The sequence below is a fragment of the Peromyscus leucopus genome, chromosome 5, assembly GCF_004664715.2.
Source record: "Peromyscus leucopus breed LL Stock chromosome 5, UCI_PerLeu_2.1, whole genome shotgun sequence".
Taxonomy (NCBI): domain Eukaryota; kingdom Metazoa; phylum Chordata; class Mammalia; order Rodentia; family Cricetidae; genus Peromyscus; species Peromyscus leucopus.
Window position 1 is genome coordinate 106,823,829 of NC_051067.1, and position 71,065 is coordinate 106,894,893.

At 47.3% G+C, this 71,065-nt stretch overlaps 2 protein-coding genes across 4 annotated transcripts; both read left to right on the forward strand.

Moving 5' to 3' along the window:
* The first annotated feature begins 15,605 nt into the window (after positions 1–15,605).
* On the forward strand, positions 15,606–26,940 carry LOC114681096 (carboxylesterase 3A-like). The gene is given in 14 exon segments (XM_028854388.2): positions 15,606–15,737; positions 16,739–16,943; positions 17,050–17,188; positions 17,334–17,467; positions 18,211–18,364; positions 18,476–18,580; positions 19,724–19,816; positions 19,933–20,073; positions 21,988–22,068; positions 23,693–23,840; positions 24,844–24,894; positions 24,897–24,992; positions 25,136–25,214; positions 25,314–26,940. Coding segments are annotated over 14 exon segments (1,713 nt in total). The 5' UTR covers positions 15,606–15,646; the 3' UTR covers positions 25,510–26,940.
* Positions 26,941–35,841: 8,901 nt separating this feature from the next.
* Ces4a (carboxylesterase 4A) lies at positions 35,842–53,152 on the forward strand. Of its 3 annotated transcripts, XM_028854377.2 has the most exons (14): positions 35,863–36,496; positions 42,077–42,278; positions 44,540–44,681; positions 44,764–44,897; positions 45,155–45,308; positions 48,137–48,241; positions 48,321–48,425; positions 48,559–48,597; positions 49,132–49,272; positions 49,691–49,771; positions 50,131–50,287; positions 51,119–51,250; positions 51,425–51,497; positions 52,429–53,152. In XM_028854377.2, exons 1-14 carry the CDS (start codon positions 36,418–36,420, stop codon positions 52,577–52,579), a joined length of 1,695 nt encoding a protein of 564 aa, XP_028710210.1. In that variant the 5' UTR covers positions 35,863–36,417; the 3' UTR covers positions 52,580–53,152. The 3 variants fall into 3 exon arrangements, with proteins under 3 accessions (XP_037062082.1, XP_037062081.1, XP_028710210.1); XM_037206186.1 differs by lacking the exon at positions 49,691–49,771 and having other exon boundaries at positions 35,862–36,496; XM_037206187.1 differs by lacking the exons at positions 51,119–51,250; positions 51,425–51,497 and having other exon boundaries at positions 35,842–36,496.
* Positions 53,153–71,065: the final 17,913 nt, after the last annotated feature.

Here is a 71,065-nt window from a genome sequence, read left to right on the forward strand (position 1 = left end):
GGCCCTAGGCCTGCTTCTTCAGCTTCTATCAAGAAGACAACAGCTTTACTGTTCCCACAGCTTGGCCTACTGACTGCTCAGCTGGGCTGCCATTCTGCTGTGACTGACATTGTTGCCCCTCCGCCCTGTCTCTGTTGCTTCTCTCTTCCTGCCACCAGCCCAGCCAACATGACTGAAAGTAGGCAAGACAAGACTGAGAGAACCCTTTTGGTGGGCCTAACACAAAAGAGGCAGCCTGGCTGATTGATGGTCTCCCAGCTGACTCGTGAGGGAACCTGTACTGACTGCTTCTGTAGCCTGAGAAGGAACCTTTGGACCAATAGCAATCATTTGTTGGAACCACTCATCCTCCTCTCTGAACCACCAATCACAATCTTTTAGGATTGTGCTTTGAAGCAATCACAGCTTCACCCACCTCTTAGTGCTGGCCACAGCTGCCCATCTCCTAGACCACCAAGAGAAACGCTCCCAAGTGGAAGTGGTTACAGGGTCGGCTAGAGGTGTCAAGGCTTGTGACAGCAAACATCTGGTACAAACTGGTTTCAAACAGCCCTGGCTGAGGCTGTGCCTTCTGGAGCCAAGGCAATCAGCTGTAATTTTTGTATGGTTGTCTGAAGGCATCCATGGAACATTCCAGATGGTTGGTGTTGGCATCAGAGCAGTCTGGCTGGTTCTTAGACCGAGAGCCCTATCACCCAAGGCCTCCAGGACAGCGAGAGCCCAACATCTGCTAATTAATGAGTCAAGTTGCCCATCCCTAATATCTTTTACTTATTTATGGAAAAATTGAAATAGTGGAAGTGCTTACAGTACAAATTTAAAGAACTTGACATTACATTGCATTACAGTAACGGTGATTTACCAGATTTGATCAGTGCTTTAACAGTGCTTACACCTGCCCAGTGTCACCGTGGGAGGTAGGTCCCTTTCTTCTGTCTCTTGAAGGAAGTATTCCTGCTGTCTCCAAGAGATGGAAAAAGCCACATAATGCCTTTGAAGGAGATTAAAGAAGGCAGGGAAGAGAGGAAGGGGCCTGCCTGGTGGTCACAGGCTTCTGATGACTTCTTTCCAATAAGTACCTGTCTCCTGTAGAACCTACCTTGCTCAGTCCCAACCAGTGCCATACTTAAGCCCTCAGGTCCAATGTCCTACCTGGGTGAGGCCCTGGCGACTGACTCCCTGGCATTGTGTCACAGGGCAGCCTCATAGCAGAGCCCTGTAGCAAACAAAGAGAGGCCCAGGAGGCAGGTGTGGGGCTGGACTGAATTCATGAATGACTAAGTACCGCAGCCTGTGGGCTTCTGCTTCCCTCCTTCGGGCTCGTGGTAAGACTCCAGGCACCAACAAGGACCAAATCACAGAGCAGTAATGGCTGAAACTGTAGGAGGGAAGGTGCCAGAGAAGCAGACGCTAGGGGAGGTGACATCACAGAAGCCATGCACTGACCTAATGTGCCTAAAGCTCCAAAGATGGGTCCTTGAAACAGCATAGGACTGGGGGTGAACGAGAACACTCAAGAGTAAGAAGATAAGGAGGGCTGGGAAAGCTGGGATCAACAGACATGGTAGCTGAGGTGGACTTGGAGCATGTTCCTCCTGTGTTTGTGGCTGGAGTTGCCACTGGCTGTCAATACTACAATAAGAGTAACTTCACACTATGATTTCTCTCAGTCTATGACTTTCTCTTAGCCAGAGAAAGACCCTTCCATTTCCCAAAGGAGAACCCTGCAAGATTATTAGACCTGGAGAATGTAAAGGACTCTGCACCATGTCTCAAAGATGATCTGAGTGGTCACTGGGTTCTCTTTACCCCATGCGTGCTACTAGAACAAAAGCATAGTTCAGTTTTTAAAGAAAAGGTAGTATGCTGTGTCTGCCAGGAAACCTCTGGGTCAATATCAGAAACTGTGGTGATATACTGTTTACCCTTATAAACTTATCTGGGGATCAGAGGACAGAGTCAGCTACTAAATCAGACATAGAGGCCAGAAAGTGGTGGCACACACCCTTAATCCTATCACTGAGGAGGCAGAGATCCATCTGGATCTCTGTGAGTTCAAGGCCACACTGGGAACAGAGTCAAGCAGTGGCAGCACACGCCTTTAATCCCAGCACTTGAGATCTCATGCCTTTGCTTGGAAAGCACACATGCTTTTAATCCCAGAAAGTGACATGGCTGGGTGGAGAATGGTATATAAGGCATGAGGAGACAGGAACTAAGCAGCAGTTCAATTGAGACCCTCAGGGGTGAGGACTCAGAGGCTTTCAGTCTGAGGGTTTGTGAAAACAGGATTGGCTGAGGAGTTGGCAAGGTGAGATTGGCTGTGGCTTGTTCTGTTTCTCTGATCATTCAGTGTTCACCCCAATAACCGGCTCCGGGTGTTCTATTAATAAGACCGTTTAGCAATTCGTGTTACAAGAAACTCTGGCCAGGCGGGCACCACGCCTGGGTGTGTCCTTTGTGCTCTATCTTCTCACGCCAGGAGGTTCTAGTGTAGGAACTGATTGCCTACCACCAACTTATCACAATCTAACTAACCTACCCAGCCCAAAGCCACACTCACCTCATCTCTGTTGGCCACCCCTGCTTAGCTCCTGTCTTTCCTGCTAATTTTTTTTTTGTTGTTGTTTTTTTTTTTTTTTGTTTTTCGAGACAGGGTTTCTCTGTGTATCTTTGCGCTTTTCCTGGGACTCACTTGGTAGCCCAGGCTGGCCTTGAACTCACAGAGATCCGCCTGGCTCTGCCTCCCGAGTGCTGGCTCTGCCTCCCGAGTGCTGGGATTAAAGGCGTGCGCCACCACCGCCTGGCCTTTCCTACTATCTTAATTGGGATTATTATTGCTGAGACAAAACTTCATGGCCAAAAGCAACTTGTAGAGGAAAAGTTTTGTGTAGCATCACAGTTCATCACTGAAGACAGGGTGGGAATTCAAACAGGGCAGGGACCTAGAGGCAGGAGGCCATGGGGAACTCTCCATGGATAGCTCAGTATGCTACCTTACAACACCTAAAACCACCAGCCCAGGGATAGCACCACCCACTATTGGGCTGGGCCCTACTACATCTATCCCTAATTTTAAAATGCCCTACAGGCTTGCCTAAAGCCTGATCTTATGGAGGCATTTTCTCAATTGAGGTTCCCTCTTCTCAGATGACTCTAACTTGTGTTGAATTGACATAAAACTAGCCGGCACACCTACCATTGCTGAGTTACTTGTAGAATAGTGGTTTTCAACCTTCCTAATGCTGAGACCCTTTAATACAGTTCCTTGTGTTGTGGTGACCCCCAACCATAAAAGTATTTAATTGCCACTTCATAATTCTAATTCTGCTACTGTTATGAATCGTAACGTAAATATCTGATATGCAGGATTGTGGAGGCCCAAATTACTCAGGGTCAGAGAATCTGAGCTTGCTTTATCCAGCAGGGCTACATAAGGGGATGATTTGACCACCACAGGTGTGGTTACCAGGTGTTCGGAAGGGTCTACACTTGGCTGTACGGTGTGCTTCGATCTAGCAAGGGGGAGGTCTTCTGCCCCAACCCTTGGCATTGTTATAAAAAGTCCTTTTGAATAAGCAGAAAGAGCCATTGGGTATTGACCCAGGTCCTCCCAAAACTATCCTGTGTTTCTGTCTTCTCGTCAACTAGGTCCCTCTTTCTACCTAATATTTTCTTATTCCTCTTTCCTCCTTGTAGGAACCCTGGAAAAGGTGGGAGCTGGCCTTCCACACAGGATATTTGATTGCAACCCCCAATGGGATCATACCCCACAGGTTGAGAACCACTGTTGTATAGACTAAGACCTGGAGGCAGGAAGCGCTCCTGAGCCTTATGGCTGGCTCCGTTTTAAAATAAGATTTTGACCAGGCCTGATGATATATGCCTGCAATTCCGGTACTCAAGTGGTGAGGACAAGAGAATTGGGAGTTTCAAGGCAACTACAGCTGTGTAGCCTCTGCTACATAGAAAAATCTGAAACTTCATCATACCCTGTTCCCAAATCCACAAAATAAATAAAATTTCGGCTTGTGCCAACATTCAGACAAACTATAGTTATCCCCTGGTACCCAACAAGATTGGCTTCAGGACCCTACAGTACAAACTTACATATGCAGATGTTCACAAGCCTTACATAAAATTGTTAGTTTTTGCATAAGCCTAGGAATGTATTTTTTTAATGAACATAGATAGGTGACTAGAGAGATGGCTCAGCAGTTAAGAAGTTAAGACACTCTCCCAGAGGATCCAGGATTGGTTCCCAGCATCTATATGGTGGATCACAACTACCTATAATGCCAGTTACCTGGGTTCTGTCACCCTCTGCTGTCCTCTGCAGGCACTGCATGCATGTGGTGCACATAGAAACATGCAGGCAAAACATTCACGCACATGAATGTTTTATTTAAATGAACATAGGTAACCTATAATGAATGTCTAGTGTGATGTTAATTTTGTGTAAATGGTTGCCAGGCTATATTGTTTAGGGAATAACAGCAAGAAAAAAGTCTACATAGTCAGAATAAACACAGGGTAGATGTAGTGGGTAGCCATTCCAGCTTTGATCTGGAAGTTCCAACCCCCACTGAGGCTTCAGTAACTGTCACGCCTACAAGGCGGGACCGAGAGAGGACCCTGAAGACCTGAGATCTGGATTCGCCACCTCTCTTGGTTCCTGGACCCTGGACGCTGGAGGTAGACCGAGCAGAGTTCTCCAGAGAACACCGCAGGACTGCGCCACACCTTTCCCAGACCCTGTTACCTATCCCTTCACTTGTAAGTTACCCCACAAAATAAACCTCCCTTTTAACTAATGTGGACTTGCCTGCACTTCACCTCTCCCAGACCCTGTTACCTATCCCTTCACTTGTAAGTTACCCCACAAAATAAACCTCCCTTTTAACTACGTGGAGTTGCCTTAATAATTTCACCAATAGGTAGAGACATTGACCCCAGTAATATGGAACATAAACTATAAATGACAGGTCACAAAGAATATGGGTAATGGGTCACACATTCTTCTGTCCCACCCATAGATGGCGCCTTCAAAAGGTTCCTTGGGCCATGCACAATACCCAGTGTATACTCAGTAGTTTTTAGTATAATCACAGAATTCACCACCTCAGTTCCTTTTCCCCCTGAAACACGGCCATTCACACACACAACAGTGTACTCTCTGCTTTAATGCATACAGGAATTCTAAATTTATCATATTATTAGAATTTAAAAAATCTAATGATGGAGACAGTTCACATGTTAAAGGGGGCGAAAGATGTGAAGCCAGTGATTAGTGATTACAAAACAGGAATCTCTGAAAGGCTGAACTGTGGCTGACAAAGAGGCAGTTCATAGAACCATCCCTGACATCATTCCTCCACCCACAGGCCTGGGCTCAGCAAAACCCATTAGGAACACACACACACACAGGCCAAGTGAGAGGATGCCTTATCTATATGAAAGACACCAACATATATACCTTCCTGAAAATTCCCTTTGCCAAAACACCTGTAGGACCCCTGCACTTTGCCACCCCCCACCGCCACCGTCCCCCCTCCAAGCCCCTGAATCATGGAGTAGTGTGAGGGAAGGGAACTCTCACCCAGCCATGTAAGCTCTTCTAGGTTCCAGGAGGCTTTGGACCCTAGGTTGGGAAACCCTCATCTCCCTGCCTGAAAAGATGAGCCTAGTTCCTTTACAGATAGGAGCCAACTTGCCTGCATGTAGGCAGGCAGAGTCAAAGGTCCTGGTAAATTGCCTGTAGGACAAGAGTGAAGAGGAAACACTAGCCATCAACAAAGTCGGGCCCAGTCGTCCTGGGTGTGGGGGGGATGGCAATAGCATATGGAGCAGAATGCCCACACGGCCTTCAGCTTCTCAGGCACAAATACCTTACCACCAGACCAGGCTGTCTGGTAGTATTGGATGTGAACTGATGGCCCAGGCATGTGGAACCAGACATGGGACCATCCAGGGTGGGATTTAAGAATGAGCCAGGAATGAGTGTACGGTACCCCAAGGATATCAGAGATGTTCCAGGACATGCTAATGATGTTTGACCTGGCATGTCCCCACAAGCCTTCAATATCATAGCTGGTGTTATATAAAGTCTTCTTGTCCCACAAAAGCTGGTAGCCCCTCCTGGTTCTCAGCATGTCACCATCATCATTGGTGTCAACAGTGAAGTCCAGAAGCAAGAGAGATGGCTCAGCAGTAAAGAATATACACTGCCCTTCTGGAGGTTCAGTTCCCAGAACCCACATCAGACAGCTCACAACGACTTATAGTTCCATCTCCAGGAGAATTCGATACCTCTAGTCTCTGAGGGCACCTGTGCTCACCTAGACAATACCCACCTACTGACATAAACATATACACATACACATAATTAAAAATAAAATAAATCCAAAAAATGAGATCTCTGTAACTCTGGTGTCTTGGAAGCCCTAATGGGATGGTAAGATTTTTGTGAACCCAGGTTCATTCACCATCCCCAACTTGAGACTCTCTCCTTGCCACCTAGGGTGTGGACACCACTGACAGCCAGAAGTAATGAGACAGAGAGACCTGGAGGGCTATTCTATAGAACATATCAGAAAAGATGATGAGGCTTCTGGTGACTGTGAATAATGAAGTCACCACTAGATATCCTACCAATGCAACTCCATTTACATGGTCTGAACAATGATTCTGTCTGTTTGTGAGGTCACCCTAGAACTTGGCTCTTTCCTCCTTATCTTGTCCCCATCCCAGGCCATACCCCCAAGGCTTCCCCACCCTGTCTCTTAGATCCCACTAAGTTAGATGTTGGCTCCTGAGTTTGGTAACCTGTTGATGTTGGAGTACATGGGAGACACTGAAAACCATAGACTCTCCGAGCCCAGTTCCAACAGATGATGGGGGACTTCATTTTTGTGATCCCTGCACTCCCAGTAGTACATTTTTAACATGAGAATATCTGGAACTGGGGCCTGATGCCTGAGGCGAAGCTATAGGTCCCAATGATTACCTTCATTGTGCATATTGGGCTGCAGAGCTTTAGAGAAAGGGCAAGATCAGATGTGTACCATCCTGCAATTCAAAGTTCCTGGTTAGAATCCAGGCCTTTTACCACTCCAGCCTGCCTTTCCACCTCTCCCCACTCCAACCATGATGTCAGTCATGAAAGTCATGATCATTCCCTGAGTGGGCAAAGAGCAGATTCACTTGGAGGTTGGGAAGTGTAAGACAGGATGGGCAAGAGCAAGGCCTGGATCCTTGGTGATAGAAAGGGAACCAGGCCTGGGGCCCAGAGTCAGGCTATATAACTAGGATGCTGAGTGTGGAGCGTGAGTGGGCAGCTGTCTGGGGTGGCTGGGACGTGGACCCTTGTCCTTCCCTTGCTGTAGCTGACCTCCCTGAGAAGGAGGAGGGACTGAGCGGGAGGGGAATGAGATACTGGACCAGCTTTGCAAATCAACAGAGGCTTGCAGCCTCTGAGTGTCTAAGCAGGAAGGCTCCCTGGTAAGAGGACACTCCTCCCTCCAGCTCCCAGGGGTAGACCCCCATCTAAGGTGGTGGCCTCATAGCATGCGTGAGTCCTCCATCATATGATAGCCACATCCCCAATGGCAGAATGCATACTGAGATCTCTTGTGAGTACCAGTCATTGGTTACTCCCCAGTGATCTGGACTGTGGGCTGCAGTGTAGTAGTTCAATTCTTTATAGCTTATCTCTGAGAGAGAGGGATCAAACAGGCCAGGTAGCCCTGTCCCACACGGAGGTAGACACTAGTGAGTAGTTCTTTTTTTTTTTTTTTTTTTTTTTTTTTCCCCTAAGAGACAGAGTTACTCTGTGTAGCCCTGACTGTCCTAAAACTGAAAGGACCAAGCAGATGCCATAACAGGCTGCTCAGTCTTCTCTCAGAGATCAGGCCTCAATTTCAGTTTCCTGAGACTTGAGCAAGCAGTTTCTGGGAGGGCTATGACAGTCCTTGCAGTAGCTCCCTTTCTGCACATACTCTGACCACTCAAGGTTCAGTCAGTTGTTTACTGTGTGGGACCCTTCACCAGCTTAGAGCTACATGCATGGGTCAGTGTAAACGAACTAGGCCAGCCAGTCTCCATAGCAGCTCAAGGACGGAGCCTGGGCCACTGAGTCAGCCCCCACAGTCAGTAAATGCAAGGCCAGCCAGCCTCCATGGCAGCTCAAGGACAAAGCCTGGGACTTGTCCAGGCATGCCCAAAAATGATAACTATAACCCCCAACCAGTAAATCCAAAGGTTACATACCCTCACCCAATAATATGATGCCAAGGCTTGTCCCACCCTGCTTGCAGTTTTTTCCTTTAAGAACCCCTCACTCTGAGAGCTCAGGGCCATCCTCCTCCACTCGCTTCGTCAGAGTGTTGGACTTGTTATCAATAAACCCCTGTGTGTTTGCATCGGATATCGACTCTGTGGTGGTCTTGCTTGGGGGTCTTGAGACATGGGCACAACAGAACTTGCTCTGTAGACGAGGCTGGCTTCAAACTCAGAGATCCTCCTTCCTCTGCCTCCTGGAGTTCTGGAATTAAAGGCGTGTGCCACCATCACCTACCCACCCCACCCATTCTCTGTGAGTAGTTCTTAAATTCTTCTCTATATCAGAAAACTTGCCAGCAAGTCCCCACAATGCCCTTGGTTTACTTGGTTCACTGTCCTGACCCAAATCAAGGGATATCAAGGTCCCTGCCCTGATGGAATAGTATGTCTGCGGGAATCTCAATATTGAGGGCCTACCTCTCTGGCTTGTTCTTGGCCAAGAGGAGCAGTAACTAAGACATCCAGCCTGCCGTGCCCTGATGGCCCTCAGGTTTGAGTTCTGGACCAAGATCCTGTCCCCAGTAGATCCAGGAATTAATGGCAGCAGAAGGCTATAAAGTGTCCTGTGTTGGTTAGGAGTGTAGACCTGAATGCAAGTGGGGTCAGTATAAAGTGTCCAAAGGCTCTGACACTGCTCATATGCCCCCGTCCTGCGGATGCTGTAAGTGCCACACTCACATGATCACTGCACATTGACAAGGAAATTATCCATAAGATTCTCTCCCCCGCCCCCCGGAGCTGAGGACCCAACCCAGGGCCTTCTGCTTGCTAGGCAAGCACTCTACCACTGAGCTAAATTCCCAACCCCAAGATTCTTTTTAAATACAGAATTGGAGGGTTGGAATCCAGGAACAGATTTGTGGCTTTGGCTCCCTGCAGCCTGTGGGTTCTGGGAGATAGCTTCCTGCCTTTCACAGTCCCTACAACCACCAGACCTTAAGCATCTCCCACTCTCCACCAGCATCCTCATGAGTAATTTCCTTCTCCCTTGCCCTTAAATTTTCTTCCTCCCAGCCTGCACCCTAGAAAGAGGCAAGTATCATTCACTAGCTTTGTCTTATATTTCTTCTCATTGTATAAAAATAACAAATTGTGCTCACCTTGCCTCTTCAGTCCCCTAGAGCATGTTCTGTCTTTTAGGGATTGTAACCCTCATTATATAGACTCTGAGACTTTCCCATCCACTTACCTCTGACTAACTTGCCTTCTTGGGCATCAATTTTCTTAGGTTGGCAAAATCCCCCTTCTTTCATACACTGCACTGGAGCTGAGCGCTGAGCACTATGACCTTTGGGTTGAAAATGAAGTTCCAAACCATGTGCCAGGGGGATTCTAACCTCCAGTCTGCCACCAGACTCCAGAGAAACCCCCAACCCCTTGCCATGCAGCCAGAGTGGGCAGAACCCACCAGGTGGCTGGGCACTATAATGATCTCTTTGTGATAAGGAAGCATGGCCCAGCCCAGCACCAGGGCGACCTGAGTTGCAAGGAGACCCACATGGAGGCTATCCCCTCCAGGCTCCAAGAAGAAAACACAAGCCCACCTGATACCTTGCAGCACCAGTCAGATAGACACTATTAGTGTGAGCAGAGGTATAATATGGTGGTTTATGGGAGAGAGAGAGACAGAATGGTTCAGGTCCTGAGGACAGAGGCATATCTGGAGAGACAAGAGAGGAAGGGAGCAGACTGAGATGGTAAGGGAGTTGACCCCTGACCAGCGGCAACACACGGGAAAGCGAGCCCTGCACGCTGTCTGGGCAGCACAGCAGAGACGACCCTGTTGATGAGAGCACAGGTGAGCCAGCCCTAAGAACGTGAACTTGCTCCCACCTAGCCCCACCCCTCTTCTCCCACGTGGAGGCAAGGGCTAGGGAGAGATGCTGAGCAATATCTAAGGCAGATGGGAGAGTTGACCCTGAGGTAACAAGAGTGGGAGAGCTGTCCCTGCTCCCTACAAGCTGTAACGCTTGGGAGAGCAGGCCCTGCACTTCCCAAGAGCAGCATGACAGGGCCAATCCTGTTGGTGGAGTTGTGGGTGAGCCAGCCCCTAAGTGGTGAGCATGGGAGAGATGTCCCATTTCTCATCTGTCTTGTGACGGCATGGGCATGGGCGGGGAAATGATGCCCTCCCTCCTGCCCATCAATGCCTGAGGTGGGTGAGAGAGCTGGCCCTGTGGTGGTCATAAGAATGGGAGAGCCAACCCTGTCAGTGCAGATGTGGGTGAGCCAGCCCCAAAGTTGTAAGGGTGGGAGAACTGTCCCCATTTCACATCTGGTGGACCAACCCTTACAACTGCCCAGGCCCAGACCCAAGGTTATAACTTGGCCGGCCTCATCATCCACCCCATCTATGATCTGCTGGAGCACATGAAGGGACCTGACCTGCAGACCCAAAGCTTCAGGATCTCCACAACACAGGGCAACAACAGGATGTCCAGAAGGAGTCCTAGCTAGGGCCTACCATCGATAGTGTAGTAGAAACCAGAGACCTCAAACCCGACCAATGACTTTTGCAATGAACACTTGCAAGTAAAGATATATGTATAAAGGGGTTTATGGCGTAACTCACTGTGTCACACTGCAGCTTCCATGACGAGACTTCTTTTTCATTTTTTCTTAAATTTTTTCATTTATTTTACATACCAACCACAGTCTCCCCTCCCTCCTCTCTTCCTGTTCCCTTCCCCCACCTCCCTTCTATCCCCTGCCCCATGTACTTCCCCTCCCTTCAGAAAGAGGCAGGCCTCCCATGGGAGTCAACAAAGCATGGTATATCAAGCTGAGGCAGGACCCAGCTCCTCCCCCTGCATCACGGCTGAGTGAGGCATCCCAGCATGGGGACTAGGTTCTTAAAAAGCCAGCTCATGTGCCAGGGACAGGTCCTGATCCCACTTCTAGGGGCCCCACAAACAGATCAAGCTACACAACTTTCACCCACATGTGGAGGGCCTAGGTCAGTCCCATGTAGGCTCCCTAGCTGTTGGTCCAGAGTCTGTGAGCTCCCACTAGCTCAGGTCAGCAGCCATGATGAGATTTTTTTTTTTAAGTTTTTCTCTTTTTTTCTTTTTTTATTATTATTATTTTCCTTTTTCTCTTAAATTTTGTCCTATTTGGGGAGTGTGCAAGGGTAAAGGACAGATGCAAAGGGACAGGAAATGAATAGGATCCGGATACATGATGTAAAAAAACCACAAAGAACTAATTAACTAATTAACGTTTAAAAAAAGAAAATGAAGTGCCTGCATTGCCCACCCTGAACACCAGGGGACAGGCAAGGACAGCATTCAGCCTGGGCTCGGGCACTCAAAGCTCTTGCCCTCAGCCTGCTGCAGAGCTGGCTGCAGATGCTCCTCCGCCGGCTTCATTTCTACTAACGCACAGGGCACTTCACCAAAGGCGGGGTGCACAGGGCACTTTTTAGACTCTCGGTAGCCTTATTTTGTAAGAGTTTTGTTGTGTAATGTTTACAAACATTTGAATGCCACCATTTTAAAGTTTTAATTTGAATAACTGAGGAGTGTACCTACCCCCTCCCCCCCACCCCCTACGTATCATGTGTCTTTCTCTTCAAAAAGTCCCCTCATGCCCTTTTTATGTTAATCATTTCCCTGAACTCTGCTCCCTGGCAACCACCTCACCATTTTCCATTGTTGTAAGTTTGCCTTGTCTATCATAATACAAAAAGAGTCATTTGTGACGGGCTCTATCCCCTAATGTTTTTGAGATTTAAGGAGTAGCTCACTCCTTTTATTACAGAGTGGATTCCATGTATGTTCAAACCACTACCCTCTCACCAACTATATACATCTGAGTGGACGGGGGCGGGGGGGGGGGGGGGACAGGGGGCAGGGATTATTAATGACTTTGTGTAGGCAAAATGTAATACTCCATCTCTTTGGGATAAACTGAGAATAGACCTGCTGAGCCATATATAATGTGTGTTCACTCAACTTTTTAAAAAATTGCCCAACTGTCTTCCAAGACTCTTTTAATCCCCTGCCAGCTGCTCCATGTCCTCTCTCAGCCTACCAAGTGTTAAGATTGCAAGTGTGTACCACACCATGTCTCATGGTTTTATGGTTTTAAATCTGATTATGATGGATGAGCATGTAGTGGTGTTTCATTGCAGATGTCTCCCTGAATCTTCTCTATACCCCACTTCTGTAGATGTACACACATACACACACTCATACACACAGAGTTGCACACACACATGCACACACCACAGAAATGCCCCAAAAGTTTTCTTTATTCCACTTGGTTTACTCTGGTCTTGGACATTGGTGATACAGGGTCTCTGAATGATGGTGCAGTATATGGCAGAGCTATGGCATGTGGTAGCTCAGGATTAAGAAGAAGTACTGGACTGTTCAGTTAACATAAAGAAACTAGCCATACAGTGGGGCCAGAGAGATGGCTCAGTGATTAAGAATACTTGATGTTGCTGGGTAGTAGTGGCACATGCCTTTAATCCCAGCACTCGAGAGGCAGAGGCAGGCAGATCTCTATGAGTTCACGGCCAGCCTGGTCTACAGAGTGAGTTCCAGGACAGCCAAGGCTCCACAGAGGGAAAAAAAAGGAAGGAAGGAAGGAAGGAAGGAAGGAAGGAAGGAAGGAAGGAAGGAAGGAAGGGAAGGAGGGAGGGAAAGAAAGAGAGAGAGAGAGAAAAGAAGGAAGGAAGGAAGGAAGGAAGAAAGAAAGAAAGAAAGAAAGAAAGAAAGAAAGAAAGAAAGAAAGAAAGAAAGAAAGAAAGAAAGAGAAAGAGAGAAAGAAAGAAAGAAAGAAAAATGAGAAGGGACCCAGACAGCACTGGACTCAGCACTTGAAAAGCTAGAATGCAGAGGCCATGGCCAGTTTTCAGGGGGCATTACAGGCTGTTTAGGATTGAGCCCCACATCACTTCCTCAAGGAACTCAGGCTCCTGGGCACAGCCTGGGTTGCTTATAATCCTCACAGCCTTCTGAAAGTAGGAGGTGAAATTTTAAAGATTTGCCAAGTAAGGTTTTGCCAACTATGGGGTGAGGGACCTTGGAAAGTGCTAGTTTCCAATGAAAAAGAGCCATGACTAAGTAGGAATGTGCTGTGCTGAATCTCAGACCTTGAACTGTAAAGAGTGGGGAACCTTTAGTGAGGTCCTAGGCAGCTGTGAGTCCTAAAAACAAGGTGGTATTTTCCTTAATGAGATGAAAGGCTCACTCAGCCTAAACATACATACATGCCTCTGTTCAAATAATTCCCTTTACCAACCAAAGGTCACTTCTGTTTCTCCATCTGTGGACATCCTAACTGTTCACCCCCCTGGACTTTCAGCTTCTGCTTCCACCTTCCTGTCAGCTGCTCCAATCACAGTTTTCTGCTCCCTCATCTTCACCCCCAGCACCTCTACTGGACTTGTGCCTGCTAGCACAGTGATTATAGTGACTCCTGAAGGAGTATGAAGGGTTCCTGGCATCTTGGAGAAGTTTCAGAGGCAGGGTTTCTCTGCTCCACACTCCTGCAGGATCCTCCTTTCCCAGCCTCATCTGATCTTGCTGATTAGGTGAAAGGAAACTTCTAGGAGAGACTAGAAGGAGAGAAAGGAGAGACACAACAGATGACCTTTGCTTTGCTGTAAAGAGGAGAGAAAATGGGACAAAGAGCAGTTTGGGTAGTGTGATATCATTTTGTTCATTTGTGGTGCTAGGGATTGACTGAGGCCTCACATGTGTGAGGCAGGCATTCTACCACGGAGCTATATCCCCAAATCTGAACAGGATACTTCTTAGATGAGGGTGAGTTTGCAGCTGTTGGGAAAGATACAGTAGAAGCCGGAAGTGCAGAAGAACTAGCCTAAGGAAGGTGGGGAGGAGACTTGAGGCTGGTGTCCATGCACGAATTTCAGATGTAGCAAGAATGAGGCAAACAAGATAGTGTACAGTGTAAGAAATTCTGTAGTTTACTGGCAGTGCCTCTGCTTATTTGACCTTGAGCAAACGTGCCTCTAAATTTTCTGCTTAAACAAAACATGGAGGAGCAAGCCTGTACAGCACTCAGGATGTGAAAGGAAGAAGAGCATAGGTCTGAGGCCAGCCTGGGCTAATTGTGAGACCTTGTATTAAAAAAATCCACATGGGGCACTAAAGAGAAAGCATAGTGGTTAAGAGCACTGGCTGCTCTTCTGAACGACCTGGATTTGATTGCCAGCACCCATATGGTAACTCACAACCCTCTTTTACTCCAGTTCCAGGGGATCCAACGCCTTTTTCTGGCCTCTGAGGACACTGTACACACCTGGTGCACAGATATGCATGCAGGAAAACATCCATACACATAAAATAAAATAAATATTTTTTTAAAAACATACACACCTACATACCTATATATTCTCTTTAGAATAATAGAAAAGATGCCTTGTGGACATCTCAGAAATCATGAATGACACCCCTCCTATAATAATAGTCAAGAGACTATTAGTTCTTTGTTAAAGGCTGGGCTGGGATTCCTTCTACAAACTCATTGAGCATGATCACCTCAGGATTCCAATATCCTGGGGACACTCGGCAGCTATGGTCATGGTCCAAGCAGGCTCAGGTCACACTTACACCCTCGGCAGACCTTCATGGTGGACACATGGCACTGGGACTATGCAAATTCAGAATGCCAATAGGAGTCTTGTTAGCTTGGTGGATTTGCAAAAAGAGTGAAGCCAGGCAGAATTTTGCTGCAGGCTCAGAGTTCCTTTGGTATTCTCTCAATAGAGTAATGCCTAAATGGAGCCAAAATGGCTCCCTGGGGACCCTATAAAGGTAGAGAAAACAGCAAAATGCCACCTAGGCTTGAAAAGTTGTAAAACCCAACACATAAGCCTATAAAAAGTGCCAACATATCCCAGCAAAGCAGTGGGCCTTTGAGCCATCCCTCATCAGTGTACACGGGCTGGGCTGGGAAACTTAGAGAAGTCTTGGTGCTTCTGGGTTTCAGTCTTGCTTAGAATGATTCCTCTTTTCCACTTGCCCAGTCCTCCTTCTGGGAATAGGAATTCACCTGGAGTCTTACAGGAAGCTCGGAGTCTAGCTGACCTGGAATTCAGCTACTGCCGTTCTCAGAGTGCAGGCTGGAGCTGGTGTTTGAACACCAGAGGGCGCCCTATCATGAGGCCTCTCGGAAGACGCTCCTTATTCTGCTCTGGGAGCAGCCAGAGCACACCTAACTCCAGAGCTGGCTGCCAACCAATTAGGGCGGGCCAAGTTAATTTTTACAAGGTAAAAGGTGCTATAAAAGGTAAGTCCTCTCTTGCTTTTCACAGCGTCTTCCACTGTCGGTTATGAGAAATATGGAGACAATGGCACAAGCTGGGTCCAGTGTCCTAGTCTGGGTGGCCTGTCTACTCCTGGCATTTCCTGCCACCGGCACTGGTAAGACACACTCCCTGAACCTGTGAAGTGGGGGCTTCCGGCCCGGTAGGAAACCTGAGGAAGGAGAGTGAGGCAGTCAGAGTGGGCAGCCCTCTCAGGAAAGGGGTCCAGTAGAGAAGAACGCAGGCGCTGTGCATCCTTCTGAGCAGGGGTCATGAGGAGATGAGGGGTTGTGATGGTGATGGTATTTACTTATTTTCTAGGGACTGAACCCAAGGCCTTAACATACTAGGCAAGCTCTACCTCTGAGCTATAGCCCCAGTCCTATCTTTATGTTTTAAAGAGACACAAGACTTATTTTAATCGGTCCTGGTAAGACAACCAAGAGTGTCATATAGGAAGCTTACTCACAGTTCCCTGAAAAATGGAGGTTCGAATCACCCCATGAGGCCACACAGGGAAGCCACCAGAAGACAGAACAAGTAAGGGGAAACTGGGAGAGACTTCCTTCTTGTTTTCACAAGTGGGCAAGAAGAAGCAACATGGGCTAAGCGGACTTAAAGTAACCAGGCTCCAGATGTTAAGGCATCTGGACACAGAAAGTAACAAGGCTGACTATCATACCGTATTTAGCATGTGAGTAACCTGAGGTTTCAGTGGGCAGCAGGTCTGATTAAGCCTAGAGGTTGTGACACAAGGTAAAAAAAAAAAAAAAAAAGAGGAAGTCAGGGACACCCGTGGAGACAGGAGCCCTGTGTGCTAACACACACTTGTAATCCTAGCACTGAGGGTAGAGGCAGGAGGATCAGGGGTTAAAAGTTAGTCATTATGTAGCAAATTCAAGGCCAGAATGAACTTTCTCAAAAATAAACAAATAGTAATCATGAAGAGCACCACTGGCTGGAGAGCTCAACCATGATGCTGTGTGGAGAGTACTCTGAATAGAACTCCACAACAGACACTGGAGAAACAAATGCTCCTTAGTTCTAAAAGTCCAGCCTTCATCCATCCCCTCTTGGAGGCTGTAGACTCACCCAGTGGCCCCTCTCTCCCCATCTCAGGACCCAAAGTCCCTCAGCCTGAAGTGGATACCCCCCTGGGTCGTGTGAGAGGCCGGCAGGTGGGTGTGAAGGGTACAGACCACCTGGTGAATGTCTTCCTGGGCATTCCGTTTGCTCAGGCACCTCTCGGGCCTCTGCGGTTCTCAGCCCCACTCCCACCACAGCCCTGGGAAGGTGTGAGAGATGCCAGCACCAATCCCCCAATGTGAGTACCCCTGCAGGAGGTGGGCAAGAGGGCAGGGTGGCGGCGACAGCTGGACACCAGGGTGTGTGGAGCTGACAGCTGGCCCTGGGATCCCCTTTGGCTGCAGGTGCCTGCAGGATGTAGAGAGAATGAGCAATGGCAGATTCACCCTCAACGAAAAGCTTCAGATCTACTCTATTTCTGAGGACTGCCTGATCCTCAACATCTACAGCCCCACTGAAGCCACTGCAGGGGCCAGACTGCCGGTATACAGTCCAGAGGACCCCCCCATCCAGCTCTGCCATGCCATCTGCCCCTCTATACCCCCTTTTCCTTAGAATACCCTAGGCAGCTAGGTGGGTGACTGGAGTCCCAGAAGCTGGAGTCACTGATTCATAGCCATTTCTACAGGTCATGGTATGGATCCATGGGGGCTCTCTGGTAGTTGGTTCTGCCACCTCCCATGATGGATCAGCCCTGGCTGCCTATGGGAATGTTGTAGTAGTCACTGTCCAGTACCGCCTTGGGATCTTTGGCTTCCTCAGGTAAGATGGCCAGCCTGGAAGAGGACATTGTATCCCTGAGGAAGGCCTTCTCATAAGAATCTAAGGGTGGAGGGGTAGGGAAGGGTGTTCAGCCAGTAAAGTTTGCTTGCCATACAAACAAAGACATGAATTGGAGTTCCCAACATCCATATAAAAGCTAGGTATGACTGCATATGTCTGTAATCTCAGCACTAACTACTCAAGTAGAGATCCTGTTTCAAAAACTAAGAAGCAAAGCAGTTAAGCAAGATGCCTAATGTTGATGTTTGGCCTCCACGTGTGTACACGACAGGAATTTATATGTGCATGCACTACACACACACACACACACACACACACACACACACACACACACACACACGAGAGGAGGGTACAGAGAGGGAGAGAGGGAGAGAACATCCCAGGGCTCCACGATGGGAAGGGGCCCAATCAAAGCCAGATCTGAACATTGAACTTGGGTAAAGGGTGGAGTTAGAGCCCTATCAGGGAATGGGGACAAAGAGCAACAAACTCTGTTACCCATCTGAGAGCCAGCTCTGACTGACTGCATTGCTACATCTGCCCACACCATATACTGGGAAAACAGGTGGCAGTGGTGAGTCATAGCCAAGGCAAGATCAGGGAGCAGAGGAGTGCCCAAGGCCCTGGTGAATGATTTCAAAGCAAATTTGCAGAGTGCAATAAAAAAATAATTATGTCTTGGGAACTATGTTGTGCTAATGACTGCCTTGCCCTGCCCCTAGCACCGGGGACAAGCACATGCCGGGCAACCGAGGCCTCCTAGATGTGGTAGCTGCTCTACGCTGGGTGCAGGGAAACATAGCCCCCTTTGGGGGTGATCCCAACTGTGTCACTATCTTCGGTAACTCTGCTGGTGGCATGATCGTCTCGTCCCTGGTGAGTTATCACAGAGAAGTAGCAACTGTGGCCAGGTCTGAGAGGGCTTCTGTGGCCCCAGACCTAGCTCTTCTGCCTGCTGACATCATCTGTTCTCTCTGCTGTTCCCAGGTCCTGTCTCCAATGTCTGCGGGGCTCTTCCACAGAGCCATATCCCAGAGTGGGGTTATCAACAGCAAGATACTGAAGGAGATGAACCCATGGCCTGAAGCTCAGGTCTGCCTTTCCTTCACTCTCTTATACTAAGTGTTGTGCCTCAAAACCTACTCTGTAGGTCAGGTTTGGAGAGGAAGGAATAACCACTACGGAGTTACCAATAGGCTCAGAGGCGATGACTACTGCAGTCCAGGAGGTAGACAGTCAGACATAGCTTTCTGGAGAAGGCCACCCCTGAGGAGATTATCTCCGGTCTTTCCGGGGGCATTTTTAGAGATCTCCCCTTTCCCCAAGGATCCTTTGGGAGCCTTCCATTCCCAGCCACACTGTTGTCTACGAGATTTGTCCCCTTGTAAGGAGTAACCAGAAGAAGTCACCAAGAACTTCCCTAATAGGAACTGTGCATGCAAAAACTTCAGGCATAAGACAAAGGGATGGGTCATAGAAGCAGGAAGCCATCAGGTAGGGGCCAGGGCAAGAAGAGAATGTACTGAAGAAGTGGAGGGTAGTGCAGAGACCTGAAAGGCCATGCCTGAGAGTCTGGGCAGGATGCAAAGGGCTAGAAGAGGCAGGGAAACAAATCTAAGGCACATGGAGTGGAAGGTGGAATGGAGAGAGCAATCTGGAGATCCAAGGCCAGGGAGACGGTGAAGGTAGAGTCTAGGCAAGCTCTAGAGACACTGATGGGGTAAGCAACGAGAGGCTGGACCTATCATTAGTTCAGCTGGTCCTAGGCCCTGGCTGTGATGATGGAGGAAGCAATAACACTGGATTTGAGAAATTATTCAGGAACCTCAGCAGGACACATTGCTCCTTGTCTGCCCAAGAGCAGCAGCATACCCCTAACCTGACTATAGAGGGGAGAGATTTTCTTACCACAAATGTCAGACCTCCTCTGTCTCTCTGGATGCCATCCCTCCAGCCTCCCTGCCCTGCTCCAGACTCAGCACCCCTTCCATTCCCTACCAGACATGTCCATGCATGTCCTTATTGGTACCACAAACTATTACTGAACTAGAAAAGGACACAGTCTCAGACAGATGAAGGGTACACAGGAACAGGGATCAGCCCCCATAAGCTGGTAGCAGGTCTCTCGGGCTAGCCTTGGATCCAGACAGTGACATCACAGCTCAGTACAGAGAGTAACGCTCGAGAGTTGAAGGGTGTGTGTCTGAGAGGCAACATTCTTCTGTCTGTCCTCAGACCTTTGCCAGCTCCTTGGCCTGCAGCTCCGTATCCTCGGCTGAGCTGGTGCAGTGTCTGCTGCAGAAGGAAGGAAGGGACCTTAACAAGCAGGTATGTCACCTCTTGGGGGATGATGACAGACAATGGCCAGAGGGGTCCTGTCCAGTTCCTGCCGAATCAGTAGGCTGGGTCCTGACAGTCGGTCTCCCACCTTGCTTTTCTTACAGAAAAATGTGAACATTTCCTACATAATCAACGACTCCTTCTTCCCAAGAAGCCCAGAGAAGCTCCTAATGGAGAAGCAATTCCCCACTGTGCCCTACCTCCTGGGAGTCAACAACCATGAGTTTGGCTGGCTCATGCTCAAGGTGAGTGTCCTCTGGCACCTGTGCTCTTCAAGGCCCTGCCCAGACAGTCTTCTCCACATGGTCACCACAGCAGCCATGCTCCAAGCATCCAGGCACTCTCATTTGGTAAGTGAGAAAGCTGAGGGTGAAGGCCACTCAGCTTCATTTCACCAAGCAAATGCTCCCTGTGTTGAAGACTCAGCTTTTGCAAAGTGGTCTTCTGGGAAGTGCTAACCTACAGCGCATTCTTGACGGTGGCTGGCTGATATATGCTGTTCTGAGCAATGGGGGAGTGTGACTCTGCCTGAGAAACTCACTGACTAAGACTCCCAGGCTTCTGACAGCACTCAGCCGCTGGGGACATGATGGGTCAGGTGCCTTCTAATCCAGTCTGTGTACACAGTGCTTGTAATAGCGGCTCCGCCATACTGTACTCCTGGACACTTGTCTTCATTCCGCTATTTTCACTTGTCTACTCATCTTCACAGAAACCTTTTTCTCTCTCCGGTGATGCTGAAGACCAAACACGGGTCTTCCCACATGCTAGCCAAGTACTCTGCCCCTGAACCTACCCCTTAAGCCATCAGTTGTTTTTGGTGGATGAAACCTCTCACAACGGAAAAGTCCATCGTGTCTCTTCACTTTGTGGGTTGAGCAGCTGCTATGGGCCACACCAGCTCACAGTGCAGTGCTCTGTTCAGCTGACACCATGCTGTCAAAAAAGAAACAAAAGGCTTCTTGTCTTGACATCCCCCACTGAAAATCATTCCACCACAAAAATTGGCTTCTCTGTGCCAGGGCCTGGACACACATGAACTCAGTCCCACAAGGATCCTAGGAGGCAGATCGTTGATATTTTGTTCACAGATTAGAAAACTGAGGCACAAGAAGTTCAAGTAACTTCATGAACCTAGTAAGTGGTAGACCTGGTATTTGAACTCAAAAAGTCAGATGTCAGGTGCTATTAAAACTAGATCAGCTAAGCCAGGAACCAAGGATGCTCCTGTAATCCACTCAAGTGGCAGAGGTGGGAGTGTCTCAAGTCTGAGACCAACCTGGGCTACATCATGAGCTCTTGTCTCAAAAACAAAATTACCTGTAAGATATAAAGCCAATATTTGATTTCATTGCCTGGGGTCTTTGTTTGTTTATTTCTTGTTTTGAAGCAGGGTCTCATCATGTAGTTCAACTGTCCTAAACTCACTATGTAACCCAGGCTGACCTCGAACTTGAGGCAATCCACCTGCCTCAGCCTCTCAAGTGCTAGGATTAGACATGAGCCAACATACCAGGTAATGTGATATTTTTAACTAGTGTCCATGACATTCTGAGGTGAACCATGGGGGACCCTAGCTCCATCCCCAGCACACCCATAGAAAAGCCAGGCATGGCACTGGATGCCGGTAATCCCAGTGCTGGGAAGGTGGAGGCAGGGGGATCCTGCAACTCACTGCTCAGCCAGTCTAGCCAACCTGACCAACTCCAGGTTCTGTAAGAGACTCTGTCTCACAAAATAAGGTGGAAAGAGATTGAGAAAAACAACCAGCATCAACTTGTGACCTACACACACACACACACACACACACAAACACACACACACACATGCACACATACATGTGCACACAAACACACATATGTGCACACAAATACATGTACACAGAGATACAAAAGAAGAACAATATTAAATAAATATTCTCCTCCCTGGCAATACTGCCATGAGCCTCTGACAGACGTATGCAATGCCACTCTCCTAGGCACCTCCATTCTTAGCAATCAGAATTTTCTCAGTTATGTTTGTGTGCTTCTGGCTTTGACTACCCATGGCTCTATCATGAGTTTGTAAATGCTGGCCTAGGAATGCCCTCCTGCTCAGCCCTGAGGATGGAGGACAGCTATTGAGCTATACTGAGAGAACCTTGACGTCTGTCCCCACAGGTCTGGGATATCCTGGATAAGTTGGAACATTTGAGCCAGGAGGAGCTGCTGGAGATTTCAAGGCCCTTCTTGGCCCTTATGGTAAGGTAAAAAGAAGGAGGAAGGGGCTGCTGGGCACCTCGTACAGCACTCTCTGATCCACTCCCAAAACCCAATTGATGAGTCTTAATTCCATTAAAATTAAAGACCAGGAGTGATGACTCTGGACCATCATCCCAGTGTAGCAGGAATCTTAAATGTTCTTATTAATAAAATCAAACCCGAGGCGAGTTATTGGGGTCCATGCTGGTAGATCAGAGAGACAGAACAAGCCACAGCTATCTCACCTCGCCGGATCCTCAGCTGGTCTTGTCTCCTCAGACTGGAGGCCTCTGAGTCCTCATCCGGAATGGGTCTCAGCTGAATTACTGCTCAAAAGCCTGAATGCTTAACCAGCCAAATGCTTAACCAGGCCAAAATGCTTCTAGTTTCTCGCCCTCACGCCTTATATATTTCCTGCTTTCTACACCACTCCTGGATTAAAGGCTGGCTTTCTGGATTAAAGGCGTGTCACCATGCTTGGCTATTTCAATGTGCTTGAACTCACAGAGATCCAGAGGGATTTCTATCTCTGGAATGCTAGGATTAAAGGTGTGAGTGCCACCATTTTCTAGCCTTTGTATCTAGTGGCTGTCTGTTCTCTGACCCCAGATAAATTTATTAAGGTACACAATATTTTGGAGAACACAATACCACCACATCCCAGCATTCAGGAAGTTGAGGCAGAAAAATTACAGAAAATTTAAGGCCACCCTATGGGTTGCAAAGTGAGTTCTAGGCTAGCCTGGACTACAGAGTGAGACTTTGTCTAAAAAAAAATTAGTTTGAGATAGTATGGTTCAAAGGTCATCCCCATGGAGACCACCCCTTCAGGGGCACACCCTACCTACCCAGGACTGTGTCATGCCCAGCATACAGCTAGGCATCCATCTTCTTTGGTTCCCGTGGCAGCTCTGTGAAGCAGACACTGTCAGTACCCCTGTTGTACAGATAAGAAAAGTGACCCCGGAGCACAAATGTTCAGATCTCATTGTCAGGTATGGAGCTAGAGGGACCTGGGATCAGACAGATCCCAGCCCTGGTCACTGGTCCAGTTCTCCGGTCTCTCTGAGCCCACAGCTCCACTTCTAATGGAGATGATGCTTCCTGCTCACCTGAGCTCTCCTGGGGAGACTGGGCACTGCACGTGAAGAGCTGACTAGATAGCCAGGCAGCACTTATGTGTACTCTCTTCTTTGGAAACCCCAGAGCCCTCTCCTTCATGCAGCCTCATTGCTGCCTTCTGGAACTATGAGGCACCCCCATTTATTGCTTATTCCCAGTTAACTTCTACCTAGCATCTGCTCCCAGACCACACTCGGTGCTGCAGACCTCACATAGGCTTCCAAACAACTTACCAGACGCTGGCTTTCAGAGTAGTCCAGACTCCTGCTTGATGTGGGGCTGACAGTGGCCGCAGGGCTAACACTTAGCTCTACACTTGAGCTTATCCTGCCCAGACACAATCTATTAATAAAACATCCAGGGAGGCAGGGGGTGGATAGCTGTCCCCTGGAGCATGAGCCCCAGGATGTGGAAGGACCTACAGTAGAGGATGTGACCATCTGTGGGAGGTCTGCCAAAGCTGTGGGACCTGAACAGGCCTGAGGCTGACCTCTCACTCCAGGATATGCCCCCTGAGATTGTGTCCACCGTCATAGATGAATACCTAGACAATGGCTCAGACGGACCAGCTAAAAGGTATGCCTTCCAGGAACTGCTAGGTGATATCGCGTTTGTCATTCCTACCTTGAACTTCTCAAGACACCTCCAAGGTAAGCCAGCCCTTGCCACCTGCCCTGACTTCCCTGTACCATCACGGGTGATGAGGTAGCTGCTGATAAGTACAGAGTCCCCTCGTGCCCTGCATCCACACCTGCTGACACCTTTTTCTTTGAGATGCAGCATCACAGAAGTAGGTGGTACCTCTGGCAGAGTACTTTGCAGATGAAACAGAGGTTCGGAGAGTTAAGGTGACTTACCAAAGGTCCCCCAGCAGGACTCATCCCTAAGTCTTTCTTGGGGAATCATTCACTTGGTGAGAACCTTGGTTCTCTTTAAGTGCTTCTCCTGGGAGAAGTCTTGCTTCCCCCGAACCTGGCACAGTCCTGTAACAGCCCCGATTCTTAACCTTGTGACTTCAGGCAAGATTTCGAGGTTTTCTCTGGACTTCGCTTTCATCACATGTAAAGTGAGAATATAGTGAAGGTTAGTCTAAACCAGTGGTTCTCAGCTTTCCTAAAGTTTTACCCCTTTAACACTGTTCCTCATGTTGTGATGACCCCCAACCACAAAATTATTTCGTTGCTACTTCTTAACTGTAATTTTGTTACTGTTATGAATTGTAGTGCAAATATCCAATATGCAGGATATCTGATATGTGGCCCCCAAAGGGTTTCGAACCACAGGTTAAGAACCGCTGATCTAAAGATCATCCTGAGTGTGGAACAAATGGTACAGCTCACAGAGGTATCAGGCAGGCAGGATGTGCTGACTTCCATCCCAGCACTTAGGAAGTGAAGACAGTAGGATCAGGGATTCAAGGTCATCTTTGGCTACATAGTAAGTCAGAGGAGAGCTCAGGAATGCCTGCTGTCTACCTCTGATCTGCACCATGATGATGGTGGTGGTGGTGGCGGCGGCGGCGGCGGGGCGGCGGCGGCGGCGGCGGCGGCAGCGATGATGATGATGATGATGACTGATGTCACTGCAAGCTTGTGCTGCCAGATGCCCTGATTTAACTGTCGGCACCTAACATGAATCCTGCCATCTCTGTAGATGCCGGGTGCCCTGTCTTCTTGTATGAGTTCCAGCATACACCCAGTTCTTTTGCAAATTCAAGCCAGCCTGGGTGAAGGCTGACCATGGGTCTGAGAGTCCCTTCGTTTTTGGAGGTCCTTTCCTCACAGATGAGAGCAACCTCCTGGGTAAGGACAGACAAACATTCAATCCCTAGGCTACGATTCTCCAAAGTGGTCTTTTGGGAACAGAGGTTTCAGTTTGTACCAGGGACCTTTGGGCATAGTCCAAGCTTCACCTGACCCTGATCCAGATCTGTCCCTCCTACCAGCCTTCCCAGAGGCCACAGAGGAAGAGAAGCAGCTAAGCCTGACCATGATGGCCCAATGGACCCAGTTTGCACACACAGGGTGAGTAGGAGGTAGCACATGCCAGGCTTGGGGCCTCATATCTGCCCCTACCCAGGGTATAGGATCAACCCTTGGTTCTCACTCGTTCCTCTCACCCAGGAACCCCAATGGCAAGGGGTTGCCTTCTTGGCCCCAGTTAAACCAGTTAGAACAATACTTGGAGATTGGCCTAAAACCACGGACTGGGGTGAACCTAAAGAAGAACCGGCTACAGTTCTGGTCAGAGACACTGCCCAGAAAAATCCAAGATTGGCACCAACAGCAGAAGACCAGAAAATCTCCAGAGGAACTCTGAGGCAGAACCTACCTGGACCTTCCTGACTGGGGCCAACCCAAAGAGTAGTGGAGTCCCAGCAGGGTAGCCTCTTTCTGTTTCTAGAAACTTTAACCTGGACCAGGCTGATGTGAGCACATGTTCCTTAAAGCATCAGCCACTGCAAGACAGGTGTGTGCACTAGCGAAATGTCACCACACTGGTTTCTGCCTCTGGACCCTTGCACAAGCTCCTGCTTCTTCCTGGGGTGTCTTGAATCCTTGCTCTATGGCAAGATCCAGCACATTACTCAAGCTCTTCAGAGGATCTGTTCTTCTGGGAAAGCTCCTCTGCCTTCTCTAGGCAACGTGTGCCCATTAGAACCCAGTCTACCATGAGCTCACATCGTCCATGTCTGTGTCATTGTCCCTCCCACAGAAAGTCTCTAAAAATGGAAGTAGATCACCTCACTCTGTCACCCACGGCAAGATTAGGCAGGACCTGGAGGCAGGGAGTGTTTCATAAGTGAATGACAGACAGAATCTATGATCGTGGATTCTAGATTTGAACCCAGACCCTTCAGGCACCAAAATCATGTTCCATCCCCCACAGATGTCCACCCTGACCAGGAAGGTGACCTCCAAAGGCAGAGCTCTGTTGAGGTGGAAGTCTTGGGGCACAGGGGGCCCTAGCTTTGAACAAACCTAGCACCTAGAGGTCTCCAACCAGGACCTAGTCTCCTTCTCTCTACTCACTGCCCTTTGCTTCTGCACAAGGCAGAACAGAACCCAGCAAGGTCACCCTCATCAGATACAGTCTTTAGCTTCAGGACCTGGTCTCCGAGCTTATAGACAAAGGGCAGGAGCTCTTCCCTTGTCTCCCAGAAGCAGAGGACAATCACAACAATCTGCCTGCACCTCATGGGACCGACCAGGACACAGCAGTGAAGGTCAAGACAAAGGGTCTGAACCGGTACAGCGGTCAGCACAACCCTAGAGTGCCCACTCAGGCCACAGGTTTTTAGAGTAGGATATTCATGTTCTTTTTCAGAATCAGTATATCATTCCCTCAAAACATCTGGATTTTGAGACTGGGGAGGGGGTACCCCAGTGACAGAGCATCTGCTAAGTGTGCAAGAGGAACTATTCAATGCAGCACACACTCAAAACAAATCTAGATTTTGATCCACTTCCCTGTGTCTTGTCTTGTCCCCACTATCCCATCCTATGAGCCCCGGTACCACAAAGAGCTTCTCTGCCAGACTATATCATGGCTGCTAATGGTTCCACGGAAAGCATTTGTAACTGGGGCAGTTATGCTCTGGGAAGTCCCTTTGAGCAAAGAGATGGGCTCTGAGCCCTTTCATACACACCCCTATTCAAAAGCTCCTCGTGACTTTCTGTTCCTCTTAGGGTGGGTTCGAGGTCTTCCCATGGTATTAAAGTTTTGCTGTTCTCAACTCCTCCCACCAAAGAAGTGTGTCCCCATAAGCTGATAGAGAGCCTGACAGCTATGAAGAGGGACCCAGTGTGTGTTTCCGATGACACAAGAGCTGTGAGAAAAAGACAGGCCTGACTTGGGGACAGGGAAGGAGGGCCATCTAAGCCAAGACCTGAAAGATAGGCAGAAGTTGCTCAAATGGGCAGGCCAAAGTATGAACAGGAGACATGAGGGGCAAGGGGCAAGGGGGACCCTTGGCAGAAGGCACAATAGGAACAAGGGCCAAGAGCAGTGGTTCTCAACCTTCTTAATCCTTTAACACACTTTGATATACTTTAATACAGTACCTCATTTTATGGTGACCCCCAACCATAATATTTTTGTTGCTACTTCATAACTGTAATTTTGCTACTGTTATGAATCATAATGTAAATATCTGCTATGCAGGTTATCTGATATCCGACTCCTGTGAAAGGGTTGTTCAACTCCCAAAAGGGTCATGACTCACAGGTTGAGAACCACTGGCCAAGAAAAAGACACAGCTGAGGAAATACTGCTCTCTATGGACAGACAGACATTAGATTATCAGGGGGCCTTCACTGTGATCGTATCTTGGGGCAGAGACAGTTGGGGCTCGTTGAATAGGTTCCAGACCCTCTTGAGACTATCCTTTCTTTTCTGTTTATCTCCACAATCTAAATCCTTCTATCTAATATTTCCTGCTGCTGGCACTCAAAACTCTGGGGAGCTGTGGGGTTGATGGGTAAACGCCCCGTACCAGGGTGTCCTAGCCAACAGACGTCCTTGTTCCGGGGACTCAGCAGTCATGTAAAACTGAGGCTACAATAGAAGAAGGCACAGCTTCAGATGAGGAGACTGTTGGATTATGGAGCCTCGGATGGCAGCGAGGCAGAAAGGGCTATGTGTTGGTGTGGTGTGGACACCGGGCGGCACTGCAGGACAGCACTCCTCACCAGACAGAGGGCTAGACAAGTCCAAGCTTAGTTCCACCCACTCTCAGGCTCAGACACATGCACTGACAGATAGGCTGTTCAGTATGAGTCTACCGTTTACTGGATGTATATCTTAGGGCAAGTTTCATTTTGCCTTATTTTGGGTTTTGTTTTTTGGGGTTTTTTTCGGGGGGGGATTTGGTGGGGTTTGTTTGGTTTGGGGTTTGAGTTTGGGTTTTTTATTTTTTGTTTTGTTTTTTGAGACAGGGTTTCTCTGTGTGACCCTGGCTGTACTGGAACTCACTCTGTAAACCAGGCTAGCCTCAAAATCAAGAGATCCACCTACTCTGCTTCCTGAGTGCTGGAGTGCTGGAATTAAAGGAGTTCCTTACCACTGCCCGGCTGGTTTGGGGTTTTGTTTGAGGTTTTTGCGATGCAGGTAAACAAGTCCTTTACTTAGTACTTAGTTCTTTATAGTCTTTGTCGCTCAATTGTCCCATTTGTAAAGTAGGTGTAACTGCATAATTCCTTCGTGTCTGCCATGAGCATTTGAAAGATGATTGACCATAAAGTGCCTGGATGGTTGGCTAGCACCCAGCAAAAGTTCAACAAATGTCCCCTGGCCTAGGTATGGGCACACATTCCAGACACCTAATCACCACCTAAAGATCAGTGAACTGGGGCTGTTAGAAGTGTCACAATTTTAGCATGAGTAGCATGGGCATCTTCTACCTAAAAATAACCTGGAACTAATAGAAGCCCAGAAGATCCATGGGATGATGCTCTGAATGACTCTAAGTGGAGAATGATTATTCTGTGGGAGCCCCAGCCCTTCTTGGGGGTCTTGGGGTCACTGTGGTCCAAGATCCTTCCCCAATCTGACTGTAGCCCCCACACACCCACCTTAGAATTTTTACCTGCTACTTACCACCTCTACACATGTTCCTGGCCCAACTTATTTAGTCCCTAAAACCACTTCAAGGACAAAAAGAGGCTCTTCGGGGGAAATTAGTCCTGCTTCTTGGCAATAACACTGATCTCCTCTCCCTTCTCCCTTCTGGGGCTCACAGGCCTCCCTTCCTACCAGTCCTGGCTCTTGGGCCCTGGGTTACCCTTGCCCTTTGGATCTTCTACTCAAATGGTATTGGCCCCTCATAAGGCCCTGAGCTGACCCCCCTTGATCCTGATGGCATTGCCCAGGGCCCCAGGGCACAAAGAAGTAGTTAACATAGTTAATAAGAGCCCACACTCACTAACAGTTGTCCTCTGTACAGAGGAATAAAAACTGAGAACCACAGAGGGGCAATGCCTTTCTTACAGCCACATACAGTGAGGACAGAGACAGGATTTTTATTTGGAGGCTTGCTGGCCTCTGTCTCCACAATGTACCCTCCTAAAGTAGACTCTACTGATACTGGAGTTTGGGGAGTCTAACTTAGGTGGGACTCTGTGACTATAAGAAGCAGCAAGCCAGCAAGGGAGTCCCAGAGAGAGGTTTTGTTTTTCTTTTTCTTTTTTTTTAAAGATGATGACCTCAAGTAGTGGCTTTGTGGATGACAAAGAAGTAACAGAGGCCAGCGCCATTGTCACTCAGGCACCTGTGTGTTCCCTGCCCTCCAGACCTGCTCTGTAGCCCCAGGATGGAGTAGCATGTGCAATGTTCCTTCCATGGCCTCAGCACCACCAATCAGGTCTACAGATGTAGAGGGGCCTAGAGAGTGAAGAGCCAAGGACAGTTAGCACCCAGATATCCTTCCTCTTGATCCCCAGGCCCTGTTCTACCCTCAAACCATTTGAGACCTGGGGGAGCGAAGAATGAGATATACCATGATTCCTCTTGAATATGCAAACAGCAGTCAGTGGCCATAGGCTTCTGACTTCTCCTGGGAGACCAGGCAGCCCCTAGAATAGACTCAAAGCATCAGGGACCATGTGATGGGTGGTCAGAATCCTATCATCCTAGGTCTAGCCCACAGAGTTAGTGCCCAGCCTTCTTCAGAACCACCCTCTATGGAAGAAGCAGCAAGGAGTTGTCCCTTCCCTCAAGGACTGGGAAATCTGACTCATGGTATGCCAAAGCACAATCCAGTAAGAGTCTTTATGTTCCTCTGTGACCCTCAGACCATAACATGGCCAGGCCCCTGGCTTTTCCAACCTCACAGACTCTCCCTGCCTCAGTCCTTAGCCTGTGGCCTAACCCCTGCATGGCTTGCCAGGCACACCTGGGCTTGGATCAAGCGTGAGGTCGATACTCAGAGGTGCCAGAATTGTGGAAAGAAGACAGTATTGGCAGGAACAGCAGGCGATCCTTGACAATGTCTAGGAAGCCAGGAATGGTGGCACATACCCTGATTCCCAATACTTAGGAGGCAGAGGCAAGTGGATCTCTGTGAGTTTGGAGTCAGCCTGGTCTATGTAGTGAGTTCTAGGCCAGCCAAGGGTTACATAGTAACCCTTTCTCAAAAAGAAGGAGGAGGAAGAGGAGGAGGAGGAGAGGAGGAGGAAAAGGAGGGAGGAGGAGGGAGGAAGAAGAAAAGGAAAAGTCTATATTTGGACTGTCCCAGGTTGAGGTCACCTGAAAATTAGAGATAAGTAATGGAAATGCCCAGTTCCCTCCTGATTGGACCAGATATTCATAAGGGTAGAGCTCAGGTCCATAAGATTTCAGGCCCTTCTGTGAATAATCAGGGCAGTCACTGAAAGCCAGGTTATAGGCCAGGCTCTCTCTAAGTAGAGTAGAGAGAACTAAAATTCCAAATCTGTCCAATAAGTCTGGACAAGTTGATCTCCTGTAAAAGGCTAAAAAGGTCTGCCTTTGTCCTCTGTGGGCGTACATCCAGATAGGAACCCTGGACAGAGATAAGTTGGGCTTGTCTTTTTTTGTTTGTTCATTTATTTGTTTGTTTGTTTGTTTGTTTGTTTGGGATATCTAGGAGTTCAGTTGCTTAACAGTACAAAGAACGCATCCCACATGGACTGTTTTTGAAAAGGAATGATGTTGGTCTCTGTCATCCCTCTGTCTGTGGTGTACTCACAGTCTGAAGTCATCACCTTGAAAAGCCCCCCCCCTTCTTGGATTCTTAGAATCCTAGAACCTCACCTAAGTTAGACACCAACACCCCAACTCCAGCATCTGAAAAGGCTACCCTAAAGAAGGCCAGACTTGTAACTCAGAGGAAAACGAAGACTCCAAATATGAATCTTGACTTTGTTCTTTGTGCTGTCATTGAGAAATGCTTTATATGCCTATATATTATATACCCAATAATGCAATTGGTATAACTGCTCCCCCTGCTTAGCCAAATATTGCTAGGGATTGAATTCCAGCAAGTGAACTCTATTTCTATCCAATACAGACAAGTGCTCTACCAGTGAACCATATCCCTAGCCCCTTCTTACTTTTTATTTTGAGACACTGTCTCTCTAAGTTTCACAAACTGACCTTGAACTTAACATGCAGCTCAGGTGAGCCTTAATCTGTGATCTTCCAGCTTCAGCCTCCCTAGAAGCTGGGATTACAGGCCTTGTGTCACCATGCTTTTAGTTTTTTGTTGTTTTTTTAATTGAGGTCTTGTTATGTAGCCCAGACTGGCCTCAAACTCTTAATATCCCTTAATCCCCTCTCAAGGACTGGGATTTAAGGAGTGTAACACCATGTCTGGCTATAACACTGCCTTCTACAATGGCAACTTTCCTCTTCAAACAATCAAATAGCCACAATCATGGAGAAAACACATATATCAACTTCTAGCATCTCATGTGTCCCGGACAGTCCTGCCCACCTACTGCCCAGTGACTTGTAGAATCTTTACAACAATCATCAGAATTAGCCACTGCTGGCTTTATTTTGCAGGTTTGACCGTTGAGTCTCAGAAAGGTTCTCTGAACACATGGGCAGTGAGTAGCTAAGTGAGCTTGGGGTCCCCATCTGTCAGATTCAGAGGGCAACGTCCCTTCCACCTCATTGCCTGCTTTCCCTTTGTTCAGCCAAGACACTGAGAACTCTATGCCAGGGCTTGCGAATGTAGCTCAGTTGGTAGACTCCTTGCCTAGCATGCACAAAGCCCTGGGTTCGCTCTCCAGAACTGCATAAAACCTGACATGTTTATGACTCTAGCACTCAGGAAGTAGACATAGGAGAACCAGAAGTTCAAGCTCATATCCAGCTACATATCGACCTCAAGACCAGCCTAGACTGCATGAGACCCTATTTCAAAAAAAAGGAAGGGAGGGAAGGAGGGAGTAAGGAAAGAAGGAAGGAAGGAAGGAAGGAAGGGAGGGAGGGAAGGGAGGGAGGGAGGAAGAAGGATGAAAAGAAAAGAAGAGAAAAAGGAGGAGGCAAGACAAAACAAGGCAAACAAAACTCTAAGCCAGTGTGGTGATACATGCCCATTATTCCAGCACTCTAAAGTGAAGAAAGGAGGATGGCAAGCTAGAGGCTAGCCCAGGCTACATAGCAAGACCTTGTCTCAAAATAAGTAAAGAAAGAGAGAATCAAGAGACTCGGGAATTGTTGCTATTTACCCTGAGACAATGATGCACTAGAGTCAGCTGCTGCCTGTCGGCCTGCTCAACATCCCCTGGGCTCCATGTGTGCACTGGATGAGGCCATATGTTTCCCAGACATGTCACCGATGTTCCCGGTCTGACACAACTGCCTTCCATATGGGCCAGGTAAAAGGTTATTACTTCCCTGGGGATAGGCAGCGAGGGTAGAGCCAGCTGTTGGCAGGTCGGGTCCTAGAGGCCCACACAAAACTGGAGCCTACACAGCTGGGTGGGGGAGTTTGTGTGTGGCTGGTCCACCAGGAACCTAGCAGGTGATCTCATTTCCTCGCTTGCCTTTTCACGCCACTCCCTTCCCTGGTCTACCCCAAGCTTGGCCTGCGTTTTGAGTGACATACTCCAGGGTGCTTGGTATATATTGGCAAGCTAATTCTAACAAGAGGCTTGGTAGCAGCAGTAGAAATTTCTGCAACCTGAATTCTAGCATCCTAGTGATGTGAACACTGTCCACCAGGGCTCACAGAATGAGCTGACAGCCAGCGGAAAGCAGGCCCAATCCTTGGTTTTTGTTTTGGTTTGGTTTGGTCTTCTCTAGAAATGTTGGGGGTTGAGCTTAGGGCCCACATTTGCTAGCGAAGCATTTTACACTAAAACTATATCTTTTTTTTTTCAGTTTTTATTTGGAGACAGAATCTTGCTAAATTGTCCGGATAGGCCTTGAACTTGCAATCCTCCTGTTTCTGCTGCCCTCCATTTATAATTACAGACAAGCACCACCACAACCTAGGCTCTCAACCCTCTTTTACTTAAAAAAAATTTTAATTACATTTTAAAATGCATTTGGGAGGGGCCAGCAATGCATATGTAACAGGACATGTTTATGGAAGTCGGAAACAGCATGCAGAGGTCATTCTCTCATTTCACTATATGGATCCCAGGGCTCCAATTCAAGTCATCAAACTTGGCAACAGTCACCTTCTTCCTTTTTTATTTTGAGACAGAGTCTCACTAAACAGCCCAGGTTGGCCTTGAGCTTGTAATTCCCTGCCTTAATCTCTTAAATAGCTCACATTACAGGCCTGAGCCACCAGCCCAGAATATTTTGATGTGCACTTTTCATGGCTGAGCTGATCCTATGCAATCTACAGTTTCAAAATCTACCTGTTGAAGTTACTGAACCACGTCAGCCTTTTCTCTTGTGTATTTGTGAGTTCAGAATTCCTAGGCTCAACCAACCGTGAATGGAATATATTCTAAAACACAAACGTAACAAATCAAAACTTAAAAAAATAAAAGTGTCTGTTCTACACAGGCACAGACTTCTTTCCTTGTCATTATTCCCTAACCATTTACATAGCATTTACATTGTGCCAGCTCTCATAAGTAATCCAAGAGTGGTACATATTGAAAAAAATCTGAATCTGAGAATTACGATGCCCACGTTAGTCTCAGCAAGGAGATGTTCAGGAGGATCTCAAACTGAAGATCTACCTGGACTGCACAGAGAGTCTGAATTCAGACTGAACAACTTGGTGAGATTCCCCCCCCCACCCCGTCTCAAAATAAAACAAAAAAAAATCATCACAATCTACACTGGATTTTTTTTTTTTTTTTTTTTTTTTTTTTTTTTGCTGCTGCTTGATAGGTCACACCATGACAGAGCTAGGGTTTAAACCCAGGCAGCCTAGCTAGGATTCAGCGCAGTAAGCTGGTGGGTGCTGCAGAAGCTGATGAAACACGTTATTACCACCCCTGGAGCACGTGCTTTCTGCCGCTCTCCTGTCTCCTCTCCCTGCTTCCTTTCCGGGAACGTGGGAGTAAGGCTGTTGTCAACAAGGCTTTAAGAGACTCAATCTGTCAACAAGTTTTTGTGTATTTTGGATGGTCTCTCCGATCAAATTTCTCAGTCAAAGGACACAGGCCATTTCCAGGTTCTTGCTCCATGTTGTCTCACTTGAGGAGACATTGTGTCATTTCCATGCTTGCTGTCAGATGAGACAGCTACTTAGCCAATAGCCAGGGTGTGGTAGAGAGGAGATGCTTCCACACTTCTGAGACCCCAAGTTATGGTAGACACGCCATATCAGCACATAGGACTTTCTAGAAAATTGCCTGGGAGCATGGGCGTGATTCCCAGGCCCCTGGACCATCCGAGGATTGTGTGGGAGGAGTTGGGAGATGGTTTCTGGAGGTGTGCCTTGCTATGAATCCTCACCCCACTTCTTCCTTCCAATGCAAGCCCATGGCAGTCATTTGTGTGTGTGTTTGTGTGTGTGTGTGTGTGTGTGTGTACATGCGTGTGCATGTGTACATGAGTATATGTGAGTCTGTGCCATGGTGTACATTTAGAGGTCAGAAAACAACCTCAGGTATCAGTCTTCACCTTATACCTTGTTGGAGAGGGGCTCTTTGTGTTGGCTTTTTCTGCTGCACACACCTTCTGAGCTGGCCCCTGAACTTCCTGGATTCTCCTGTTTCTGCCTCCCATCTCACTGTAGTAGTACTGGGATTATAGATGCATGCTGCCACACCCAGCTTTACATGGGTTCTGGGCATTTAAACTCTGATCCTCATGTTTGTGTGGCAAGTACTTTACTAACTGAATCATCTCCCCAGCTTCCCATGGAAATCATTCTTTGTTTGTTTGCTTCTTTTTCTCTCTTTTTTTCTTTCTTTCTTTTCTTCTCTTTTTTTTTTTTTTTTTTTTTTTTTTTTTTTTTTTTTTTCAAAACAGGGTTTCTCTGTGTAGCCTTGGCTGTCCTGGAACTCACAGAGATCCACCTGCCTCTGCCTCCCAAGTGCTGGGATTAAAGGTGTGTGCACCATCGCCACCTGGCTTGGGAATTATTCTTAAAACATAGGACAGAAGAATGTTGCTTATCATGGAGGGCTTGTCCAGCCCAGAGCCTGATACCAGCCAATGGACTACTGTAGCCTAATATTGTGGAGAGTTAGCAGACTGCAGCCAAGGGGGTTGTATCCAACATACCAACTGGTTCCCATGTTGGCCCTATAGGCAGCAGTCACCTTCAGCCAGCCTCAAACCTTCCTTAGAGGAGCATGGAGCCTAATCAGTGATGATTGGGCAGTGAATTCCATATTCCTGAGGATAAAAAAGCCACAAGAATGAGAAATGTGGGTAAAGATCCCAAGTAAAGGACATTTCTGAGAACTCACTGAATGGGCTTTGGGTGAAATAGTATGCTTCAATGACTTGCCAGACCTACAGAACTGGAGACCATGGGTCAGTAAGAAAGGCAAGCCACTTACCTTCTGACCTCCCAGCACAGAAACCCCTAGATACTCAGTTCCCAAAGGTAAGCCAGGACTCCAGGACTCCCACCTGACCTGTCAGTGAAAATGTCCAGTCCACACTGGCTCCTACAGCTCCAAACATCAGGTCAGATTTCCCTTTCCTGACTGATCACACAAAGGTCAACCTTTATGTTGAAGATTAGGTCTTTCCCAGGAAACCCTCTGGTTCACTCACTACCCTGGTTTCACTGAGTGACCCTTCTCATGGTTGCCTTTAGGTATAAACTCCAGCTGGACCGTGAGACTTGGGGTACTCACCACATTGACTTCCTGTCCCTGATACAGTCTGGCACTCTATGACAATCCTGCCTGAGAAACCTGGGCACAGCAGCAGATACAAGAGTCTACACAAAGCATAGGCAATCAGGGAGGCCAAGGGCTCTTAAATCCACAGGAAGGATACCTGGGGGCTGAGGGACCCATCTACCCCAACGTTCTGCTCCAGTCTTGGCACCTACTCAATTCATGGAGTCTGACTCGCACTAGCCAAACTTGAAGTGTTGCCAAACGAGCAAACCGGGCAGGGATTGCAGGCAAGTTTGGTTGAAGAGCCAAAGCCATATAGTATGACCTATCACCCCAAGGAGGAGGGACAAGGCTGCACAGCTGGTGAGAAGCTGGTCATAACTCCTCCAGCCCTAGCGATGGGAATCAAGAAGATAAAAGCCTTCTGGTGCTTACACACTACAGTCACAGCTCCCTTCTGACCCCGTAAGTGTTGGCATCACCGCAGCCCATGGCAGAAGCTGAATGGAGCATGAAGTGGATTCTGGGCTTGAGCCTCACCCTGTGCCTGGTAGTCCAGACGGCCTCAGGTAAGATCTTCATCCCTCTGGGGTTGCCAGTCCCAGCTCAGCCTCTTCTGGACAGTGGGGCTTAGACAAGGTCTAGGCAGATGGAGGGCAGTGTTTCAGAGCATTCATGTGCTACCAGCTAAAAAGCTGAGCACATCATTGTCCTCTCTGATCGCCGTAACTGCTCGGCAAAGTGGGGACCGTGTCTCCTACCTCCTGGGATCAGTGAGGGACCTGAGAACGTGGCATGTCCATGTCCCTCCTTCTGGCCTTCCCCACTCCTTTCTGCCTTCCTTCTTCTAAGCAGGAGTCCCGCTTCTGCCTCTCCATGTCCTACACAGACTTTTCACTCTCTGTGCCTTTCTCCTCAATGGCCTTCTTTCTAAAATGAGTATCCTCTGAACTGTGAAAACAACGTAACACATTAACAACCTTTTATTGAGGTGTTAGGTGTACATACAGCAAGATGGACATATCTAAACTATACGATTATTATATAGAACTACATTATATGATGAACCCACCATTCTGATCAAAATCTAGAATATTGCCAGTATCCTATGTGCTATTGCCTAGTCCACAGCTTCAAAGTGACCACTGTTCTGACCTCTATTGTTAATTGATTTTGCCTAAATAATTACATGAGGGTATTTTGTTGTTGGTGGTGGTAGTGGTGGTAGTGGGTATTGTTTTTTAGAAGCTTTGATAAAATTGCTTTTAGCATTTTGTGATATTAACTCTTCTTGCATATTTACATATAGTGGTGATGTTAGCATATACACAATTTTATTTTTAAATTTTTTTAAATTATACCTGTGTGTGTATGTGTGTGTGTGTGTGTGTGTGTTCTTGCTTGTGTATGCCACAACACATTTGTGGAGGCCAGAGAACAAATTAAAAGAGTTAGTTTTTGCCCTCTACCAAGTGGATCCCAGAGACCAAGCTCAAGTCATTAGGCTTAGCGGCAAAGCACCCTTATCCACGGAACCGTTCTGCTGGCCCTACAGTATTATAATCTGCTTATTTTTTCCACTTAAATTCTTATGGAAGGCAGTTTATAGCTTAAGTTTATATTTGCTTGGCTTAGTTCACAGACATAAAGGAGGCTCCAACATCCACTGAGGTTCAGATCAGTTTTTGCTTTAATGATGTGGTACATCAGATCAGAATGGGATGTGTGTGTGACTAGCATCGTATAGAATTGTACAAGTGAGCTGGGCAGTGATGGTGCACGCCTTTACTTCCAACACTTGGGAGGCAGAGCCAGGCAGATCTCTGTGAGTTCAGGGCCAGCCTGGTCTACAGACTGAGATCCAGGAAAGGCACAAAAGCTACACAGAGAAACCCTGTCTCGAAAAAAAAAAAAAAGAATTGTACAAGTGAGATATGAGCATTTTGCTAGATGCGTATCTTATACCTCAATAAACTATTGCTAATGTGTTGTTTCATAGTTCAAAGAATACTGATTTTTCAAAAAGGTACATTTTGTTTTAAAGTGAAGTCACCTAACCAAAGCATATGAACATTTTATGGCTCCTTGTATATTTTGCCAAGTTGTTTTTCCAAGGTGTTTTATCAGTTTGTCCTCCACCAACAATACATGTGAATGTTCTTTTCACTGTATCATCTCCAGAATTGGGGGCCATCATTCGTTAATTTTCCAGGTGTCACCTGTGATTCTAGGCCTTAATAGTACTTTATGGATACTAATGTTGTTTGGTTGTTTCTTATTTTTGCTTTCCCCCACCCCACAAGGTCTCACTATATAGCCTAGGTCCTGTACTTTTGTGGTGTGTGTGTGTGTGTGTGTGTGTGTGTGTGTGTGTGAAAATGTTTCACGTCTCCAGCTGGGGATGCCAGTCTAGCTGTCCCAAGAGATTCAAGTGATTCTCCCTGTTCCACTTTCTATCTCCCTATAAGAGCAGTGGGATTAGACACCTGTGTGATGCATTCAACTTTTATGTGGGTTCTAAGGAATAAAACTCAGGTCCTCACTCTTGCACACACACACACACACACACACACACACACACACACACACACAAAATTTATCCATTGAACCATCTCCCCAGCCTTGAACTTGTGATCCTCCTGCCTCTGCCTCCCAAGTGCTGATTTACAGTTATGCCTCCACAGCTGGTTTGTACTATTGTTTTGATAAGTGCTTCTGTGCTCCCTCCGGGTAACAGAGCTGACACTGGACTTCCCATGCTGCTCTTGTTCAGCAGTCTAGAAGAACTCTTTCACGTGGTTATGACTGGCTCCCTGGAGACCAGGGAGTTGACAAACACCATGGTTTACAGCAGTCATGAGACATTCTCTATGTGATGTGAGACAAGTTACATAAACCTTCGAGCTTATTTCCATGTGTCTATAGGAATATTTTGGGGCACCAGGGTGATGGTACACACCTATAATCCCAGATCTTAGGAAGTTGAGGCAAGAGGATCATGAGGGTTGTTCTGTGTGAGCATACATGTGTGTGGTGTATGTGAACACATGTATACATATATGTCCATGCAGGCAGAAGAGGATGACAATGGGTGTCCTGTTTTACCATTTTCTGCTATTCTTTTTGAGACAGGGTCTCTCAACCTGAACCTGGAATGTGTCATTTTTTGGCAAGGATGGCTGGCCAACAAGCCCCAGAAAGGATTATGAGTTTTAGGTCAGTTTGAGCTACAATAAATAGCAAGACTTTGTCTCAGTAACAAAAACAAAAGCAAAACTCTGCCAGACGGTGGTGGTGGTGGTGGTGGGTGGTGGTGGTGGTGGTGGTGGTGGTGCACACCTTTAATCCCAGCACTCGGGAAGCAGAGGCAGGTGGATCTCTGTGAATTCAAGGCCAGCCTGCTCTCCAGAGCAAGTTCCAGGATGGGCTCCAAAGCTACCCAGAGAAACAATCTCGAAAACAAACAAACAAACAAAAAGCAAAAAAAAATCCAGGCATGGTGGTAAATACCTTTAATCCCAGTACTTCTGAGACAGAAGGCCTAGGAATTTGGTTCAGATTGGATGTTTTTAAAACATTATCTCATGTAGGCCAAACTGGCTTTGAACTCATGTAGCCAAGGATGATCTTGAACTTATGATCTCCCTGCCTCGGCCTCCCAAGCACTAGGATTTCAGGTGTGTGCTACCTTGCCTGGCTTGGGAATCGTTTGTTGTTTTTTGGTGTTTTGTTTTGTTTTGTTTTGTTTTGTTTTGTTTTGTTTTGTTTTGTTTTGGCATCAATTCCTAAATGATTCTGATCCTTGGCTAGAGTAAGTAACAACTTGGATGGCATTTGCTTTCTGTCACTTTACTGAGTGAACTCCAAGGAACAGGAACAAAGAGCAATTCTGTTTTGATAAGGGAGGAGAGAGAGAAACTGACAGGGCACTTAGAAAGGGACAATGGATGTGAGTGAGGCCTCAGCAGCACTTGGCAGTAGAAGTGGGGCGGGATAAGAGCCTGGAAGAGGAGGAGTACTTATAGGCAAGGGCTGGAATCAACTAGTCTATTCCATATCTATTCCCAAAGCTGTCTGTGGTGTGAATAGGCTTGCAGTGTGTGTGTGTGTGTGTGTGTGTGTGTGTGTGTGTGTGTGTGTGTACACATTGTGGGTGAATACATTATAAACCACATATAGCTGCACTTGTATGCATATGTATACTCTCTGTGAGCATGCATTTGTGTGTTTCTCCTGTATACCCATGTATGTATAAATTCATAAGGGTGCATTAATGCAAATGTGTGTGAGTAAGAATGTGTATAGATAATCCCAACCATCCCAGAAATGAACCAGGCAGGGCTGGGGAGGTGACTCGGTCAGTGAAGTATTTTCTGCATGTATGTGAGGACCTGGGTTTGGATGTCCAGAACCCATATGAAAAGCTGTGGGGTGCATGACTGTACCCATAGTGCTGAAGAAGGAGAAACAGGTGGGTCCCTGGGGCTTGCTGGCCACCCAGTCCAGCCACTCAGCAAACTCAAGGTTCAATGAGAGACCCTGTTTCAAAAAAGAAGGTAAAGAACAATTGCAGAAAACATCAGAAATCAACCACTACCCTCCACATGCATGTGTACAGCCACCACCACGGGCACACACACACACACACACACACACACACACACACACCGGTAGGGAAAAAAGCAAATGAAAAAGAAACTAATCAAAAAACTAATTAAACTGTTTAACAACCAGGAAAAAAAGTGTAGCCATGTTCACATCAAACAGAAGTTAAAACAAATGCCCCTTTCAGGCCTGCATGGTGGCACACGCCTTTAATCCCAGCACCCAGGAAACAAAAGCAGATGGATCTCTGTGAATTTGAGGCCAGCCTGATCTACATAGGGAGTTCCAGGACAGCCAGGGCTACATAATAGAGAGACCTTACCTCAAAAAAAATAAATAAACAAAATAAATGTCCCTTTCATTGATATTAAATGACATAAAGAGAAATGGTTTATATAACAGACATGAACTTTTATGTACCTACCAACATGGCTTTGAAATCTTAAATAATGAAGAAAATCCTCATAGATGCACAAGAGGAATAAGACAGATACACAATTGTTATTTTATATTTCCAAGTTTTTTTAAGAAGCAGCACTAGGCTGAGGAGATGGCTTAGTGGTAAAACACTTGCTGCATGAGCACAGAATTCAGATCCCCAGAAACGTAAAAAGCTGGTGGTCTTGCCAGTCTGCCTGCAATCCCAACCCAGGGGAGGCAGAGGTAGGGGATCCCTGGAGCAAGCTATCTAACCAGACTAAGCAAAACAGCAAACTCTGGGCATGCTGACAGACCCTGCCTCTGTGCATACGGTAGAAAACAATCAACTAAGACACCTGTTGTTAACCTCAAGCCTCAGTATGCACATGCACACATGTGCATCTACACACATGCATGCACTTACACAAATGAACACACACTCGAGCATTAAAAAGTAGTGATTGGGGCTGGAGAGATGGCTTAGAGGTTAACAGCACTGGCTGCCCTTCCAGAGGACCTGGGTTCAATTCCCAGCACCCACATGGCAGCTCACAACTGATTATAACCCCAGCTCCAGGGGATCCAACACTCACACAGACACAAATGCAGACAAAACACCAATGCACATAATGTAAAATTAAATAACACATTCTTTTTAAAACAGTAGTGACTGGGGACTGGGGAGGCGGCTCAGCAGTTAGAGCACCGGCGGCTCTTCCACAGGAGCCAGATTCGATTCCCAGCATCTACATGGCAGTTTACAGATGCCAGTAACTCCAGTTGTAGAGACCCCAGTGTCCTGTTCTGAATGTGGTACGCAGATATACATGCACACAAAACGCTCACAAACATAGGACTTTTAAATAATAATAATTTATTGGTTGATTTTTATATATAAAGCAGCAGCAGCAGCTACCCAGGTCTGGTAGCACACTCCTGTAATCCCAGCCTTTGGGAGGCTGAGGCAGAAGGGTGATGGACTCTAGAGAGAGGTGGGGGAAGAGAAGAAAGAAAGGGGAAGGGAGGGGGAGGGGAGAGGGAATGGATCCCATGGCAGATGTACCAGAATCCCATCTGTGGCTGACAATAACAAGACAGGATGACTGTCCCTCTTCTCTTCCCAGGTGCTTTGCACACCAAGGAACCTCTCGTGGTCACCAAACACGGGATCCTACAAGGAAAGCAAACACGTGTGGGAAACATAACCGTCCAAGTCTTCCTGGGAGTCCCCTTCTCCAGACCTCCTGTGGGTGCTCGCAGGTTTGCCCCTCCGGAACCCCCGCAACCATGGAATGGCATCAGAGATGCCACCACCTACCCACCTTCGTAAGTGCCAGGGATTGCGGGCTGGTAGATGAGCAGACCTGATGAGTAGGGTGGACCAGTGCCTAAAATAAAACTCACTAGAAACACCCTGTGTGACCACAGCAAACCCAGGCCCATGCTTGGCCTGTTTCCAAGCCTGTGTAATGAGGAAATTAGAGCAAACGGCATTTAAGGCACTGATCGAACTGTATTGGGTTTCTCACGGGAGGGGGATGTGGTCACTGGCTTTGCCACAGGACCTTCTGGGAAGCTGAATTTCCCAAATGCATCCCACCTCCTGTTCTCATCCACAACCCAGGCCAGTGAATGATGGGCTCCAGCTTTGTAACAAACCCACAGGATACCGTCAGCCACTCCCTGCAGAGGGCGCTCCAAGATGGGACCTACAGGGCTATTCCAGCTTTGAAGTTACGGTGTCTTGCTGCCACCTACATGTAGACTTCACACTGCAAGACTTGAACAATGATTGCCCTTTGGAGCCCTGGGCTTGGCAGCTCAGCCAAAATAAGTGTATTTACTGTTTATTCAGACTACTGAGTAATCAACTGACCATGACATTGTGTGGCAATCATTAATAATGTTTAGCAGCAACTAGTTAAAGCACAAGGTTTAAAACCTGGGTGCCAAGTGATATTAAAAAAAAAAAAAAAAATGGGAACCTGTGCTTCACAGCAACTTCTAGGCTAGTCTGCACTATAAAATGAAACACAATCTCAAAAAAGCAAAAAGAAAAGAGAGAACTAAGAGAGATAAACTTGGGCTCTCTTTGCTGAGACCTGGGTCAGCAGGGGGATCCACCAGGGAGATAGAGGGAAAAGTTGGAGAGTAGAATGTTATAGAAACCTGGAGAGGGAATACTGTTCAAGTCCCAGAACGGTTTTTTTCTCTGGCCTTCACATGCATTCATTGACCTGTACACACAAAAACAAAAGAAAATGAAAGTTGTCCTTTTAGGAAGAGAGCTCGGATGGCTGCTGGTAAGGGTGGTTGGGGACAATAGTTTGGGATGAGGCAGGTTGAAGCGCTGTGGGAAGGACATCTGAAAAAGGGAAAGGGGAGGTAGGCTGGGACAAGAGGGTATCTAAAAGGAGGAACAGGCAGATAGGAATTTCAATCAAGTAAGGCCAGCTCCAGACTTGTAAGAATAGCCATTCCAGGGACTAGGCCAGCAGCAGAGAAGAGGGAGGTGGCCAGATAGTCCATACTCTTCAAATACTCCTAAAGTCCACATGGTACCTGGCTGAGTGCTAAGACACACTGTCAACCTGCATTCAAGGAGTGGTTGAGTCACCCAGGAGAAAAACAATTAATTGAAATAATTTCAACCAGCACTACGGTCAAGAGTGGAGAAAGGTTTGCAGGACACAGATGGAGTGCCCTAAGCAGTGGGATACCATTTGATCTGAAGTTTGATTTGATTTAAACAGAAGTAGGAGCTTGCTGGGCAAGGAAGAGAGCATTGGCAGAAGACACAGTCACAGGGGCTTGGCAATCAGAGGCAAGCAGCCATGTCTCTCAGGAACAAAGGGCGGCTGGTGAGGTGACTGGGTGGGAAAGGGGCCTAAGCCAGACTGAGGGTGTATGGACCTTTCCTCTGAGGGCAGTGGAGAGCCAGGGAAGTGGGTTTGGCGGACATGGGTTCTTCCATAGTAGCTAAGGCTGTCCTGGGACCTTCTATGTAGCCCAGAACAGCCTTGATTCCAGGTCTGACAGGGAAGATTTTAAGAAGGAAAGTGTCATGGTCTGCGTTGTGTCTTGCTTTGTCTTTAATCACTTTTATCAATATCCTCCAGAGAACAAATTGGAGGACTGTGAAGAAGTTGGGGGCAGGAGGGGTGTTCAGACCATAGATTTGATGGTCCTGTGTTTGAAGTGGGAAAACATGTTCTAGAGCTCCTTGGCCTGCTTGGGAGATAAAAGAGTCTGGGAGGTTGGGACATGAAGGCAGAGAGGTTCCTAGGACACCCAATTGTTGGCCTAGATCTCATCGGCAGTCTTCAACATGAGCAAAGACTACCCAGGCCAAGGGGTGAAGGGCAAGACTCATGGTAGAAGGAAGGATGGATCCTAGAGAGACCTGCCTGCCGCGCGGTCCTGGACCTGACTACTGGTGAAAGATTCCAGGAGACACGCACACGCGCACAGAGCCTGCCAGGCTTTTGTCTTAGGCTCCCCCCCCACCCCGCGCGCCCCATCACTGTTGACCCCAGGATTGAAATCATTCTCTCCACTGCCAATCCAAATTCACTGTATGCCCACAGGTGCCTTCAGGAAACCTGGGGGCAGATAACCTCTCTATACTTAAACACGCGGAAGCGGTATGAGTGGCTGCACTTCAGTGAGGATTGTCTCTACCTAAATGTTTATGCCCCAGTGCTCGCGGCTGGGGACCCTCTGCTGCCGGTGAGTAGTGTTTTCCACCACCCGTCATCCCCCTCTACTACCCTACTGCCCAGCTCAGGCTTTGGAGACCTTTCTTGCCCAGGTGATGGTTTGGTTCCCCGGAGGCGCCTTCCTCGTCGGCTCCGCATCTACCTACGAAGGCTCAGAGTTGGCCGCCCGCGAGAAAGTGGTGCTGGTGTTTCTGCAGTACAGGCTGGGCATCCTGGGCTTCTTCAGGTGGGCCTTGGACCAGGGGCGGGGCCTTCACCCACCTGCCTGAGGCACAGAAGGCGGGGACTGGCGGAAGGGGGCGTGGTCCGTGGACAGGACCGAAAGACGAAAGACGAGGGTGTTTGGGCGGGCCTGACCCGGTGGAGACGCTGGATACTGTCTCACGAGTGAGTCTAAGGAAGCCTTACGTAGGGAGCCTTGGCAGCTCTCTGAATCCTGACCATCGAAGTTTGAAACACTGACCATGAATCTCGTGTGCCTAGCACGGGCGACAGCCAAGCCCGCGGAAACTGGGGACTGCTGGACCAGGTAGCGGCTCTGCACTGGGTGCAGGAGAACATCGCGGCCTTTGGTGGAGACCCGGACAGTGTAACACTATTTGGCCAGTCGGCAGGAGCTATGAGCGTCTCGGGACTGGTGAGTGCGATTTCCATTGGACCAGCAGAGACACGGGCCAGCCTGTTCCCACACTGCACCTGGGTATCACAAACCCACATCTCACCCCTGCCAAGGACACCATTCACTCCAGGAGCACAGTCGCTCGCAGCCAACAAGGCTGAGGACCAGAGTTCAATTCCTGGAGCTCACAAGGTGGAATTGGCTCCGGCAACTTGTCCTCTAACCAGGTTTCTGCCATATACACTAAATAAATGATTTTCTAGAAAAGGAAAAAAAAAATAATAGCACTGATGAAAAATCAAAGCCCCAACGAGGACAGGGTGAGGCTTTGTGGGTGCCTACCACCTCCTGCTTCTCTCAGAGCCCTTTCCCGTAAACAGAGGCCAGGATCTACCCTCTAGGCAGGGCTGTGGACAGCCTAGGCCTGGAAGTAAGTCAGGGGCCTGTATTAGAGACTTCACAGGGGTGGAAGCGAGCAGGAATCACATCAAGTATGGTTGTGAGGGCCACAGTAGTAATAAGGCCCAATCTAAGAAGAGTTCAGTGTGTTGGTCCTAAAACTTGAGGGGATGGGAGAGTCACAGCTAACCTTAGCTACATAGTAAATTTGAAACCAATATGGACTACATGAAACCCTGTCATTAAAAAAAAAAAAAAAAAAAAAAAAACCAGGGCTGGAGAGATGGCTCAGAGGTTAAGAACACTGGCTGTTCTTCCAAAGGTCCTGAGTTCAATTCCCAGCACCCACATGGTGGCTCACAACCATCTGTAATGAGATCTAGCTCCCTCTTCTGGCCTGCAGGGATACATGCAGACAGAATACTGTATACATAATAAATAAATAATTTTTTTATTAAAAAAAAAAATCCAAAGCGACAGGCAGATCTGTAATTCCAACATTCCAATGGCAGACCTGAAATGCCTGGCCATCCTGAGCTACACAGCAAGGCCCTCCCTGTCCTAATTTTATCTCTGTCCTCATCTTTGTTCTTCTCAATCAATTCTCCCCAGTGCTCTCAGAGAACCAGCATATATACCGAAGCAGTAATTCTTTGGCAAAGCACTTCGAAGCTTGAAGCTTTCAGGGTCGCAGAGAGAGGTGATTAGGATCCACACATAAAGCAATAATTTTCAGCTTCCAATTACAACCCAAAAGGGGAGTGACTAAAGGGGAGTTCTCTGATAGGGTCGACTAAAGGCTGAGATCAATTAGGGAATTTATGTGCTAAACTATAATCTAGAAATGGCTAGATAAAATGTTAGGGGTCAGCAAGTCACAAGAAAGTAAGCTGTCTTTGGTGCCGCTTTTCCCGCTCATCCCAGCTGCAGCTGCTTTCTGATAGGGAGGGGGACATATGCTAGGTGGCTAAGCAACCTATGTCAGAGCATGAAATATTTGGTTAGTAAAAGCACTTTCGCTCAGAGTAATTGCTGAGGAGAAAATCTAGGAATAGCACCTGGCTAAGGAGGAATAAAAACTGAATTTGCACAAGAAAGAAGCTTGGCACCTATCACCTGCCTGGCCTTGTAGGCAATCTCCTTGGGTCAGTGGGAAGTAACTACCTTAACTCAGTAACTAGCAAATGCTAAAACATCATCCCAGGAATGAGAGCAGTAAATCTCTTAAGTTAGGGTCTTGTATAAATAACCTGGAGTGAAGGTAAGGAGTTGATATAATTGTTATGATTCTTTTCTCTGTCTGTGGGTGAGATGAACTAATGTTTATCTATGTGCAGTTTTGTCCTTGGAAAAAGGTATCTTTGCTGAAGTACTTTTGTCTGAAGAATGGCCATGGTTAGATTTATGTTAATGAAAAATAAACACAGCTGGGGACAGTTATCCAATTACCCCAAATGTATAGGGAAAGTTGTGCCCAAGATTGAGATGCAATCGTGAGATCACATGTACACGTAACATGGAAATGCACGGTAAATGGGGAGAATCATAGCTGTTATTACACAAGTAGTTTACAACAAGAGACAGCCAGTTCATTCAAAAGGCCTTGCGTGATGCTTCCTCTAACAGAACCCTTAGTTCTGACAGGTTGACCTTCTGAACTCTAGCTGTCACTGCTGTATACTCTCGTGGACTTTTGCTACCAGTGGCTCTCAGTAGTTGGCCTCAAACTTGTGGCTTGCAGCCATCCTCCTGAGAGCAGGGACAGATTTTAAGCAGGGAAGTGATAAGATCAGATGTGGATTTAGAGAGGCCTCTCAGTCTTCTGCATGAAGCAGGAACTCAGTCTTGGAGGCCCAGTTGGGAAGTGAAGGAGCAGGGTTTATCCCAGAGGAGACAATGAGGGTAGGAGAAATGGAGAACAGAGGGTTGTTGCTGAGTGATTCACAGGACCAAATGGTCAGGAAGGACTGGAATAGTTACATGTGGCAGAGGGCAGAGGAGGGACAGCCCCCAAGCTAGGTAGATAATGTCAAAGAGAGGTTCTACCCAGTTGGAGGTTGACTAGAACAGTTTAAGACACATAAATTCTGGGGTATCCAAAGATATAACTTCTCTGAAAGAGCTGTTAGCATAGATAATTGGAGCTGTGACTATGGGGTCCCACCTACCCTCATTTGTAACCTATAGCAGAGGAAGACCCCCTTAGGCATACCAGCAGATCACATCCCATATCCTCAGGTCAACTCTGGGACCTCTAGAGCCCATTACATAGACCAAAGACTGGAAGATGCTGGCTTTAAGTCTAGGACTCTAGCCTAAGACCCATGGCTCCCTCCAAGATGTCATCTCTCAGGTCACTGGGAAATGGGTAGGCAGGCACCCAAAATAAGTCAGTTGGCCCTCCCTATTTATGGGTCTCATGAGTGCTCTGCTTCCAATCCCTACAGCTGATGTCACCCCTAGCCCAAGGTCTATTCCATCGGGCCATTTCCCAAAGTGGTACTGCAATACTGAACTCCTTCATCACTCATGATCCATTGAAGGCAGCCAAGGTGGGCATCACTCTTCTCCCAGGGCTCAACAAGAAGGGGTAAGGATGGAGGCATCCCTGTATACCCCTTCTCTCTACAGAAGGTTGCTCACATGGCTGGCTGCAACCACAACAACACAAGGATCATGGTAGAATGCCTGAGAGCTCTATCAGGGGATGAAATGATGCATGTTTCCAAGAGGATGGTAGGTACAACATTCCAGTTGTCTTCCCTATCAGCCTGTGTACTATAGCCACCCATAGATACTTCCTGGGGGACCTGTCACTGGAGCACATTGGGAGTTTCTTTTGATTCCTATTTTCTCCTCTCCTTTACAGTCATTCTTTCGTGCCAATTTCAAGAAAGATCCAAAAGATGTGAGTAAACAGTGGCCTGCAATTTGAGTGTTTATTGAATACCTACTATGTGCCAGGTCCTTGGGATACTTGAGGAACTATGCAGGCCAAATTCCCTTCCCAGTGGAACTGATGCCCCACTGGAGAGAGAGAGAGAGAGACAATAAGCCCTATAAATAAGTAAATTACTCCGCTCCCTAGAAAGCAATAGCAACAAGGAAGGGGTCAGGCATGATGAGAGATATGGAACCTTAAATAGAATGGATAATAAATGCCTCATTGAAATGATATTTCATAAGGATTTTCAAGAGATAAGGAATGAACTATGTGTATGCATGAAGCAAGCATCTGAAGTTGAGTAGCCTGGTCCTGTCTGTCCTGGTCCCTCCCAACACTCACCTTCTTAAGTATCATTATGGGCAATCTTAGTTTTTACCGAAAGTGCTTAAGCTAGAGCAGCTCCTGGGACAGACCTGATGAGCTGAGCATCCAAGTCACCAAGGCTCTTGGAGGGTATGTGGGACGACTAGCTGGAAAATGCCCCTGGCCTTGCAGGTTTTATGGTTCCTGAGCCCTGTGGTGGATGGTGTGGTGTTCCCAGAGGAACCTGTGGTGCTCCTGACCCATGGGCAGGTTACACCTGTGCCCTACCTTCTAGGTGTCAACAACGCGGAGTTCGAGTGGGCCTTGCCTTTTGTGAGTGGATGGGAAAGGTGCTCACTCAGTGGGTTTGGAACGGGATGCCCCTTGAGCAGTGTGTGGGTACCAAGTTAGATCTCAGTGGCCCCATTGAGGATGTAGACATTACTTCTATTCCCTGCTCAGGGAGAACTGACCAGGAGTGATGGAGGGAATTGGGAGAGGTGTAGTCAACCCCTGAGCCGGCAAACAGCCATACACCTTAGGGACCTCCTTTCTTCCTTGGGTCAAGGCAGATGCTGTAGCTCAAGACAGGCTCTCCCAGCTCTGCTTCAGCTCAGAACTAGGTGCTAATGACAGACAGTGAGCAGGACAGGTTGTGGGTCTTTCTTGGGCTGTCTTGTCTGAGAATTCTATATGCAGACAGGCACGAACTCAGGCCTGATTCAACCCTGGGTCCTTTTCTTGTGAGCAGCTCATGAAGCTCCAGATAACTCGGCATATGATGAACAAAAAATACTTCACCAAACTTCTCTGGAGTTTCAGCACCGTACTGGTGAGGGGTCCCATGGTTTGGGTTGTTTAGTGTGAACAGCACTGAACACCACACACACTTCTTTAAAAATGTAGGACATGCTCTATGCAAGGGTTCCTGGGACCTTAAAGGAGTTTGACATGGGATGAGATGGTTGCTGATGGGCAAGGTCTCTGAGGCACTCTTAGGGTCCTGGGAGGCAGTTCTCCTGTGGCAAAAGTGGGGGTGGGGGGATTAAGAACAATCAGAATGGAGATCTTTCTAGAAAATCCATTCCCAAAAGTCCTAGGGAGCTGAGGCTGGGTGCAAGTGAATGGAGAACCCACCCATGGCCCAGCTGGTATAGCAGACCTTAGGTGGGTCTTGCATCCCTGGCTCAGAATATCACTAAGGAGCAGATCCCACTGGTGATAAAGGAATACTTGAACGATGCTGCCAATAAACATGACTGGACGACGTTCCGAAACCGGGTGATAGACCTAGTTGGAGATGCCACCTTCGTGTACTCCACACTTCAAGCTGCACGCTACCACCGGGGTATGAGGCCCCTAAGAATAATCATACCGCTCCCCTGTACTGTCCAGCTGAACTGCTTCCAACTGGGGTCACCAGCTCTTCCCCCACACACTCCATACTTTGGGCTAGTATAGAACTCCAAGAGACCACAGAGAAGGCAGCAAGCCAGGGAAGAGCTGTCCTTAGGGATAAGGGCAGAACCTCAGCCACCCTAGAGGAGAAAGCTGGGGTGGTAGAGACAGTACCTAGGTTAAGAGGATGGGCTTAAGAGCAACTTAAAAAGCAGGCTGGAGGTGGTGGTGGTGGTGGTGGTGGTGGTGGTGGTGGTGGTGGTGGTGGTGGTGGTGGTGTACACCTTTAATCCCAGCACTCGGGAGGCAGAGCCAGGCAGATCTCTGTGAGTTCGAGGTCAGCCTGATCTACAGAGCAAGATCCAGGACAGGCACCAAAACTACACAGAAACTCTGTCTGGGGAAAAAAAAAAAAGGCTGATTGGGCTTGGGAATATGAGGATGAGAGGTCAAAGGTGAGGCTGGAAAGGACAGCCATTAAAAGCCCTTAAATACAGTGTCCAGAACAGAAGGCTCAGAAGAGGGGAGAAGACGGCTTCCATGATCCTTGCTATAAGCTTGCCTGCCAATTAGGTTTTAGTGTCCCCAACTCTGCAGATGAGGAACTGCAGCTCAGAGAGTTTGACATACTGATGGCTAGTGAGGCAGGATTCTAACTTGCTCCATGACTGTAAAGCTGAAAGCCTGCCTGATGTCGGTGGGTGGGACACATTGGGTAGGCGGAGGGCTTAGCTCAGTAAAGGATCTTCCTGCAGCCCTCACCCATTCCATTTATCCACAGATGCTGGCTTCCCTGTCTACCTGTACGAGTTCAAGCATCATGCTCCCTCAGGCATAATTGTCAAACCTCGACGTGATGGCGCAGACCATGGAGATGAGCTTTCCTATATCTTCGGAAGCCCTTTCTCCAAAGGTCCTAATGCCCTACCTGACACCTAGTCTCCCTACCATGTATGAAGACACATACCTCCATTGGCTGACCACAGGGAACTACCTACTCCCTAGTGTGGAATGTGCTCCCAAATGCAGAGTGGAAGGCTGATACCCCTAGATCTTTCCAAAATACCATGTCCTCTTCTGCCCCCAGGCTCATCCACCAATGAGGAAAAGGAATTCAGCCTCCAGATGATGAAATACTGGGCCAACTTTGCCCGCACTGGGTGAGTCTAGCCCCTTACACATATAAATAATACTAGGACCACAGGCACTGGACAATCAAGCCTGGGCCCTTCTCCTTTTCCTTGTCAGTCATGGGATATTAAATGTCCCTAGAATGTGTCCCCTCTGTCCAGTGGTGCACACTCTTCATTCATTCATCCAATAGTATGTCACCGATGTTCTCCTTTGTATCTGACCCTAGTCCTGGAAGCTGGGGTTCACGGATGGCATAAGCATGTGCTACATCCTCCTCACCCCACCATATGAAAACTGAATTCCAAACAGGCACAATGGGAGCTGTCCCACTGGGAGCACTGGGCCTTAGAGCATCAAGGAGGGGCCTGGCCCTATTTGAGTGGCAGAGATGGCTCCCAGTGGAGGTGACACTTGAACCAAACTTTGGGTCCCCCATGCATGTCTTCCTAGCCCCACCTTCTCTCCCCCCATCATTCTGTGACACTAGAGGAGTTGTTCTGAACTATCACCTAGCCAAGTTACTCACTTGCTTAAAACCCTTGCTCATGTTCCCAGAGTAAAGCTCCATTCCCTTAGCTTGTCATGCAAAGCCAAGAATTCTTCCCATGTCATCCTCATCCCTTCTGCACACCCATCCTCTTTATACTCGCCTTTCTATTTTACCTCACCTTGCACTGCCTGGAAGCTCACTTCTCCACCTCCTTCCCTGGGGCTTGCTATGCAGCCTACACTGGCCTCAAACTCACAATTCTCCTGCCGTCGCCTCCCGAGTGCTGGGAATCTAAGTGTTCACCTCACACCTAGCTCTCCTACTCTTTCATAAAGACCTGTCTAAGCATCATTGCCACAAAGCCTTCTTGGATCTCAGCTTCCCAAGTGAAGGTACATGGAAGAAGGGTAAGAGGCACAAGCCCAATAAAAAGGAGTGACAGACATCTCTTTCTACCTTGGGGTCAGGGACCCCAATCACAGAAAGCTGCCCTACTGGCCACGCTTTGACGAGGATGAAAAGTACCTGCAGTTGGATTTCGACACAAGAGTGGGTGTGAAGCTCAAAGAGAAAAAGATGGCTTTCTGGGGAAGGCTGCACCAGCCTCGGAGAACTTAGAAGCAGCAGCGACATTGAGAGTGACCAAGCAAGAGGGAACTATCCTCCCGGACGTCCTGCCTCAGGGAGACTGGCCCTGCGTACAACTGAGGACAGCAGTCCTGTCCACAAATGTAGGACCTGTAGATGCTCCCGGCTACCTTCAGGCTATCGCTGGAGCCCTAGCCCATCATGGGGCTCAGCACTACCTGTCCAGCCTGACATCCCATGGCACCCCACATCTCACTGTCTAAACCAGGCCAGGGCCTTTCATCACACTGTGCTCTGCTCCCCACAAGCTCAGGCTCAGGATAATCTCTTCTATCCCTTTTCCAAGTCCTCTTACCCTTCATGATGTATTTGCAGCCCCCTCTTCTGGAACCGTCACACAGGCTGTCACATTCTGTCATTGCACCCTGCTATCACTGATCATCTACCCTGTTCAACCTGCCTGCTCATGCTGGCCTTGAGGCCCCAGACAATCTCTTCATGACATGGTGCAAAACTTTGATGGCTTGGGATCTGTTCCCCTACCCACACTCATCTCCCCTGGGGCCCTTCCAAAGCCGGTACTAGGGATGATGCTCATCAATTTAAAAAAAAAAAAAATGTGTTCTTTTGATCTTCAATTTCTTTCTCTGTAAAATGATTGGGCGAAATGAATGTTATCTCAGTTTGAACCCTTAGGGTAATAAAATATTGCTACTTGCTGCTTCTTGGGCTGTATTTGCTAGAGGGGCTGAAGCAAAGTCATTTAGAGTGTAAAACATTTAGCTAGTGCCGGATGTGGTAGTTTATAAAAAGAGGCAGCCCACTTCAGAGTCCGCACAGGACACATCCAGACACCAAATTCTCAGCACAAAGGAGATTGATTACCCAAGAGGGGGAAAGGGGGAGAGGCTGCAAAGGCAAGCAATAAGCTGCAGCAGCAGCAGCAACAGCAGCAGCTGAAGCAAGCAAGCAGGTGTTTTTCTCAGGAGTAGGTTTTTTGTTTGTTTATTTGTTTGTTTGTTTGTTTGTTTGTTTAGGGGTTGGGTTTTTTGTTCTTGTTTTTGGTTTGTTTGTTTATTGGTTGGGTGGGTGATTGGTTGGTTGGTTGGTTTTTCAAGACAGGATTTCTCTGTGTAGCCCTGGCTATCTGGGAACTCACTCTGTAGACCAGGCTGGCCTCAAACTCACAGAGATCCACCTGCCTCTGCCTCCCAAGTGCTGGGATTAATGGTGTGTGCCACCACCACCCAGCAGGAATAGACTTTTAAGGAGAAAAAGGGGGCATCTGTGCTAGGGTGACTTGGTAAATCCCGATCGGATATGTTAGCCAAATAATTAATTTTGATTGTTGGGCCTTAGTATTTTGTCTCAGGAATGAGTCAGTGGCTAAATAAGGGAATGAAGCTTGGGGACTAGCTTTAGAAATGTAATGTAATGGTTGTTAGTATTAGGGGAGAGCTGAACTTGTCAGCACCAGGTTTGCTGTGCTCTGGCCTGCTAGAGCCTTTCAGTAACAAACACTTGTAATCTCAGCATTTGGAAAGTGAGAAAGGAGAATCCAGGTGTTCAAGGTCATCTTCAACTACACCGAGTTTGAGTCCAGCCTAGATGACATAAGACTCCATCTCAAAAACAACAACAACAAAGCAGAGAGAAAGAAAACCTTGGCTTGTTCCTTCTCTATCTTAAATGCAACATGCCTCTACCCCAGGGATATCAGGACACCACACCTCATGTTCACATCCATTCAGATCTAACCTTTCTATCTCCTGACTCTCCCAAACATATCCCAACCTGTTCCACTCTCTCTCTCTCTCTCAGTGTGTGTTTCTTCTTTTCATTATTGTTTTCATGTTTGTTTGTTTGTTTGTTTGTTTTTGAGACTGTCTCACTATGTATCCCTGGCTAACCTAGGACTTGTTATGTAGACAGGGATGGTCTTGAACTGCCTCTGTCTCCAGAGTTTGGGGATTAAAGGCACAAACCATCAGCTTTCTTCCATTTGGGGGGACCAGGTCTCACACTGGACTGTAACATAGGCTAGCATGAATACTAAGATCACAAGATTGGGCCACCAAATTTGGTCCTATTTTCTTTTTTTTTTTTTTTTTTTTTTTTTTGTTTTTTTTTTTTTTTTTTGTTTTTTTTTTTTTGTTTTGTTTTGTTTTTTTCGAGACAGGGTTTCTCTGTGTAGCTTTGCGCCTTTCCTGGGGCTCACTTGGTAGCCCAGGCTGGCCTCGAACTCACAGAGATCCGCCTGGCTCTGCCTCCCGAGTGCTGGGATTAAAGGCGTGTGCCACCACGCCGGCCTATTTTCTTTTTTAATATGCTTATTCAAGCTGGGCATGGTGGCACACGCTGCAGAGGCAGGCAGACCTCTGTAAATTCCAGGCCAGCCTGGTCTACAAAGAAAATTCCAAGACAGCCAGGACTATTACACAGAAAATCCCTGACACAAAAAAGAAACACACACACACACACACACACACACACACACACACACACACACACACTTATTCATTTATTATTTATTTACTATTTTTTTCCGTGTGGGGGTTTTGTGTGTTTGTGTGTGGGTGTTGCTGTGCCCATGTGAAGATCAGAATACAGCTTTCAAGAGCTGGTTCTCTCCTTCCACCATATGGGTTCCAGGAATCAAACACAAGCCACCAATCCTAGAAGCAAGCACCTTTATCTGCTGGGATACCTCTGCAGTCTCTTCCTTTTTTAAAGATTTGCTTTAATTTTATATTTGTGTGCATATATATGTATATACGCTGCATATGTGTGGGTACCCATGGAAGCCAGAGGAAGATTCAGATCTCCTGGAGCTGGCGCTACAAATGGTTAGGAGCCACCTGACTGGGGTGCTGGGAACTGAGCTGGAGTCCTCTGGAAGGGCAGCAAGTGATAAGTGCTCTGCTGAGCCATCTCTCCAGACCCTGGGCCCCCACTCTCTGTCTTCGTGAAAAGACTCTTTCAGGCACCTGATAGAGTAAACTCATACTTTTGTCCTTTCATGACTAGCATAATATCACAATGTCTAAAAAGTTCATCCATGTTGTTGTACGTAACAATTTTGTTTTATTTTATGTGTTTTTTATCCATTAGATTTTTAAGTTGTTCAAAAGAGAAAAAAAAAGATTTGAGTTGGGGGCTGGAAAGATGGCTCAGAGGTTAAGAGCACCAGCTGCTCTTCCAGAGATCTTGAGTTCAATTCCCAGCAACCACATGGTGGCTCACAACCATCTGAGTGAGATCTGGTGCCTTCTTCTGGCCTGCAAACATATGTGCAGGCAGAACACTGTATACATAATAAATAAATAAATCTTTAAGGAAAAAAAAAAAGAAAAAATTTGAGTTGTTTGCACCTCTTAGTTACTGTGACTAATACAGCTACACATACTTGTGTAATATTCTACTGTAGCAGAAAATAGGCTGATACATCCTCTGAAGAAGGTACTTTCAGCCTAGGTGGATCTCTTTCAGTTTGAGGCCAGAATGGACTACAGAGCAAGTTCCAGGACAGCCAAGGCTGTCTTGAAAAACAAAACAAACAAACAAACAAAAAAGGTATTTTCATTGATTCAATTCAGACTCCCCAAATTTTTTCAAAGAGAGCAAACTTTTTAAGGCTCTGTGTTTGTTTCAACCATGTCCAACTTTAGCAAGAGCCCTGCCAAGACCGTTTAACCAGAGATCCAGCTCCCACTCAATATCTGATCACCCTCCATAACTAATGGAGTTCCTCATCCCACACTTCCTCCAGGTGATGTCTGAGCACCTAGGCCTATCTTCAGCCAAACTTGTTAGTGGGCTGGAGAGATGGGTCAGCACTGGCTGCTCTCCCAGAGGACCCAAGTTCAGTTCCCAGCACCCCATCTCTGTCTCCAGTTCCAGGGACCCTGATGCTGGCACTCTTCTGGCCTTTGCAAGAACCGAGTAGTGCACAGACACATGCAAGCAAGACATCCATACACATAAAATAATTTTTTTAAAATAATTGATACCTTTAGCCAGAACCTTTAACACTTCTTGTTAGTACTTTTTTCCACCTACCGACCACATTCCTCTTGACTATAATTCCCACTTAGCTATGCTATTGGGGTTTGAGCCAAATTTCTTTCTTCCTCACTGCAAAATCTCATTGCAAAGGTCCTATGTTCATTTCAGTGACCTTGAATAAAGCCTGCCTGCCTTCCCTGAGCTTTAATGTTTTATTTATTCTATTTTTTAAAGATTTTTTATGAATATGAGTATTTTGCCTGCAAGTATGTATGTGCACTGTGTGTGTGCACGCCTGGTGACTTCAGCGAGCATCAGATCCCTGAAACTGGAATCACAGATGGTTAGAGCCACCATATGGGTGCTGGGAGTTGAACCTGGGTTTCCTGCAAGAGCAAAATGTGCTCTTAACCATTGAGCCAGTTCTCCAGCCCCTATTTGTTCTGTTTTTCAGATAAGGTTTCATATTGCAGTCCAAGCTGACTTAGAACTCATTAGGTAGAGCTGGGTCTGGCCTTGAACCCTTAGCAATCCTCCAGTTTCCAAGGTGCTGGGATTACTCACATGAGTCGCCACACCCAATGTGATTTTCCTTCAACATCCTTCTTTAGGCATTTTTCATCCAGACCTAAGGAAGAGAATTTCTCCTCCAAATTAAAGGAAGTACAGCTGAGCAGAAACAAGAATCCAGACTCCAGCACAGCCGTGGCTGACAGAATAATAAAGGACTACGGGAAGCCCTTGGACCTTCGACCTCCCCTGGGGTTCCAGAATAGAATTCCAGTGGGCAATCTGGAAGGGAGCCAGGTGGACTACTGGCCCACGTGCTCCCCATCCATCCAAACTGGTCTTCCACCAGCTCCTTCCCAGAGCGCACAGCTGGATAGCTACCCGCCTGCCTACATGCTCTTCCCTCCCTTTACCTTTGCCCGCCAACCTCTCAGGGATGAAGAACACTCACAGGTACCAAGCCAGAGCCTTCCTAGCGCTCTCGCGTTCAGGACGCCCACCTTGGGGCTGGAGCCTGCCTTCGGACTTCCGCCTCCGGAATCAGCGCCCTCTTCTTTTCCCACACCTCTATACCCGAAGCAGCTATTACCAGCCAAGCAGTGTGGAGGACGCGGCTCTTCCATCGTTCCCGCTGACCACAGGCCCCTCAGCGCTGCAGCTGACTCCTCCTCTCGCCCCAGGCTCCCGCTACCCGGAGCGGGTCTCAGCCTCCCTGCTCACCGACAGCGCCAGCTGCCTGGGAGCCCCCAGGGGACGCGCCGTCAGGCCTCTTGCCAACTGCTGTGATGGATCTCGTCGCTGGCTCTTGTCCAGAGCCCAGGCGGACTCAAGGGCGCCTAAGCCTGGAACTCGCAGCGCCTGGTGGCGAGGCAAGAGGGTTGGCCCCGCTGCCAGGACTCCTGAGCCTCCCACCTCATGTGTCTCGGAACCGGTCATCAATTCATCCTGCAGCAGCTAGAGAACGGGGACAGTACAACTCAAATCTTAAACTGCCAGTGAGGTGCTTGGTGCCTGACTTGACTTCTAGCTTTCTCGGAGAGGGGGGGGGGTCTGGGGGGACACGAACAGACTTCATTGTTTCCCTGGGTCTGGGTTAGCAGTGTCCAGATCAGTTCCCTAATGGTGACCGTGGCAGGATCAGGTTTTGGAAACCCACCGTGGGTGCTTGTTCGTGCTCCTGCTGCAGTGAGGTAGGCAATATGAAGCCTCAGGTCCTCAACACTGCTAAGTGAATGTATGGACTTCCTCTCTAGGTCCCTGCTCTGAACAACACAACTCACTCACCCCAAAGGGATCAAACCTTACCTCCAGGCATCTGCAGGGTGCATGGACAGAGGCTCTGGGGCTTTTAGCTTAGACCTCAACCTGTTAAAAAGCCCTGAGATCCAGGCAAGCATCAGGTGGAGAGGAGCTGGAAGAAGGAAGAGTGGGGGCCAGTGTGGACCACCGAACACTTCAGGGCCCTTCTAACATGACTCTTGCAGCTGCTCTTGGACACAGCAGGGGCCCTAGAGTGATGAACCCAATGCCTAAAACATACAATGGTTACGAGCTGAAAGTTCTCAAAGAAGCAAGGGGAGAGGATTTAGGAGGAATGGCCACAGCTGGGTTGACTAGAGAGCCTCCAATGTGCAATGCTCTTCTTCCTCTATCAGTGCTACAAGGGCCTGGGCTAGAGGAGCTGAGGCCCTTGACCAGTCTTGGATGCAGTGGCCTTTTCTATGGCCACACTTCCTCCTCTCAGATTGACCTCAGTGGGGAAAGGGCCGAGTGCCTGCCCTGTGTTCAGAGATTTCTCTCAGGCCTAGTGGGTCCAGATTCTTTGGGGAAGAAAGGATCACTTATATTAAAGAGTTTGAGACACCTTTCCACGTACCTGGCCATTAACTGTGTAGAGAGGAACCAATGCCTGTGAGAAATTGGGCATGGAGACTGATAATGAAAGCATACAGTGACAATGAGGCCACCTAGGGTACTTAATAGAGCAAGAGCAGATGAATGGGTGGGGAATGGGGAAAGAAATAAAGACTGATAGAGACAATAAAATGGTTGGCCAAAGAAAATCAGTGGGTGAAGGAAAGAAACAGAAGTTGGTTAAACACAGAGACACATTGGCAGAATGACAGAGAACAAGTACAGTGCTGAGGACAATCTGAGCTGGGAGAGCACAGTGCTTACTTGGAGGTGCCAGCAGCAGACCAGATTCTTATCCTGGATGGCCGCTGACAGAGTGTGGGTGCGGAGGATGATAGAATGGGTCACCTGGAAGGCTATGGAACCTCAGAGGAAACCACCTGACAGGTGGCGGTAGGGAGTCTAGGGGGCTTTCAGAAGCAGCGTTTAAAAGGACTAGTAAGGACAAGTGGAGAGAGGGACTGGACATGACGAGAGGAGAGAAGCCGTTCAACTGGAGGGAACAGCAGGAGCAGAAGTCTAGGCTTCTTTGTTTCCAGCAGTGTGGCTCAGCTGGCTCACCTGGTCCATAAGTCCAAAGGAAGCATAGACCCTGCTCTGAAGCACTGGGGACCACAACAGGAACGTGCCCTAGGCATATTTACTTTCCAGAAAGATCTTGGAGGTTACATAGTACATAGAAGAACTGGAATAGGAGAGAGTCGACCAGAGGAGGGTGGTACAGAATTGGACAGTGAGTTAATTCTTCATAGAATAGAGTTAGCACGTTCACAAAGTAGAGGGCTAGAACTTGGGAACATTTGAGGGCAAACAGGAGTTGAAGAAGGCTCTTAGATATACTATTTTCCTAAAGATTCCTAAAGGGTAAAGGTAGGAGGTCAACTCCAACCAATCCCAGCCCTCCATACAAGATGGCTCCTGAGGCACTCTGCCCAGAGGGGTCTCAGCCACTCTAGCCTAGAAACTCTTTTGATCCTCCCTTGGATTGAAGACTTTATCTACTACCCACTGGGCCCAGGAAAAGCCCCAAGAGGAAGTCCAGCCAGAGCCAGGTGCTGTCTGGCCTACCCCAAGGAAAGCTAACCAAGACTGGACTCCAATCTCCTACCACCAACTTTGTGGTCAAAAGAGCTTGAACTTGGGACGTGTTTGGGGAGCCATTAGATGGAGGTGTGGGTCTATTGAGCCCTGAAAGACCTCTAAGGCCAAGACTAGAGCACTCCACAGAACAGTATGCCCCGTGACTCCTAGGCAGAATCTGGGAGCATTGTGTTCTTGTCTGGGCCTGACCTTGGTTCATCCTCAGGTAGGCCTCTTGCCTTCTATGCCCTACTTCTCCTCATCTGTACACTGAGAACAGTCCCTGTGCTGGAACAAGGCTAGCCTCAGCTCCCTCCAGTTATTATTACAGAGCTGTTTTCACTTCCAGCCCTTCCTGTCATAGGAATTGGTAGACAAACATGGCCATGACCTCACCAAGCAGCTACTGAGTGAATGTTACAGATCTTGCTCCTTTTAATGGGGAGGCTGACGGTGGGAGGGAAGGGCTTTCAGGAAATTAGCACTAGTGGCAGGAAAATTCATCAACATGGCAGAGGTGCCTACGGTTGATTCACGACTTCTGCCTCAGGAGCAGATCTGCTGGCCTAGGGGAAAGGCTAGTGCAGCCTCCAGAACCTCCCAAGGACATCAGGCCCAGGACTCCCAAATTCTGTCTGTTACTGGATCTTTCAAAGTCTCCTGGAGTCATCACCAAGGATTTGCTCCTCCCAAGTCATGGCATGCCACAGTGCTCAGAAAGGCGGGGTCCTGGGTTTTAACAAAGCTGTAGCCTCTAGTCTAAGTCTTTTTAAGGTATTTTTTTTCATTCTTTACGTGTGTGTGTGTGTGTGTGTGTGTGTGTGTGTGTGTGTGTGTGTGTGTGTTTTCATGAACACACATAGGAATCTGAGTAGGACAGAAGAGGGCCTTGGAATCCCCTGGAGCTGGAGTTATAGGTAATTATGAGCTGCCTGATTTGGGTACTAGGAACCAAACTTGGGTCCTCAGCTAGAGCAGTACTCACTCTTAACTGATAAGCCACATCTCCAGCCCCACTCTGGGATCTTGAACATTCAGTTGGCTTCTCCAATTCTCTAAGTCAGGAAAAATGCTGACCCACTTGGATCTTAGGTAAACAATCCATCCCAAGCACATCTGGGAAGAGTTGCATATACAGATGCAACTATACCAAACCCAACATTTGTAGTGAGTGGGTCTAATGTGAGAAGTCAGGAAACAGTCTCCATGGAGAATTGATGGTTCTGAGTTCCATTCTTCTCACGAACCTCTGGTATGGGTGACAGAGGAGCTCCTGCAGTGTACATCTCCAGAAGGCACTGTTTCATTGCTTACATTCTGGAGGCCTTGAATGTGTGCTGACCTTCATACCCTGACTACACTGGCTTCCAACACGAAAGCACGCTTACCCCATGCACAGCCAGCAGAGAAAGCACTGATTAGGCAATCATTGGCAACCTCCCAACCCAGAGTACCCACACTGGCTAATTTCAGCTATCCATCTGAGCCAAGCCAGGCCTCTGGTCAGCTAGGTCATTTAATGCTGAGAGAAGCCGGGGGATCATTTGAAGGGGCAATGAAAGTAGCAGGCCCTAAGGCCTCAAGCAGTGCCTTCCAGAGCCATGCCCTGGTTTTAACACTTCTGCTGTTGCTAGCTTTCCTACAAAAGGAGGGAGGCCACTGGCACTTCTCTCTGGTACAGGAAAACATGAATTTCCCCGGTTTGTTTGGCTAGGGGTTTTTGTTTGTTTGGTTTCTCTCCCCAAACCCTTCTGACCTCGTTTTATAAGATTTCAGCTAGACCTTCTGTTATTTTCAGAGTTAGAAGGAACTTTTAAAAGTGCCATAGCCTGGGGCTGCAGAGATGGCTCAGCCAGGAGCACTTGTTGCTCTTGCGGAGGACCAGGCTCAGTGCTCAGTCCTCCAGCTCTTGAGGATCTGATGCCCTCTTTTGGCCTCCACAGGCAACTGCACACATGAGGTGCACAGACGTTCGCACAGACGTTCATTCAGGCAAAACACCCAGACCACATAAAATTATATATATACTGAGAGAAAGTGTGTGTGTGTGTGTGTGTGTGTGTGTGTGTGTGTGTGTGTGTGTCGTAGCCAGTATTATTGGAGAGCTTTATGACTATGCTAAACATCAACCAAGGTGCTTTCTGGTGTGTTGTCTCTTCCTTTTCCTGTGACATCACCCTGTCCACAGCAATCCATTGAATCCAATTTTGAGATAAGCAAATAACCCAAATTTGGCCTATTGAGCTCAATCCCCAGATTGAGAATGTCTGGAAAGGGCAGTCCTCAAGTCACAAACAGAATGAGTCTAGTGAAACTAGAACCCAACCAAAAAACTGAGGGCAAGAGGTACATTTTTGGTGATGGTGTTTGAACACCTGGATCCAGCCAAGCCTGAAATCAGTGAGACAACTAGCATTTCCAGTCAAGTGAGCTAATACATAGTATAAAGTACTGCTGTTTGGTTTGGTTTGGTTTTTTGAGACAGGGTCTCACCATGTAGCCCTGACTGACCTGGATGGAACTCACTATGTAAACCACCTGGACTCGAACTCACAGAGATCTGCCTGTCTCTGTCTCCCACGTGCTGGGATTAAAGGAGTGCGCCACTGCCATGCCCTGCTACCACTCTCTTTTAATAAACCAGCTCCGTGATTTCCTCTTTCAGTTCTGGAGGTTGATCATATCGCCTCATGCATACTAGGAAAATGCTCTACCACTGAGCTGTACCAGCACTTCAAGTCAGTTTTGATTGGCTTTCCATCACCCACACTCAAAATAGACCTGGATAGATAGCAACAGATGCCTTTTGGGTAGGAGGGTGGGAGGAGGGATAAAGAGATGACTCAGTGGTTAAGAGCACTGACTGCTCTTTCAGGGGACCCACATGGCAGCTCACAACTACCTGTAACTCCAGTTCCAGGGGACCCAACACCCATGGCAAAACACCAATGCACATAAAATTAAAGTAAATAAATAAAAAGATAATAGTTACCTTTGTCCTTGATTTATAAATAAAGAAACTGACTAGCAAGTTCTGGGATCTTTTTTCTTTTTTTTTCTTTTCTTTTTTTTTTTTTTTTTTTTTTTTGGTTTTTCGAGACAGGGTTTCTCTGTGTAGCTTTGCGCCTTTCCTGGAACTGGCTTTGTAGGCCAGGCTGGCCTCAAAGTCACAGAGATCCACCTGCCTCTGCCTCCTGAGTGCTGGGATTAAAGGCGTGTGCCACCACTGCCCAGCCAAGTTCTGGGATCTTTAGCAACGCACCAAAACTCTTAGACATCAGGTTATTCTGTAACAGATTAAAATCCTGGGCTGGGGATGGAGTTCAGTCGGCAGAGTGCTTGTCTACCCTAGCATTACCAAAAGCCTTGGCTCAATCCAGGCACTGATTAAACTAGACAGGGGGGCACACATCTTTAATCCCAGCTCTTGGGAGGTGGAGACAGAAGGATCAGGATTTCAAGGTCATTTTGGCTATCTTGATTTCACTGTCAGTCTAGGATCCCTGCATACATAAGACCCCATCACACACATACACACACAAAAAAAAAGAAGCTGAATTTCTTCAATTTCTATATTCTTCCATCCTCTTAATCTCTCTGGTCTTCTACCTGGCAGTGAAACCTTTTGAATGACTCAGTTATCTATTCCTAGTCCTAATTTCATGAGCTGCAAAACAAGGCAGTAATCCTGTCTCCTCTTTACCTTGAAGGCATTTAAGAGCCCCTTAAGAAAGTGTTTGAAATTGTTTTGTCATAAAGCAAATTTATAGTGCCTATATTTCACTATGTGGAATCTCAGGTCATACCAGACAACCATTACTATTCCCAAATGGCTATCTCTTCCAAAACATTTTTTAACTTAACTTTGTTTTTTTTTTTGAGACAGGGTCTTATGGCTCTCCTGGGTTCAAACTCAATATGCACACTCCACCTCCTAAGTCTGAGACTACAGGAATCTGCCACCATGCCTATCCTCCAAGACAATCTTTAATTTAAAAAAATAATAATAAAATAAGAGCTGGGTGTATTGGTGCATGCCTTTAATCCCAGCACTTGGGAAGCAGAGACAAGAGGAGCTCCAAGTTCAAAGCCAGCCTGGTCTAGAGAGTGAGTTCCAGGACAGCCAGGGCTACACAGAGAAACCTTGTCTCAAAAAATTAAATAAATAAATAATTTTTAAAAATAAATAAATAAAGAGTTCTTCCAGAACCAGGAATCAAACCCAGGGCCTTCATTTTTGGAAAATGTTCTGCTACTGACTACATCCTCAACCCCATAATAAGATCTTGAAGTATATTTATGAAGTGGCTTCCCCTCAGTATCTTCTTGGAAAGCGTCTAATGTAGACCATACTTGGATGAAGGATGAGGAATGGCACTACATGAAGCTTCCTTGAGAATGAGTCTTTGTCAGTATCACAGTGTGAGCTATCTAGGAAGTTGCTTCCAGGTTAGGTTAGAATCAACACTTGTAAATGCTACAAAGCATGCTGGGAACTCCCCTGGGACAGAATGGCCCAGAGATGAAACTGGCATAAGGAAGAACTAGAGAAGCTACTGAGAAAGAGGGTGAATGTGTCTGGCTATTCATCAGGGAAGAGAGGCAACGAGACAAGATGTGAACCAAAAGAGAACAGACCAAAGCTGAACTCCTTGGCTATACACTCACAAGAATCCTCTTGAAGAAGGCAACTGGTATCTGCTTTGTTAATTATTCTTCTTTGTGTTCCTAGGAGGGTGACAGGCTGCTGGGGGTGGGGTGGCTACGGCTTGGTAATTCTTTCTATTGATAAGGCAATATTACAGTGTGATGGGAACTGTGCCTGCCTGCACGGTGTGGTTGGGGAACTTGGGGAGGAATCCAAGAGCAGGACAAAATGTCAAGGTGTCATCGTCAGACATATAAAAGGAGAGGAGGTAGAAAAGGATGCATTTGGATTTCACAGTCAATAATGAGCCAGAAGTGAGTGTTAAATTATTCAACCTCCTTTATTGATCCATTGATCTCTATTTGCAGGTCTTGTTTTATTCTTGGTTGGCATTTCCTGTGTCTGAAGACACTGAAAACAGAGAAGGGAATAGATTTTGAGGTTCAGAAAGAAAGAAAAGGTAAAGGCATGGTGTTGCACACCCACCACCCAGCACTTGGGATGATGAAGCATGAGGACCAGGAATTTGAGGATAGCCTGAGCTACTTTTTTTTTTTTTTTTTTTTTAAATCGCTAGTTTGTTTGTTGTTGAGACAGGATCTCACTATTTAGCACTGGCTGGCCTGAAATTCACTATGTAGACCAGGCTGGCCTCCAACTCACAGAGATTCTTTTGCCTGCCTTCATTTTTCTCTCTCTGCTTCCCAAGTGTTGGGATTAAAGGTTTGTGCCATCATGCCTGCCCAGTCATAGTGAGATTTTTTTTTTATTAAGAAATTTTCTATTCATTTTACATACCAATCACAGATCTCCCTCTCTTCCTTTCTCCTGCCCCCCACCTTGTTCCCCTCAACCCACTCCCCTATTTCTTCCTCCAAATAGGTAAGGCCTCCCATGGGAAGTCAGCAGAGCCTGGTACTTTCAGTAGAGGCAGGTCCAAGCCCCTCCCCCTCCATCAAAGCTGTGCAAGGTGTCCCACCATAGTGAGATCTTATCTGAAGAGGAGGAGGAACAAGAGGAAGTGGAAGAGGCAGTGCCACAGAGAAATGTAGCAACGTAACTTGTATAAGGAAATTTACAATGCCTATGCTTTTGGAACTAGTAGTTCTGCTTCTGAAAACTGGTACTAAAAACACTATCCAGAACTTTTAAGAGAAAGCAATGCATCACAAGCTTCGTAGCAGCCTTAACTGCAATAACGAATAACAGGAAACAATCTAAATGTCCAACAACAGGGAACTGGAACAGCGAATGAAGAAGATGCTATTAAAAATACTAAGTGATACAGAGGAAAATACTTGTACCATAGGTTTAGGGCAATACCCCTAACAGAGAACTAAAAACTGCACATGTAGAATGTCAGAGCTATGTAGGAAAGTGTGTGGATGGAACAAGGCCAAGGGAAATACACTAAAATGTTAACAATTGTTCATTGTGATGGTGCTAGTTTCTTGGGCTATTATCATTGGTGGTGGTTTTTGAGATGAGGCTCTCACAGAGTTGCCCAGCCTGGCCTTGAACTTCTGGGATTAAGGTCAAGTAATCTCCCAACTTCAGTTTTTGGGTCTGTAGCAATGATTGTTTTAAGATGACATGACTCTTTTTTTTCCCCCTGTAATTCCTAATTTTTTTTTTTTACAAAAAAAAAGTTTACATTTTTGAATAATTTCTTTAAAATCTTAGTGCTGGCTGTATGATAATAGAATAAACACAAATTAGCAGGGAGCGAAATTCTTAGAGGGTCAGGAGCAGGAGCGCTGCCTCAAATAGGTGGTAGGGCTAGGAATGTAGCTTAGTAGAATGCTTGCCTAGCATGTACAAGGTCCTGTGTTCAGTCCTCAGCACTTCAAAAAATAAAAACAATAAGCATGAGGCCAGCAAAATGGCTCACTGGGTAAAGGCACTTGCCTCCAAGCCGAGCAACCTGAGTTTGATCCCTGAGACCCACATGGTAGGAGTAAACCAATTACAAGTTGTCGTCTGACCTCCACATACCCTCGTACTGTATCGTATCGTATCGAATCGTATCGTATCATAGCATGCATGCTCCCTAATCACACAAAATAAATAAAATGAAGAGTAAAAGGCCTGGGAGGGGTGCTCAGTTACTCTGTGGGAGACAGAGGCCCCTAAACTCATATTTAAAGAAGGATGAGCTTCCCTGCAGAGAAGGAGGAGAAAGTCATGCCAGAGGCATGTGGGAAACATGAGCAGGCCAGTATGGATTGCAGGGTGCCATGAGGAGAAACAAGAGATGGAGTTGGAAAGGAAAGGAGAGATTGTCTGGGGTCTGGAATGCTACGCTCAAGGCCTTTGTCTTTCTGCCAAGAAAAAAAAAAAAAAAAAAACAGGAGAGTTGGGGGAGGGGTCTTAAGTAGGAGCATGGTGTGGTTCAAGTTCATGGCTGATATTCCCTAGCCTCCTGTCTAGTCTGTTTCCCATCACTTGCCAGAAGTCGGTGGGGGAAGGGGACAAAGCGTCAATGCAGCCCCATAAGATCAGCCGGGCCTCTTGACCCGAGCCAGGACCTCTTCCCACCACACCAGGCTCCCTCTCCATCCTCAGTCACCCAGACAAATCCCTCCACCGCCTATGACAAAGAGGCTCATTTGGAGCCTGGGCAAGATTTGCAAACGTCAACCTTGTAATTACAAGGATGAAATCATCTGGTTCCTTTTAAGCAAAAGGGTTTATTGATCCCAACACTGAAGAAATTCTATTCTGGGTAAATTTGCTCTCTTTCCTTTCCCTATGGCTGAGCTGAGCTGGTGGGGGAGGGTGGCAAGAGAGCTGAACGGGGAAAATACTTTTGGAACTAAAGAGAAACTCTGTAGGGCCCAGGGGCAAATTTTATGGAATGTGAGTTCTACATTTAAAAAAAAAAAAAAAGGATGTTAAGGGCCCAGGAAACTGCCTTACTCAGGCAGATGACACATTTGTCCTGGATACTGGCCCATCGCCTTCTAAAACCTAGAAGCTGAGTGGAGCCAGGAGTTTAGGCATGGTGCCAGTCACCAATTTCTCTTCCTTTCCCTCAAGTCTCATTTGTGGCTCAGATCCAAGTTTCAAGATGGTACAATATTTCCTCAGAAACTGAAGGGAAACTGTTTCCTTAGGAAAGAAGATGACAAAGGCAGAGACCTGGAAAGTCGGATATGGGGAGCTCAGGTACCAGATCCAGATAAAGCCATCCCTTCTGTGGGACTTGGGGAGGCAAGACCACTAGGCCTTGACTCTCCAAGACAAAGAAGGACAAACAGCTGGGTTCAGGGGCAGGAATGAATAACCTCAAACACAAGAGCTGCATCTCCTACAAAGGCTTACAATAGGACCCTGGTGTTAAACGGTTAAGGGGTCTCTGGGACATGGCGAATACTCCAGTAGGAGAGATCCAGCTACAGCTTTCTATGAGTTTGCAGCTCCATAGGCGGTATAGGCAGGACTTTCACCATCTCCACCAGCAGAGAAGGACATGGTTAAGACCATTTTGAAACTGGAGATTTAACTTAGTGGTAGAGTGCTTGGCTAGCAAGTGCAAGAGCCTAAGTGTGGACCCCAGCACCAGTGTGTGTATGGGGGGGGGCGGGACACACGTAATAATCCTTTTAGGGGTAGTGGCACATACTTGCAATCCTAGCACTTGGGAAGCTGAAGCAAGAGGATTGAGAATTTAGGGACAGTCTGGATAACACAGAGAAACTATCTCAAAACATAAACTCACACAGTCCTGGGATCATTCAGCCCCTCTGAGCCTCAGTTTCCTCATCTGTAGAATAGGTGCACTTATGTCAAACTTGCAGGACTGTATGGAGGAGTAAATGAAAACGATATACTCAGTGCTTATAATCTAATGGGTCAGAGTCTTGTAATTTAGCTTAATGCTTTTTCACTCTAATTTCCTCATCTACCTGACGGGCACACAAGACCTGATTTAGAAAGTGGTTGTGTGAATGAACTGAGACAGGGACATTAAAACACTCAGGCCAGAGTTTCATAGTTGGGCTAGACAACTAAAGTTTCTCCATCCTTGCCCAGCACTGTTGTGTCATTTTCTTTGTGTGTACATTGTGTGTGCAGGGATATAAATTGGCATGTGTGAATGTATGGGCCAGAGGTTGACATCGGTGTCCTCTTTAGTTGCACTCTGCCTTATTCTTTGCATCTTTCATTGAACCTAGAACTTACCAATTCAACTATTCTGACCAGCCAGCAAGTTCCAGGGATTCCCTGCCTCTGCATACCCAGCACTAAGATTACAAGGATGAGCTCTGAGGCCCCACTTTTTAAGAATGTAGCTTCCAGGGACCTGAGCTTAGGTTTTCATGCTTACACGGCAGGCACTCTTCTGATGGAGCTCTCTCCCCAGTATCCCTAGTGTATGTTTTCTGTTCACCTACTGGAGATCAGACTGGGGTCCCAGGAAGTGACTACCCAGACAGAAAGGTAGGAAAAGTGCAGAGGGGCCCCTGAGCTAGTTAGATGCCTAAGAAAGTCCCAGGCAACAAAGCTTCAGAGGAATCACTAGTGATGGGGAGGGATGGGAAGGGTATTTCTAAGCAGCACAAAGACACTCCCAGGTTGCCATCATGGGCCTCCTAGAACTGGGTCTGAGCAAACTTCACAGGGCAGTGTGAATCAATCTATACTCAACCAGACTGCTGCCAAAGCGGTTAGGAGTACAGACCTAAATGTACCTCATTTGGATGAAATTTTCCTTTATAAATTTCTTTTAATCCCATTTTTAAAATAAGCAAAAAAAAAAAAAAAATTAAAGCAACTAAAATGGCATACAGAGGTCAGCTGAGGAGAGTTCCTAGAGCCAATAGCTTGTTTCCCAGCAGTGTTTTCCCGGACCAGGCCACTCAGATGCCAGACCATGCTGAGTGTGGGTTACCCTGTGGCCTGGAGTTGCCAAAGGCTGCAGTGATTCCGGGTTTGCTGGACAGATTTTGCCATCTATTTCCCAAAGGACATCATTCCCCAGCCCCATCCAGCTGACAGTTAAAGTACTCTGGCTTGCTCTGTGTTCCCTGCATTCACACCCACCTAGGTCCAGATCCCTTGACCTTGATACTATTTTTCCTTTCAGGGCACTAATGGAGATTAATTTTTTTTTTCTTTCTTTCCTTTTTGTTTTTCAAGACAGGGTTTTTCTTTTTTGTTTTTTAAGACAGGGTTTTTCTTTTTTGTTTTTCAAGACAGGGTTTCTCTGTGTAGCCCTGGCTACCCTGGAACTCGCTTTGTAGACCAGGCTAGCCTCAAACTCACAGAGATCCACCTGCTTCTGCTTCTCTAGTGCTGGGATTAAAGGTGTGCACCACCACCACCCGGCTTCTTTTCTTTTTTCTTCTTTTCCTTTCTTTTTCTGTTTGTTTGTTTTGGTTGGTTGGTTTGCTTTGGTTTTTTTGTTTGTTTGTTTGTTTTGGTTTTGGTTTGGTTTGACAGTTTCACTGTGTAGCAGTACCCCCAAGCTGGCCCAGGACTTAACATCCTCTTGCCTCAGTCTTCCGAGTACTAGTCTAGTGTTACAGGACTGGGTCATCCTTCCAAGTTTCCGCTTTGATTTCCAGTGGAAGAAACAACTATTGTTAGAAACAAGAGGCCAAGATGAGATGCAAATGAGTAGGCCCACCAGAGCCCACTGTAGAGCACTGGTGCTTTCTTAAGGTCACTTTTCAGAGGCTGAAACGGAAAGCAATACAAATGTCTACCTAAACAGAACGTGGTGGTGCTGGCTGATACCACATGGGATACGCCTTATTCACTAACACCCCCACATGAGGGTCAGCAGCAAAAATGCCAGCAATAAGCCCCTACACTAGCAGACAGGTCTTGTTGACTGAGAACCATGCTGTCTCTTCTTGCTTAACAATGACTGTGCTGCCCTGTGCACAAAGATTGTCTTGGCTGGACTGGGGACTTGAGGGTGATGCTGTAGATGCGTAAAAGATCCTACTCCTGTGAGGAATTCAGATCTGCCTTGGGTGAAGGCTGCCTCACTTACCTCCTAACCCATGTGTCAGACATTTAATGCTAGTTTTGTCAAGTATTTTGCCTATGGAAATTTTTCTATCAGTTTGACCAAAATATTCATGCACTAATAAAAGTGGGCTGCTTTGGGGCTAGAAATGTGTTACTCATTTGATAGAGTGATTGCCTAACATGAGCAAAGCCCTGGGTCCCATCCATAGCACCACATAAACCAAGTGTGATAGATGGATGGCTCATGCCTGCAATCCCAGCATTGGAGAGGTAGAAGCAGACAAAGCAGAAATTCAAGGGCATTTTTTATTACAAAATAAGTCATGAGGATGAGAGCCCATCTTAAAAATAAATCAATAGAGCTAGGTAGTGATGGC

Coding starts and splice junctions, on each gene's coding strand:
- Ces4a (XM_028854377.2), top strand. CDS start 36,418: ATGGCAGAAGCTGAATGGAGCATGAAGTGGATTCTGGGCTTGAGCCTC. Junction 48,598..49,131: donor TCAAGAAAGATCCAAAAGAT/GTGAGTAAACAG, acceptor CTGGCCTTGCAG/GTTTTATGGTTCCTGAGCCC. Junction 49,772..50,130: donor GGAGTTTCAGCACCGTACTG/GTGAGGGGTCCC, acceptor TCCCTGGCTCAG/AATATCACTAAGGAGCAGAT.